General features: G+C 37.0%; 2 protein-coding genes across 2 annotated transcripts; both read left to right on the plus strand.

The window, feature by feature from the left end:
* The first annotated feature begins 41429 nt into the window (after nt 1-41429).
* Nucleotides 41430-44032, plus strand: LOC113749709 (subtilisin-like protease SBT3.17). Its single transcript, XM_027293536.1, has 3 exons — nt 41430-41784; nt 41983-42080; nt 43741-44032. Exons 1-3 carry the CDS (start codon nt 41582-41584, stop codon nt 43815-43817), a joined length of 378 nt encoding a protein of 125 aa, XP_027149337.1. The 5' UTR covers nt 41430-41581; the 3' UTR covers nt 43818-44032.
* A 1345-nt stretch (nt 44033-45377) lies between these two features.
* On the plus strand, nt 45378-50761 carry LOC113749533 (calcium-dependent protein kinase 11-like). The gene is made up of 7 exons (XM_027293301.1): nt 45378-46000; nt 47323-47466; nt 47603-47755; nt 47836-47951; nt 49343-49510; nt 49642-49866; nt 50513-50761. Exons 1-7 carry the CDS (start codon nt 45460-45462, stop codon nt 50645-50647), a joined length of 1482 nt encoding a protein of 493 aa, XP_027149102.1. The 5' UTR covers nt 45378-45459; the 3' UTR covers nt 50648-50761.
* The last annotated feature ends 10187 nt before the right edge of the window (nt 50762-60948 follow it).

Consider the following 60948-nt stretch of genomic DNA (forward strand, 5'->3'; position numbering starts at 1 on the left):
ACACCAAAATTTTATTTTTTATTTTTTGTTTTGTTTTATTTGTTTTTGTTTATTATTATCTATTTTTGCTCTTTATTCTCTTAATTTTTTATTTTAGAGCATTTTAGTATTAAAATTTATCAAAAAAAAGAATTGTTCATAAAATATGATTTATTTCTTTTAAATTCAATCTTTTAGCATTTTATTTATCTTGTTTTATTTTTATTAAAATTACTTCATTATGTGTTAAGAAAAAAAAGGAAAAAAAGGGAAGCGAGTTCACGCTTGCGTGAGCCACACAAGATCCGAGCTCTTTCTTCATACTACATTTCAAGCTGAAGCATGCACGGAGGTACAAAAAAGGCGTCGTTCGGTTTCATCTCGTTGGCTTCCATCATGCTTTCGTTGGATGTTTCTTTGCATGGTCATGCTATATCATTCCACTTGGCTTCATCTATCACCCGTGAGGGAAGAACCTAGAAATTGAGAATAATCTAATGGTTGGGGAGAGATAAGCTGGGAGTTGATTATAAACCATTAAGATGAGGTTTAAGGTTTAAAGGGGATATAAAAGGAAAGCTAAGGTTGGAGCTAAAGGGGATTCGGATGACGGCTGAAGAATAAGAGAGTGATAGAGAGGTGATGGCTAAGAAAAACATAGAGAAGAAAAGGAGGACGGACTGAATGAGAGGAGAGCTACGCGAGGGTCACGGAAGGTCTGGGCACAAGGAAGGAAGAAGGGCTTTGAGTTCATAGGAGCAAGAAGAAGGATCAGGAGAAGCGCGCTGCGCGAGGGAAGTGAGTGCGTTGAGGGGAGAGATAAGGGAGGCATGGAGGATTGAAAAGGGTGGAAAGAAATGGGAACCGAGGGTTTTGAGAAGAAAAGGAGAGTTGGCGGCTGGGCTGGGTAGGAAAAATCAGAGGAAAAAGGAAGGGAAACGGTGAAGGAAAAGAGAGAACTTTGAGAGGGTTTTGGGGCGGAGGAAAATGAAAGACCAGAAAAGAAAGAAAGAAAGCTATAGGAATCACAAGGAAAAAGGGGGGTGACAGGCCAAGCAAAGATTTCCTTTTTCAATCCTATCAAGCCTCGATCTGCTTGGTTCAAAAGGCTAAAGGTAATGTTCTTCTACTTTGGCTATTCGTAGATCGCTGAGTTTATGTTCAAGGTGCAGAAACTTTTGCTTTCATGCCTGTTTTTCTTCCTTCCTGTGAGTCTTGTTTTGTGAATCCGGTTGGAGTGGAGAAACTCGTGGATTTGGCCTGGGTTTGGGGACAAAAGTTTGTGATTTACTTGCTATTTAATTGATATGCCAAATACGCATTTACCGCAGGTTTTCGGTTTCCTATCTTGGTTGCATTTTTCCTATCCAGTAGTAATATTGGATCTGTTGAGAATAGGAAGTTACATTTATGTGTTGTTGACAACGTTAGAATGAAATTTTTGTGGTTTTTGGCCAATAAGTGTGATGAGTTTTTGGTTCTGGTTGGGGATGGGTGAACCTGTTTCATTACCTTGTTGCAATTTATGATTTCCTTCTTGCTTTATCCTTTGTTTTGTTGATTCTTAGGCATGAGCTTTTAGAAGACAAAAGGCATAAGTTGCCTGAGTTTCGTTAGCTTTGAGACTGTTTGTATGATCCGTGAATTCGATAAAGCAAACCCATAAGCTTGTGCATGAACTTGGATCTTGTAAAGCTTTTCCCATCCCAGGTTTTCCTTCCCCTTGTATGATATTTTGGAGGATAAGTTTGTAGTACAGAATGAGAACTTGGAGCTTAGATTTTGTTGCTGGCTGTTTGTACGTGAGATTGTGAAGTCCCTGAAGCATCAGAAATTACAAATGCTATTTAGTCTTTGCATGCTATTTTATTCTGATTTCCTTTTGTGTCTAAACTAGGAGGAATGTTTGATAATCCTGTCACCTGGGTTCAGTTTGCATTGCGTTTAGATTTGCGAATAAAAATCTGCTGCAACAAGCTCAAAGCTCTCGGTCCTGTTGCAGCAGCGTGCGCAGATCCCCTTTCTTTTCCTTAGATTGCCGAAGTTTTGGTTTTGTTTGAAACGCTTGATTGGTTTGCGGTTTGATTGAGACGTCATGTGCGTGATTGGGAGCTTAGTGTCAAAGGGCATCAGTGTTCATTATCTGGTTCTTGGTTTGTTTTTCTTGGAAAGTCTGAGTAAAATTTTTCAGCAAATGATCATAGCATTCTGTTCCGTTGTTTACTTTCCTCTCCCCTTCGTCCCAAGTTCGTGTATTTGAGTTGAGTTATCAAATCCGTTGCGAATTTCTTGGGTTGCTTTGCATGGATGTGTCTCAGCTAAGTGAAACAAAAATGCAGCAGTTTGCTTGTTTTGTTGTTGCAAAAACTCTTGCTGCATTTTTCTTTCTTTCTTTTGTTGTCGTTCAAACCAGATTTTCTACCTTAATCCTGCAACAAAATTTCGTGTTTGATTTAGTCGATAATCCTGGTAGTTGGTGAACTTGTTTGCATGATGATATGGAAAGAAACTTACAGATGGAATGGTGTAGAAAAGAAAGTTCTTTAGGAACTTGCATAATTTCTTTCTACGTTTTCGTTTGTTGGATGTGGAAGTTAGTTGAATCACTGTTAGCTCCATGTTTATATGCTTAGATGGAATGGTTTTGATCAAAACTTGGAAATAAGAAATGCAGCAGGCTTCAATTTTTTTTCGGTAGCAGAAGCTTTCTTCGTAGCCTTTTTGCATGAAGTTTGCATGCAAAGTAGCTTTCAAAAAATGGCACTTTACTCCCCTTAACTTCTAGCAATGCTACAAAGACCCAATTATGTTCTAATTGTTTGCAAATTAGGTCCTAGAGTAATTGTAATTCGAACCATTACTTGACCCTTTCATTACTTATGGACCTTGGAAGTTCCCAAAATATTTTAATTGGACTTGAATGATTGGTTAATGTTTGCTATTAGGTCCTTAGTAGTTTTTATTTTAGAAGTTTGATTGATAATTTACTTTCTTTGTAATTATGCATTATTTGATTACATTTAAGTTGCAATTGGGAAGGATTTGGTGATTTGTTGGTTTAACTTACTTTTGTGTTTTTGTTTATATTTCACTATTTAAGTGATGCCTTGACCCTTTCATTGTTTTTGGAGGGTAAATAAGTAATTTCACTCCATTAGGGTTCCAACTCAAGGGAGGTACACTCTATCCCTTATTTCTTATTTTATTTGACCCTACGTGCCCCCTATGTGACTTTGTGTTTAATTGCATGCATTTTGAATGTTTTTATTTATTTATTTGCTTTATTTGTTTCAATTTTGTATATTTATTAAATTTGTAATTATTTGGGAAGGCAATTAAGTGCCACAATTATAATAGTTAGGTATTTATTTTAAATATTTATTTTATTTCCCCTTTTAGATTGTAGTAGGCCCTCCCCTAATGTAATAGTTAGGGCTTGTTTGCCTTGTGTGATTTGCATGCTTATGTGCTATGTGTTACCGCTTTCTTAGGGTCTTGCATCTAGATATTATGATTATGTGTTATGTGTTTATGTGATATTATGTGTTTACATGCTTCTATTAAGTCTTACATGATTTATTTGATTGTAACAAATGCATGTCGTCACCACACTAGTCCAACGCTAGTTGTGGCCGCCTTTCCCGAATCCACACTAGTCCAATGCTAGTTGTGGCTCTTTGTTCCGATTTTCCGTTAGTCCAATGCTAGTGAGAATTTGTAGATATGGGTTAGTCCAACGCTAGACCCTTAGGAGCCCTTCGAGCGTTAGATCATGATTGTGTGTTAAAATCATTTCATTTCATGCATATTTTTCATTTTCTAGGGTCTTCTATCATTTTTTGCATGTTCCCTTTATACGTATACTCCTTATCCCAAATTTCCCTATATATATCCCTATGCATAACACATAACATTAGACTTGCATTTCATTTAAGAATTAGAATTAAGGTAGTGCATTTGCTTGATTAGATAGGGAAATACCCCTTGGATATGGGATATGGACGACTTTGGTTTTCTAGTCTTAGTACGCTCGTATTCCCTCTATTAAAGGGAAAATTGAGTCACGAACATTAGTCCCCCGTACCCGACATGATGCATTCCTTTAGGACATGTATATTTGTATAATTATGATTATTTTATTCTTTTCCTTTTCTTAGAGTCTGATATTTCTGCATTATTCGTGACTTCTTCGAAGAGTCTTCATTGGGCGTCACAATTAATGTGATTGGTACCAAGTAAGTTTTGAAGATAAATTTCGACCCCCCTGCACCCTACTAGGTTTAGGATTTGCATTCATATAGTACATCCAAATGTGATAAATCTTTAGGTTAAAACAAGAAAATTTTTGACTAAATCACATAACTAACCTTGGTTAGGTCGAAAGGATGCCTTGGATTTTTATCCTTGCCTTCCCTTTTTTCAAATGTGACTCCCGAACACTTTCTCTGATTTTCGTAGATTTAGGAGTCGTTTAAAAAGGGTTTTTCATAATTTTCTCTAAAAATTCATTTTAGGTGACTTGGTACACCTTAACTCTATACCAAGTGGTGACTCCGATTTTTATTTCAAAACCCTTTTTAAACTATAATTTGGGCCCAAATCGTCGCATTACAAGTCCCATTTAGGCCCATTTTCTGTTTAAATCAAAAAAATCATTTTTTTCAATCAAAGATAAAGCCAAAATTCATTTTTCTACAAAACAATTGATTTTCATTTTATTTAAAAATGGGGCGCAACAATGGTAATTTAACAAAGAATAGGTCAAGGCTCAAACAAGGTTAATTAAGGGGAAAACATAATCAAGGTAGGCCTTTAGTATGTCAAAAGGGTTCAACCAAATTGTTCTTGTTATTTCAATGGATCAAATTCAAAAATGTGGTCTGAACATGTACAACAAAGCAAGTTCTAAAATGATCAAATCATGTGTGATACCACTCAACAAGAAAATGAAGCAACTTTAAATGAATAGGAAAAATCCACTTTTCTTCCCTAAACTTTGAGTCAGGGACACATTTCGTCTCCAAACTTTTAGACGTACCATATTTAGTACATGAATTAATTATTTTTTGCCACATTTAATCCAAAAACGGTAAATTACTTAATTTGGATGGAGAAAATCACGTGTTTGGCACGTGGCCGTTAAGTAAAAATAATTTCTCAGTCAAAATCAACGGTCACATTAGCCTTCTCCGTACAAATTCAATATTTTACCTTTTTGAACTAAATGTGGCCCAAAATAATTAATTCATGGACTAAATGTGGTGCATCTAAAAGTTCGGGGACGAAATGTTTTCCTAACTCAAAATTTAAGGACGAAAAGTGGATTTTTCCCTTAAATGAATTGCTTATTAGACTAAAAAACTTACAAATTAGTCAAAATTATATCAAATCTTGCACATCTATTATTCAAGTTAATTGTCAAGAAAATAAAATACTCAAGCTAGTAATTTACACTAATCTTACTTGCTTCTTGACCTCAATGGATGAAAATAAAAGGTAAAAAGGAAAAATAAGAGGACTCCCCTGATTACATAACTAAGCATATTGGGGAGAAATGAGAGGTTGAAATCTAATGTGGATAAAGTATGCATTGAGTTTCAATTTTGGATCGCAGAGATGGTAGAGTGGTGACTCAACAATGACGAGATGTCATTGGTGATGGGGGTGGAGTAACAATGTTAGGTGCTATTAGGGAAAAGAAACAAAGAACAAAAGAGAAAGCAAATTAGGGCAAAAGAAAGAAAAGAAATAATAACATAGTATAAGACATGAGTATGTCCCAAAACTACATTTTTTTTAACTGAAGACTTCTGTTGTAAAGCGTGGTCACGCTATAGAAGCAAGAGTCTTCTGTCTATCCAAACTTTAAAATCACCAATTCACCTTTAGCATAGAGCGTGGACATATCTTATAAGATAAAGTCTTCTGTCCAAGAAATCGTCTTTAATGAAAGAAAAAGTTTCACAGCACACACCCATGCCCTACAACAAAATGTTTTCAGCCAAAAAGAAATGAAATAAACTTAATTTTTTGCATGAAAATAGGAAATAAAAATACAAAATGAGTAAAAATTGAAACTCTTGGTTTGCTTTTGAAGTAGCGCCTTTCTTTAACATCTTTAGTTAGACATTGTCTCGTGCTTAATCAAGAAGCAACTCAAATTTCCTTGTAACTGTTGGCATTTCTTCTGGATCCAAACTACTATTGAGTGCAACCTTCAATGCATCTTCATCATTGAATACAAATTTTGCTACATGAAAGCGTCAATTATATCTATAACAAAAATGGAATGTGCCTCGTTAGGATATTTCAACGTATCATCGATATTGAATTTTATAATTTTACCATTAAATTCCTTGGTCAAAGTTCCTGAATAAACATTAGTTTTTGTTCTAGATGTCATACAAAAGGGTCTACCTAACAAAATTGGGGATGAATCAGAAGAATTATTGTCCGTATCTAATAATAGAAATTTACAGAAAAACCAATTTATCAACTTGAACTAAAATATTCCTCAAATCAAAATCACAATATGCATTAAACCTATTAGCAAGTTGCATAATGACATTCATTTCTTTTAAAAGCCCAAGATTTAGAGAATTATAAATAAAATGTAGCATAATATTTATTGAAGCACCCAAATCTAATATTGCTTTTCCAATCCTAGCATTCCCTATTTTGCAAGGTGTAGAGGGGTCAACTCTCCCAGTGACATGTGTCGGTTCAGCTAGTCTACCCGGCAGCGCAAACCTACCAATTCAGACCTCAGCCACAGGCCTCCAAGAGTTCAAACAAGGGACGGACTCCAGACCCATTGGGTAAGGCCAGAAATAGAATCCAAATAGGACTCCACCTCTCGTGACCTAGTAGGACTCATATTCGGGATAGCTATCAAAGGTAACGGGATGACTTAGGACTCTTGCCAGACCATCCCACACGACTCTATAAATAAGGAATGGAGGGACCAGCAAAGGTACGCACACACACATACAACACCATACAATACAGTTACTTTCTTTTATTTCTCAACTGACTTGAGCATCGGAATCACAACGAGGAGCTAATCCTCCTGTTCGTCCATTGCAGGTCAGTTCGGGAGCATACATAGGAGCTCTATTTGGATCATGGTTTCGGCATACTCATTAATTGACGCAATCTGTGAGAATGCTTGCTTTTCCTTGCAAACCATGTCGAAGACTCGATCTCAGAAGAACATTGAGGAGCCCAGGGGGAACGAGCAATCCGTAAAATCCTCACCATGGTCCGACCCAAGTTGAGGAGGGAACGGAGCTCTCTCGAATCCTATCTGAACAGTTGGTGCAAGCGGTGGTGGAGAATCTGCCCATTTTCGAAGCAATCGTGAACTACCTGAGCGGTAAAAGGGGGGATCGTTGTGACCCGGGTCTTGAGGCCCAGAAGGAGGGCAATGAAGAATCGTCAGAGTCGAGAACAGGAAGTCCGCACCCCCAACGGAAACGAATGCAAAAAGAACAGATGGAAGCTTTCGAACCTTCTCATGAGAACTCCCGAACAGACCACTTTAGGTCTTTTCGGAGGAAAGGGTATTCTCCAAAGCATGAATAATACCCAGTGCGGGATGAATGATAGAGCGGGTATTGGGCATATTTTACACTGTTAGTTTGTCCTAATTATGGCTATTTACCGTGCTAAGTATTGAGATTTGGCTCATATTCGATATTTGTGCGAATTGTAGGTAGTCGGCGTTAAAAATAATCTTTTGAGGCAAAATTCCAGAAGACCCGTCATTTCAGGGCGTGCCCACGCCAGAACTGAGGAGGCTCACCCAAAAATCGGACCCGCGGGCTTGGTAGCAGCGAAAGTGGGCAATTAGGAGGTTGGGTCCATGTGGACCAGACGCATGGGATTAAAACTCCAAAAGGATTAGCTTTGTTGGATGAATTGGGCCAGACGTTTTTCTTGGCTCCTGGCGGCGCTACAAAAGGATAAAAAAAAAGGGCCAGGGACGCCGGATTCAGGAGATTAGTTTTAGTTTTCTTTTTCCTTAGCCGTTAGACGTTGTAGACTCTTCTCTTGCTTTTTGGCTTTCACGTTTTTGACTCTTTTGCTTTGGCTTTGGCTCTGTACAATTTTCGTTGGCTTTTGCGTTGTACTTCGGCTTCAGTACGAACATTAACGCAGAGACAAGGAAGACATTTTCTTTTCTTTCTTTCGTCATTACTCCATCGTTCCAATTTCGCTGATGACTGTGTGGATGAAATCAACCAACCCACGCAAAATTGATACGATAAGGAGCGGCTAGGTTTCTCCTCTACCCAAAGGTTAACGCGAAGGCGCGGTCCATAACATCTGTGAGATCTAATCGAATTTTCATTATTTTTTTCAATTTGTTGCTATTCGTGTGTTTCCTGAATTAATTGTTCATGGGTATTTTATTAATTGAATATCAACGGCCGGGTGTTTAATTTAATTTAATAGCCTACTGTCTCATTAACTAAATTGAATCCGTAATTGTTCGTTTAGTTGGTAACTAGTGACAACCACCATAATTGGCTTTATGTTGGGGGAATGTAAGATCTAATTTAAATAAACCCTTTTAGCGCGTTTATTGGTTAGAGTTAGGTTCCTCTAGTTTTAATGCAACTGGATAATTAAATTCCTATGGTCGTACCTAGGGTTGTTATCTGGTTAGAGAAGCAGTCAACGGTCGTACCTTGGTTGTCGAAAAGGTAAGGAGGAATTGGTTGTCAGAGCTTGTTGATAACTATAACCAACCTAGTGACGAATGGATAAAATATATGTGCATCGATGATCATTTAATTAGACCGTGCCTGAGCAGTTGATTCTTTTGGTAGAATTTTATTAATTGCTATTTCTAGTAGATTGTACTTGATAAGTTAGTTTTTTGGATTTTGGTTATTTTATTTTCATTTTCACCCTACTAAAAATCCCCCAATTTTGTTCTATTGACTCAAAAGAAACGAATTATCCTCAGTCCCTGTGGATTCGACCCTACTCGCCGCTATATGCAGAATTTGTATTTTTCTCGAGTAGTGATTTATTATTGCACAGGTTCGGCACCTGTCAATTTTTGGCGCCATTGTCGGGGACTGGTGCCTGATTAATTTGTTTCTTTTTGAGTTTATCTTATTTTTATTTATTTATTTTAATTATTTTTTTTAATGGCTGCTAACATTTCGTATTTTGGTGATAGACTGAATTTTATTTCTAGAAGAGGCTATGAGACTCATGCTTTTTCTAATGATCAATGGACTGTTACAAATTGTGAAAGTTATTTTGCCTCAGATCATTCAACCGACATATGTCTTGCATTTCAAGATGGTCTAAGTGCTCCAACCGATACTTTTGAAAATTTTTCGTCTCAATATCAAACGTGGTATGACCCTTATTCAAACGGGTATGATCAAGGATGGTGGGATAATTCCAATTTTAATTATGAACAAAGGCCAATAGATTTTCAACAGTTAGAGTTTCAAGAACCGTCATCCATGTCAGGTATGTCTCTTGAAGAAATAGTTGAATCACTAGCTACTAACACATATCTACTTCAACAGGAGACAATGAATCTTCATCAGCAGACAATAGATTTTCATCAGGAGACACAAGCGAGCATGCGTAACCTGGCAGATCGAATGGATCAATTGACATCTAGGATAACGCAATTGACTTCTCGAATGAGTGAAGAATTGCCCTCACAGACTATTATCGAACATGAGGAAGATGAGAGTGTAATTATCCTGACAAATGACATGGTACTGCGAGGATCTCAAGAAGAAGGATCTAAAGATGCAGTTGAAAAGAAAGTTGAAGTGTAAGAAATGAGACCCCAATATCAAATTGTTCAAATGAATGAATGTAGTGAACAATCTCCAAATGCGGTAACATTTCCTCCATTCCTTAATCAATATTTTTCTAACTCTTATTCTTCAATGCCTGTTAGTGAAATTGATTTTATTATACCAGAAGATTTTAAATTTCATGACAGGAATAAGTTAAGAGTTGCGATAGCAAAATATCTCGAAACAATAAGTGCTCGTGATGGAGGAGTGAGTGAAGATTTAAGGTCATCACTTGTTTGTTTGGCGCCATCTACTAATCCATTGAAGACTGTAGCTCGTCGACTCGAGAATTACTCTATTTACGAGGGCTATCAGGATTAAATAGAAGATGAAGCACTGAAACGAGCTACACGATTTTATCCTCCGTGAATAAACATGACGATATCTAGCCAAAGACATTAAAGAAAGGCGCTGCTTGGGAGGCAACCCAAGGCTTCTTTTGTTTTAGTTTTCTTATATTTTTGGAATTTTTGTTTAGTGTTAGTGTCATTTAGTGGATTGTTGTTTTGTGGCAGGAAGCTGGCAGTTAGACATGCCCACTCTAGTTGGTCATGCCTAAGGAATGAAGCTTTGGAATTGATGGTCAGAAGACTATAGCTTCTAAGGCGTGCCCACGCCTTCTAGCCTTTGCGCCAACGAAAGTCAAAGATTGACCAGGACCCTCTCTAATCCCACTTTCTACTTTTCTCTTTTCTTGTCTTGTATGGTCTTGTTAATTTCCATAGTCTCAGCTTCTCCTTTTCAATTTTCTTGGTTTTGTCTTAGTCCAATGTTTCCCCCTGTCCACCGTCGCTAGAAACTCTCTCTCTCCTCCTCGCGCCATTCATCGCAAGTCGCTTTCCGCCCCACCGTCACTATCTCTCTCATCAGACAGCTTTCTTTGCTCACATTGGATTCCAACCACCTCACCCTCATCTGCCTTAGTGTCTTACTGCACCCTCTCGGTGGTCAGGGAAGTTTCTCTCCTTTTCTCGTTATACTTCATTCATCTTTTCTACATTGAGGACAATATAGGTATTAGGTGTGGGGGGGATGGCTTCCATTATTTCTTTTTGCTTGAAAAAAAATGAAAAAAAGGAAGAGAAGAATGAAAAAAAAGGGGTTTAGTTAGTTGACTTTCTTTCTATTTCTCCGTTTGTTAACTGCTAGAGCATGTTGCTATAATGGATTGCACAATCAAGGTGCACGGGTATGTGGTTATATATGCTAGTTATGCATTTTGATTTTCCTTGACAATAGAGTTGAATGTTGAATATGCTGGACTTGACCCATTCTTGAAACCGTTGGGAGCTTTTGAGCCATGCATGAGCACATTATTCTTGTTTGCTCTATTTTTGTTTGATTGAGTGGGTATCATGCATGGTATCGGCATTCTAGAACTTGCAATTTTATACATGTCGAGACCACATTTTGTTGAACTAGATGTATCTGAAATGATAAGGGCATTTAGGATTTAACTTTCTTTAATTTTCTACAAACTATGCCTTCATCTTGTCTCCCAATAGTGAACCAATTTGAGCTTTTATCCTTCTCTTTTGTTTGATTAGCCGTGTTTGATAACCCATGACCTTTTTAGACTTTCTTGTTTAACCTTGTGTCGTCAAGAGATGTCTGAATTTCGTTGTTTGTGCAAGGTAAATGAATCTAAGGTGGCAAGTGTTGTCGGAATAAAAGTTGTATGGTGCTCTGTGCATCTGAAAAAAAAAGGGGAAGGGGGAGAAGTCGGCAATGAGCTGGTGGGCAGAAGACTCCAGCCTGCAAGGCGTGCCCACGCCTTGCAAGACATTTGCTCCATTAAAAAAAAAAAACTCATGAGCAGAAGACTCCGGCCTATAAGGCGTGCCCACGCCTTGCGAGCCGTTTGTTCAAAAAAAAACAAAAGAAAAAAGAAAGAAAAGGGGAAGAGTTTCGGCACTTGCACAGTGGAAATGGCAAATGAAAATGCCTTGCCCGTGAAATTTCTCTGACGAAGTGTTGTGGTTATGTAGTGGATATTGGACATTCTCTTGACACATTACACCCTATTTTTACCTTCTTATCCCGCCTTTTACCTAAACCCCATTACAACTCTATTAAAGTCCCTTTGATTTGTATATTTAGCTCACTTTCGAGTGGTGGAGATTTGATAAATGTGCAACCTATGGTAATGTCATTCCGTGATGTTGATTTGAGCATTCCTAGTATTCATATATTTTATTTGAATTACACCTGTCCGGTGTGTTCTATTTTGGCAACATTGTCAGGGATCTGAGATGCTTGTGTTAGTATAGATTACTACATGACCTTTGCTCTCTTGATTGTGCTTCTGAGTTTTGAAATGCTTAAGGACAAGCATTGTCTAGGTGTGGGGGGATTTGATAGAGCGGGTATTGGGCATATTTTTCACTGTTAGTTTGTCCTAATTATGGCTACTTACCGTGCTAAGTATTGAGATTTGGCTCATATTTGATATTTGTGCGAATTGTAGGTAGTCGGCGTTAAAAATAATCTTTTGAGGCAAAATTCCAGAAGACCCGTCATTTCAGGGCGTGCCCACGCCAGAACTGAGGAGGCTCAACCAAAAACCGGACCCGCGGGCTTGGTAGCAGCGAAAGTGGGCAATTAGGAGGTTGGGTCCACGTGGACCAGACGCATGGGATTAAAACTCCAAAAGGATTAGCTTTGTTGGATGAATTGGGCCAGACGTTTTTCTTGGCTCCTGGCGGCGCTACAAAAGGATAAAAAAAAAAGGGCCAGGGACTCCGGATTCAGGAGATTAGTTTTAGTTTTCTTTTTCCCTAGCCGTTAGACGTTGTAGACTCTTCTCTTCCTTTTTGGCTTTCACGTTTTTGACTCTTTTGCTTTGGCTTTGGCTCTGTACAATTTTCGTTGGCTTTTGCGTTGTACTTCGGCTTCAGTACGAACATTAACTCAGAGACAAGGAAGACGTTTTCTTTTCTTTCTTTCGTCATTACTCCATCGTTCCAATTTCGCTGATGACTGTGCGGATGAAATCAATCAACACACAAAATTGATACGATGAGGAGCGGCTAGGTTTCTCCTCTACCCAAAGGTTAACGCGAAGGCGCGGTCCATAACATCTGTGAGATCTAATCGAATTTTCATTATTTTTTTCAATTTGTTGCTATTCGTGCGTTTCCTGAATTAATTGTTCATGGGTATTTTATTAATTGAATATCAACGGCCGGGTATTTAATTAATTTAATAGCCTACTGTCTCATTAACTAAATTGAATCCGTAATTGTTCGTTTAGTTGGTAACTAGTGACAACCACCATAATTGGCTTTATATTGGGGGAATGCAAGATCTAATTTAAATAAACCCTTTTAGCGCGTTTATTGGTTAGGGTTAGGTTCTTCTAGTTTTAATGCAACTGGATAATTAAATTCCTATGGTCGTACCTAGGGTTGTTATCCAGCAATAAGAACAAAAGAAACCAAAACTTGTATTGTGCATATCACCAGGAGGTGGGACATGATACGGAAGACTGTCGAGACCTCAAGAAAAATATCGAAGACCTGATTAAAAGGGGGCACCTTAGATAGTTCATTCACAATGGCCGAACTGAACAGAGGAGAAGTAGTACAAGAGGGAAAATAAGACCTATTCGCAAGACCGGTTCCAGGGAAACAAAGATCGAACTCCGAAACTGATGATACAGAATCTGGTTGGAGTGATCAACACCATAGTTGGGGGACCCGTTGGTGGGGATAGTCATACAGCTCGACGAAGCAATCGCCCCCTCCCAGTAGGGACAACCCGGGTAAACGGTTAAAAATATATGAGAAAATAGTGTACGGACCCGAAGACACAGTTCCCCTAACCTCTAATAACAATAAGGCTATTGTTATAGAGGTGGTAACGTGTAATTACAAAGTAAAGAAGGTGTACATAGACAATGGGAGTGCCATTGATGTATTGTACTATAAGACGTTCAAAGAGTTGCAGTTAGAGGATAAGCAACTCATTCCGGTCCGAGCTCCTCTTATTGGATTTGCGGGGCCACCGATCAAACTTGAGGGGATGATAATGCCCACGGTTATGGTAGACATATCGTCAAAGTACCAAACTGTCTCGATCAAGTTTGCGGTGGTAAAAGAGCCGTCGTCATACAATATGATCCTAAGACAGCCTACCCTGAATGCTCTCTGAGCTGTCTGTTCCACCTTACACCTGAGTTTGAAATTCCCTATGGAGGGAGTGGCTGAGGTACAGAGGATCCAGAAGTGGCTCGGGCATGTTACATTGCAACTCTGAAGGGAAAGGAAAAGTTGGTGGCCCAAACCGCTTGTTTAGAACCCTTAGAGCCAGCGGAGAGGAGCGAAAAGCTTGAGATAGACGAAAAGCTACTTGAAATTCCAATTAGGCAAGAGCGCCCAGATCGAGTGATAAGGGTCGACTCGCTCTTGAGCGAGTTGAACAGAGAGGCGCTGGAATCCCTATTAATAGAGTATGCAAAAATTTTTGCATGAAGTACGGATGACATGCCTAGAATCCTAGCCGAACTTCTTGTTCATAAATTGCATGTGGATCCTAACATCCGGCCAGTAAAGCAAAAGAAAATGATTTTTGCTCCTGAACGAAATGAGGTCATTAAGTAAGAGGTAGCCAAGCTTTTGGAAGCTAAGATCGTGAAGGAGGTCTACTACCTAACCTGGTTAGCTAATCCTGTGTTGGTAAAGAAGGATGATAAGGCAGGATGTGTATAGATTTGATTGACCTGAACAGAGCTTGCCCAAAGGATTGGTACCCTTTGTCCCGAATAGATTTGCTCATAGATTCAACTATGGGATTTGAGATTTTCTACTTCTTGGACGCTTTCAAGGAGTACCATCAGATAGCCATGGCTGAGGAAGATCAGGAAATATTTTCATTTATTACTGAATATGAAACGTACTGTTATGTCACTATGTCTTTTGGGTTGAAGAATACAGGAGTAACGTACCAAAGGTTGGTCAACAAGCTATTCAAAAATCAAATAGGCCGCAACATAGAGATCACGTAGATGATATGCTAATCAAAAGTAGGACTCAAGGTTAGTTCATTTCGGACCTTAGAGAAATTTTTAATATACTTCGAAAATCGCAGGTGAGGTTGAACCCCAAAAAGTGCACATTTGGGGTCAGGTCGGGAAGATCTTAAGGTACATGATATCCAAAGATGGAGTTAAAGCTAATCCTGACAAGGTAAAAGCCATTATGGATATGGCATCTCCAAAAAACATCAAAGAAGTGCAACGTCTGACCGGTAGGATGGCCGCCCTGAGCAGATTCCTGTCGCAGTCAACTGCTCGGGGGTCTCCTTTCTTCAAGACTAGGGCTGCAAACGAATCGAGCTGCTCGCGAGCCGCTCGCGAGCCGCTCGATTCGAGCTCGAGTCGAGCTCGATTAATATCGAGTTCGAGTCGAGCTCGAGCCGGCTCGAGTCAAATTCGAGCTCGAGCTCGAGCTCAGAATATTAAGCTCGTTAGCTCGCGAGCCGGCTCGCGAGCTTGAGTATATATATATATTTTTTATTTTTATTTTTATTTAATAATAAAATTACGTATATTATATATATATATATATATTTTTATTTTCATAGTAAAATTACGTATATATCCTTAATATTTTATTATTTATTAAGAAAAAAATATTATTTTATTTATTTTTAAAAAAAAATAATTATTTTTTATTTTTTTCGAGCTCGAGCTCGAGTTCGAGCTCGACTCGAGCTCGGCTCGACTTGATTCGAGTCGAGCTCGAGCTCGAAAATTGCCGGCTCGTCGAGCTCGAGCTCGAGCTCGAGCTTGGTAAAATTTAGTCGAGGCTCGGCTCGATTAGCTCAAAACTCGACTCGGCTCGGCTCGTTTGCAGCCCTATTCAAGACCCTGAAGAAGGGGTCAAATTTCGAATGGACAATAGAGTGTCAGAAGGCATTCGAGAAACTGAAAACGCATATTGCCGAACTGCCCATACTGACTTCTCCCAAATAGGGTGAAACTCTATTCATGTATTTGGCTGTAGGAGAAGAGGCAGTTAGTGCGATATTAATTAGAGAAAAAGACAAAATCCAAAAGCTAATGTACTACGTGAGCAGGGCCTTACAAGGGGCCGAAACCCGATACTCGTCTATAGAGAGTTACGTCTTGACTCTCGCCCACATAGCTCGGAAATACAGGTCATACTTTTAGTCTCATCCTATAGTGGTCGTGACTGACCAACCACTGAAACAGATTTTGTCGAAACCCGACGTATCGGGTCGGATGGTCAAATGGGCTGTTAAATTGTCTGAGCATGACCTCAAGATCCAACCCCGAACTGCCATTAAAGCTCAAGCACTAGTCGATTTCATTGTAGAGGGAGCCTCCTTCAGAGTACGCGAATGCAAGACAGGGGGCAGAATCTCGAACAGCCCAAGGCAAAGACAGAACAAATCGCCCTGGCGTGGATATTATATGTCGATGGAACGTCTGGCAGAAAGGGTTGCGGAGCTAGGTTGTTCCTCATCAGCCCCACAAGAGAAAAACTGGCCTATGCCTTGAGATTTGACTTTAAGGCATCTAATAACGAATTCGAGTACGAAACCCTGATCATAGGGATGGAGATAGCCAGTAAGATGGGGGCTGAGTCGTCAAAAGCTTATAGCAATTCGCAATTGGTAGTGAACCAAGTCTTGGAAAAATATGAGGTCAAGAAGGAGCCCTTGAGGAGACATGCAAACGGAGCACGCGAGTTGAAAAGCCTGTTCGACCAGTTTAGTATCGAACAAATCTCGAGACGTCAGAACAAAAGGGCGGACACCTTGTCCAAATTGCCCTCTATCTCGTTTGGGTCATTGAGCAAGGAAGTCTTAGTAGAGCTCGTAAAGAAGAGAGCGTACGAACAGATGGAGTCAGCTGTAATCGAAGTGATGAACTCGTGGATAGATAAGTACTTGTCCCAGAGAGAGCTCTTTCTGGACGGGAGGGAGGTCCGAAAACTCCTGCTTAAATCACAAAGGTATGTGCTAGTGAATGGAATGCTGTACAGAAAGTCATACTTAAGTCTATGGTTGAAGTGTATAACGTCCGAAGAAGAAAAGTATATCCTGCGCGAACTACATGAGGGCATTTGTGGAAACCACGTGGGTCCAAGGGTCCTGGCGAAGAAAGGAATGATGATGAATTATTATTAGCCGACCATCTTCTGGGACTCGGCCAAGCTGGCGAAAAAATGTCGAGTTTGCCAACTCCATGCACCAATTCATCACGCCCCAACACAGGAGATAATTCCTCTACAAAGTCCATGGCCGTTTGTCCAATTGGGAGTTGACCTGCTCGGACCATTTTTTCGAGTTCTGGGAGGATATGAACCCTTGATAGTAGCCATAGACTATTTCACCAAGTGGGTAGAAGCTGAATCGCTTAATACTATCAGTGGGAGGTCAGTGCAAAAGCTCTTCTGAAAAACATAGTGTGTAGGTTCAGTATACCCTGAATTCTAGTTTCGGACAATGATCGACAATTCACCCAAAATCCTTTCCTTGATTGGTATAGGGAGCTCGAAATTCAGTAGCATTACACTTCGGTAGGACACCCTCAAGCCAACGGACAGGTGAAAAACATCAATAGGACCATTCTACGGACAGGTGAAAAACATCAATAGGACCGAGATCCAGATGAAGGACTTAAAGTCCCAACTGTCGGCATATGGCTATGATACCACCTGTGACGGCCCCACCTCCAGGAACAAAACCCACGGCCCAATGGGGTGGTTAACTGTGGGACAATATTGGTCAGGGGCGTTACAGAGAGAACAAAGTGTGTGGTCAACTTGGTCTGTGGATCGTATGGAACAGTGCTCAAATGTTGCCACATATGACGAGGAGGCAATGTCCGAGCTTACTCTTCAGTAGTATTGACCCCGTAATGCCTGAACTGTGCGGTATCGGCGGTGGGAATACTTTCGCGAACAGGTGACGGAGTGGCCTCTGTTCGGGCCTTCTTGGCCGTGGACTTCTTTCGTTTCTTCTTCCCCTTCTCCGCCTCGAGAACGAATTGGGTGGAAACGAGAGGAGGAAGAGGGGTCGAACTGGTTGAATCTGTAGCAGGCAGAGGCATAGGAGTAGAGCTGGAGGCTCCTCCCAAAGAAAGCATTTGAGAAAACCTCTTCATTACAAAATAGCACAAGTCAGTAAACAAATAGCTAACAAATCCCGAACTGAGTAATCTGAGCAGGATGGAAAAATAAGTACAAGTTTCCAGCTCGGCAGGCGAGAGAGGTTGGGTCTTATTGGAAGGATCAGAAGGGTCTGCTCGGATCAGCCCAGTAGCCAAGAGCTGGGCAGAGGAGAACTCCTTCACATTTAGCATGATGTTCGATTTGTTTAAGCGGCTCAACTCGGACTCGGGAAAGGTTGAGGGAAAAGCATCAGAGACCTGAGTCTCCCTCCTCCAGGACAGCGGAGGAAAGCCTATATTCTTCACATAAAAGAACTAAATCTTCCAACCCCTGATAGAGGAAGGAACAGCAGAGAACAATTCGCGAGTCTAATATTTCACCCAACTCCTACGAGCGAAGTAGAACTAGCTTGGAACGTGCTCGCTTATCTTCATATGAAAGTAGGATTGAAATAGGTCGAGGGAGTAAGGGATTTCAAGAATGTGGCAAAGGATGAAAAAGCCAAGGATTGACTGAACTACAGTTGGAATGAGTTGGATTATTTGAATACCCCAGAAAGTAAAGATCTGAAAATGAAAGTTGGGGATAGGGAGACTAAGACTAGTCACTAACTGATCGTTGTGCACTGCTACATACTCAAGGGGAGGTCGGCAGGCAACCTTCCCGAGCTGAGCAGCCCTAACTTCGAACTGGGTAGGAATGACATACTTTCCTGCCAGTTCGTTTACCTCTCCCTGATCTAAAATCGGGGGAATCAGGTCAATCTTGCCAAAGTCGTACCCGACTCCCTTGAAGGTCCCAGCAACGGCCTCGGCCGTAACAACCTGGGCAGAGGCCTTATGGATGGGCGAAATAGGTTGTTCGGGCGAGCTTATCGCTCGAACAGGAGAATGTACGGGGGTCGGGATATACTCAGACCCGGATGAATTGGGAGAGGAAGAGCTAAAAGGGGAAGTGGAGGAAGAGATTACTTCTATTGATATTGGCCGAGCTGTCCTACGCGTAGGAGCCGAACTGGTAATATCCAAGTGTTCGGAGGAAGACATAAAAAGAAAAGGAAGAAGGGACTTACTAGTGATAGAGAGGGAAATAGCTCGAACTTGGAATATTGATAAAAAAGCACAAACTAGCCAAGCAAACTGGGGAGGAAAGAAGCACGAGCTGGCTAAGAAGCAAGGAGATATGAAGAAATGGAAGTGGAGTGTGAAAATGACTGGTGGTGGACCCTATTTATAGGAGAACCCTATCGTAGGAAAATGAAAAGACTCACATTTAAAGCTAGTAACGGTCACTGTTGAGGGACACGACGATTGAAGTGATGATTACTGGAAACTGAAGTGGCGGTTACACAAAATAGGAGCGACGGTTACTCAGAACGTGGGAAGCAATGATGGCAGGGGACGTGTCGCTTCGCCGAACTGACACATCCGTAAAACTCTGTCCAGATTCATTCGAATGACTCTGGTCTTCAGAGGGGAGCTAGTGTGGAAGGGTCAACTCTCCCGACACGTGTCAGTTCGGCCAGTCTACTTGGCAGTGCAGACCTGCCTGTTCGGACCTTAGCCACGGGTCTCCAAGAGTCCGAACTAGGGGCAGACTCCAGACCCATTGGGTAAGGCCAAAGGTAGAATCCAAATGGGACTCCACCTTTCGTGACCTAGTAGGAGTCATATTCGGGATAACCACCAAAGGTAGTGGGATGACTTAGGACTCTTGCCGAATTATCCCACAGGACTCTATAAATAAGGAATGGATGGACCAGGAAAGGTACGCACACACACATATAGCACCATACAATACAGTTACTTTCTCTTATTTCTCAATTGACTTGAGCATCAGAGTCACAACGAGGTGCTAGTCCCCTTGTTCGTCCATTGCAGGTCAGTTTGGGAGCATACACGGGTGCTCTGTTCGGATCGTGATCTCGACATACTCATCACAAGGAATATTAAACGTACCTAGATCCTTATATCTAGGAAGTAAGTTTTTTTGTAGCATCGCTAAAACATTCTCCCTGGTATAAACTTTCTCACTTCCTTTCAACTTTTTCTTAGTGGTACACAATTCTTTACAAAATTTAGCATATTTAAAAATTTGCTTAATTGCATCAAGAAGCGGAATATTTTGCTCCAATTCCTCTTTCTTAGATGTTGTAGATGAACTAGGAAATGAAGGAGGAGGTGTCACCACTAGTGGGGGTTCATCTATGGACTTTCATTGGAGGGGCATGAGTTGGAGGTCTCATTATTTCTTTCTCAAATTCCTCTTCAATCTTGTGCTAAGATACTCCCTTTTGAGGCTCTTGCAATCCTTTGCCACTTCTCAAGGTAATAGTACTCATAGTTTGCTTAGAATTGATAATAGTTTGTAAGAGCAATTTTTCCGAATCATGAGATTCTAACTAACTCATTGGAGATGCCAACTGGCTAATTTGATTGTCTAGGTTTTGAATCCTTATTCTTGTCTTCTCTTGAACCTAAAGAAGGTCAAAACGTAGTGTTAAAACTTTAATAGAAGATATCCTAATGTAGTAAAAAAAAGTGCAACTAAAGCTCTAAAAAATTTCATCTCCAAAAAATTTCATCTCATCAACTCATCTACTTGTTAGCTTATTGCCGTGGTTTGTAATCACATAAAGCTACAAAAATTTCCAGTCAAAATAATATAAACATGACAAAAAATGAAATTAACAATGTGTCAATTACAAATTTGATCATGCTACATCAGTTGAAAATGATAAGGAAAAGAAAATTGAAACTTGAAACAAGCAAATTGGTGAAAAGTATGCATTTCTATTTAATGCTGTTACTCAATGACATCTAATGAAGTACCAATGATCCTCCATTAGATATCCAAAACTGAAATAGTATAGGATTGCACATGTATTAAATTTAAACTTTGGTGATGATTATAATGATAGCACGAACACAACAGAACAACAAATCTTCATATTTAAGAACTCTGTACACCATTCTACTTACATGATCAAGCGTTATACGATGCGGATGAAGATTAAGGACAACATAAGGCTTTTCTAGACTCTGTAAGAATCCCAAGCAGGTGGACAAACTTAAAGTGGAATCTTGATCTTCTGACCCAAAGTGGAATTATCTTACCACAGAATTTTCCCCACACCTAAACAATGCTTGTCCCCAAGCATTATTATCCTAAAGATCACAATCAAAATAGCAAGCACTTTATAGTATATTCTATTAGCACAAGTACCACATCTTTCACAATTTCTTCACAATCCAGATGCACAAGAGTTAGTAAACCTCCCAAGGATTTTATTGTATATACACACAACACTCAATACTCAACAAGTGTTTAGGGATTAATTAACTCTTAGATCAACACAATGGACTGACATTACCATAGGCTTGCAAATATATCACATCTCTACCACTATATAGTGAATTTAAACACAAAAGTCAAAGGGTCTTTACAAGGGTTCGTAATGGTGCTCAGGTAAAGGTTAGATAAGAAAAAGAAAATTTAGGTGTAAATATGTATGTCAAGAGAATATCAAATTTCATTGCATGAATTCAATCACCATCTTTGTACACATTCATTGCCTAAGGCACTCCAACATTTTCATTATACCAGCAAGCGCAGACATGGCAATTCATAACTACCACAACACCACACATATCGACATAGTCATTGCACAACATATTTTTGTATTTTTCTCTTTTCTCATTTTTTTCATCATTTTCTTCTTATTTTTTCAATTTTTTCACATGAATAACATCGAAACAAAGATAGTTGTAAGCACTTGCCATTTTCAAACATCACCTTGCAACAATACTCATTAAGTTTCATTCAATGAAATTCTAACATCTTTTTGGAAAGGTTCAAACAAGAGGTTAAAAGCAAAACGGTTCAGGTAGTATTTATGGCTAATGAATGAAGAAAAAGTTAAGGCTCAAAAGGGTTCACTAAAGGTAATTTAAAATAAAGTTAAGCTTTTTACGAAAGTCAAAAAAAAAGTTAATCCTATGTGCCCTTGTCATTTTAATGCATCAAATCTAAAAATGTGGTCTCCACATACATCAAAAAGCAAGTTCTAGAATATCATGTCATGTGTGATAACCATTCCACAAGAGAAAGTGAGAATAAATGATTAATAAAATGCTCAATAGGCTCAAAAACTCACTTATCTGATTAAGCTTGTATTAACTCTTGCACATCTATCAATTGAATTAATAGCTAAGAAAATAAATTGCTCATGCCAGTAAAAATATACTAATGATACTTGTGTAAAAAAAATCTAAGAAAATCTAACACTAAAATTAACTTTTGTTTTGGTTTTCCTTTGAAAACAAGAGAAAAATCTAAGAAATTGCAAAAATTAGACAACTAAAATTAAAAACTAACACTAAACATCAGCACAGAAATATCCCCTCCCCTACACCTAAATCAGACATTGCCCTCAATGGCAGAAATTTAAGAATAAAAAAGGAGAAGTAGAGGATTCCCCTGATTAAAGAATGTCAAGCATCAGGAGAATTTAGGGGATGAAAACCAAATTGGGTAAGGAATGCTACAAGGTTCTTGGTCAAGATTGAATTCTGGTGCTTTGTTTTTTCCATCCTCCTGTCTAATCACTGAATCTAGTCATCCAACCGTTGTAATTGAGCATTTAGAGTAGATGGTGATGGCGTATTACATTTAGAGGGTCGGCTTTATCAATAGACCTATAATTCATTAGAATGACCTATTGGAAAATAATAACACCTCGAGGCTGTATGGCATCCAAGTGTGTAAACTGGTAAGTATCATTAACCCTCTCAATGGCTCCCATTCTCTCTAAACAACTGATGTAGAGCAAGTTGATCAAAAGACATTTTTTGTTATAGCATGCCCATGATTCATGTTGAAATGTCTGTCTAGTTGATCAAAAAACCTCTTTCAATACAGCATGTCCATGCCTTCTATTGAGAAGTCTTCTGCCTATTACAAAATTCAACATTTTTTTAATTTTTATGTTATTTTTTCTTCTTTTGTTTGGAAATTAATTTAGCCTATAAATAGACGTATCTTAGGGTTTCTAACCATAATATTTAACTTTTTCCATCACATTTGAGTATTATGAAAAAGGAAAATAATCACAACAAGAAAATAGAAAATATATCTAAGTTGAATAGATATGAAAAGAAATTTGATAAAAGCTAATTATTGCTTATACATCTTCAAATAGTTATAACTTCAATAAATATTAGTATATTTTCTACAAAAAAAAAGTTGAAAAATAGGAGTAGGAAAGTTTAATATTCTGAACAATGGTATGAATTTTTGGATGTTTGTGAATTGCATATGCTTATTGTTCAAAGAATAATACATGTATTACTATAACTAAATGACTATCTAGCAAATACTAGTGTGCACATTCATGAATGAAAATGTGCACATTGGAAAGAATAATAAAACTGTAGTGAATCACTCTTAAAAATGTCGCCATTATAGTAACAAAAGAATGGGTTAGAACAACAGCGAAAGATAACCATCCTTCGTGGCCAAAACTGTCATGAGATAATAGCAACAAAAGGTTGTTCTTTTTTTTCCACACTTCTTCAATTATTTTTTTCTTTATTAAAATCCAACTATGGACAAGTAAAAATAGTTTCGTAATTGATTTATTAATCTTCTATAAATTTAGTTACCTTAAAAATCTTCTATAAATTTAGAACACATATTAAACATAAGAATAATTTGTTTAATCACCATAATTAAGTTTTGGTGTTTAGATTTTGGGCTAGGAGTGTATTTGATTAATTACCATAATTAAATGCTATAATTAGTGTTAATTTAGGATAAGATATACGTATTCATTTAACAAGAATAGGAAATCTTTGAAGAAAGTAATTTGATAGCCAATTTTGTGTCGAGATTCGTTGGTCTCATGAAAAAGAAAATGTAATGTACTTACTTTTATGATAATTTTTTTATACACGAATTGTACTCGATGTATGCCATGTAACTTAATTTCAAATTTGAAATTGAATTTTTACACATGTGGCGTTCATCTACAACTTTTAATGTAAAAAAAATTTACATTGATAGTGTATAAAAACTTAATCCTTACTTTTATACCTAGGTTTAGTCAGGAAAACAAACTACGTCTAACTTCATTGAGTAATAGAAGATACAATAAATATAATGATTATATGCTGTCACATGCATTTATAATTACCTTATAACTAACTAAATTATTGGAGAATTTACTTCAGAAAATGGTAATAAAATATTCAAATATCATTCTTTGCCTAATTGGTTAAATTTCCATGAGGAAATAATCGGTAGAAGATTACATGTTATTGTGTAAATTATTAATGCAATATGAACATTAATTAGGGATTCACTGTACTCTACGAAGTAGGAATTATATCTAATAGAAACAAGGAATGTATTAACGGTGATAATTGGTGACCAATGGACACTTGTTAAAATGGATACAATTATCATAATTGGTGAATTTTAACATTTAAAAGGTGATGTCTATAGTTTTGGAAAACTTCTAGTAAGGAAAGAATTTTACAAGTGGCAAAAAATGACCATTTCAAATAAACCAACAAAGGTAGGGTGAAAAGTTTGAGTGTTCGTGCTTCAATTTCATCTCTCTCTATTCTTTTCCTTTTTGCTTAGTTATCTTTTTTTCTTGCAACATAAATTTAAAAATCTAATAATTCATTTTCATAAAATTAAGAACAAAAGTGAGCCCAACTTTGAGCATTTTTTTTAAGAGCTAAATCGTGCATAATACTGTAAAGGTTGCCAAAATAACTTATTTTTATAATTTATTTCTTTTAAACTACAAAGAGATAGTAAGTTCCCAAATTCTAAACCAAATCAAATGAAGACTTTTATGGCTAAAAAGAAAAGGAAAAAATTATGAACTTGGAACTTTTTATCCTCCATAAAATGACAAATTCAAAGGAAAAATATAATTTATTTTGGAAGAAGACATAGAATAATAAAATTTTCAAGACTTGTAAAAAAAAGAAAATACAAATAAATAAATTAAAAAATTGACAAAACAGGCAAGTACCCTTTTGTTGAATTTTAACAAATTCTCTTAATTAAACAATTGTATGTGGTTGGTTTACTAGGTTTTATTTTTCTTTTATTTGATAAATAAACTTAACACACTTCTTGTGGTTTTTGACAATGGCAATCAAAACTAAATTAATGATTTTAATGTGAAACTACAATGAAAACTAAAATTGTTTGAACTTCCAATACAAGGATATTTTCAATTGAAAGAATAATTTATTTTTTGAATTTTACATTTGTTTGGTCTGTAGTATATTTCGTCTAGCCATTGAAGATTTTAAATATGTTTAATTTTTCATAGTTCTAAATTGCATTCCTTAGTGCCAACGAAAGATTTGTCATGTTTATTTTTAGGGAAAAGGTTAGGTATGTCATTTAACATGTGAATTCATTCAAAATAACTTTCTAAAATATGAAATAATTAATGCATTAATTAAACAGATTATTTCTTATTCATATTAACAAGTGCCCACTAGGCACCCATTACAAAATCTGATGTATTACTTAGCTTAGCTTTATGAGAAAATGCTACGTAATTAACTTATATTTTATCATTAATTTGTGGCTACGTCCACGTTCATCGTGCAAAAGAAGATACAGTAAATATAATGATTATATGCTATTTCAATTTATAATTAACTTATAGCTAACTAGATTATGAAGAATTTCCTTCAGAAAATGGTAGTAATATATTTAAATATCATTCACTGCCTAATAGGTTAAATTTCCATAAGGAAATAATAGGTAGAAGATTACACGTTATTCTATAAATTATTAATGCAGTATGAACATTAATTAGGGATTCACTGTATTCTACCAAGTAGGAATTATATCTATTTCAAACTAGGAATTAAATGTATTAATTAGCTTAGCTTTATGAGAAAATGTTGTAATAATTATCTTATATTTTATCATTAGTTTGTGACTTATTTTAATCTAGACAAATTTGTAAGCCTTATGGTAAACTTATAAGTGTATAAATGTAGGCTTTTTTGCCTCATAAGTTCAGCAAACCAATTTCTGTAAAGTTTGCAAAAGTCAATGGTCGAATGGAGATGTCAAAACCTAATAGCATCTCTTTAATTCTATCGGTTTGGCTTTTGTTCCTCAATTTCTCCTTTCTGATTGTAAAACCATCACCAGCCGATCCAAGTGATTATGCAGTGCTATTGAAAAAGACACCTCCTACAGAAGAAGGTTTGAGGGAATTAGCTATTAAAATTCTAACCAATGTCCTTGGCAGGTACTTTCATTTCCTATTGTCTTATTTCTGTTAGCCACTTTAATTAAAAAAAATGAGAAAGATAGACAGTGCAGTAGTGTTGCTTTCACTAAAACATATCAAAACTTAAGGTTATTGGATAATTTGAATATAATGGTCGCATTCATTACTTATAAATTTTATGAATAGAAAACATAATTATTATTTACTATGCGGTACTTCTTTTCAATTTTTTTATTAGTGTAAGTGGAAAGTTTTGAATTCGGGACCTTTTATTTACAGTATCTTTCTCCGTATCATCCAACCCATCCCTCCTCACTTTACTGTGTGGTACTTATTATGAAGAACAGTGTAGAAAATTGTGCCATAGTGATTTCTATTATTATATTTGGTAGACAAATTCTTTTGGAATAATTTAAAGAAATAACAAATGTGTGGCAGGAAAATGATAGAATTTTCCGAACATCTAGTATCAAAATATAAATACGTTTAAAATGAAGAATAATTGATTGATGCACTTTTCATGATGATTTTATAGCCAGACAGCTGTAGCGAGAGCTCTAATTCATCTTCATGCGGCTGATCCTGGTGGCTTCGTGGCTAGGCTAACTCTAGAGCAGGCTTCCCAAATCAAAAGTAGGTGTCCTTTTTTTCACTTTTTCTTCCAAATGTCATTTTAATTTTCGTTATTTCTTCCTATTTTCTCTTTTATCTTTGAACTTCTTATTCAAATAGTTCCTAAAAATGTAATTATCACCTAGTTTAGTCAAGCATTAGGTATTAGATTATATTGTATGTCATTAGAATTATTCTTTTGGCACAAAATTTGCTTTTCGTGGGTTAAGATCAATCCTTATCCTATACTCTTAAGGCCGGCCACAGCATAGATGAACATATTTTGCAAAATAATTTGCACATATGTCTATTTCACAAAATAGTTTGCCCATATGCCATAGAATATTATAAAGTTTTAATATGTGGCAAATTCAATGTACTCGTAACTAGATTGATTTTTGTAAAACTACTTGTGAAATTTTGCAGATCAACCTAATGTGAAAGAGGTCATACCAATTAATGCCTATCCACCTTTCCAGAAGACCGACGGGGCTTCCAAATGAAGTTTCACGACTGGAAGAATGAACTAAAGGGTCACATGATATATCTTTATTTGCTTTCATGGATCCTTGGATATGCTTTAAGCTAAGATATCTGTTAATAAACTAAGTTGTGAATAATTGCTTATTTCTGAAGTAGAAAAGGGAGGAAACTTGTTGATGCTCAAGGCAGTGGATGTAGGGAGTGCAGTGGAGGGAGGGAGTGGCAAGGATAAGATGTGGATTGATGGTGAGAACAACCACTATTTACACAGGGGTAGAAGTATGATGGAAGGGGAAAAGGGAGGGAGGGAAGATCAGCAGGAAGGCTAGGGTAATAAAACCAGCACGGGGAAGTATAGGGTCAGTAAGACATGGAAGAGACTGGTGCAGGAGGTGGGTAAGAGGAAGCCTCTGCCTGAGATTGAAACTATATAGAATGGCACGGAAATAGGGAAGAGAAGAAAGGGAGTAGGTGGGGGTGAGCTAGAAAGGAACCTGAGGGAGGCTGAGTGTAAGAAGAAAGCCAAGCTGATTGAAGGGGTTGAGGGTGTGTTGATGCTGTCTGAGGTGGTGGAGCCCTCCCTTAATAGGGCTCCCATCCCTCAATGAGAGCTCTGGTGTGGAACTGTCGAGGTGTAGGGAGCCCCTTGATAGTTCCCCAACTTAAGGAACTTGTACAAGTCCACTCTCCATCTCTAATATTCTTATCAGAGACAAAAAAGAAAAAGACCTTCATAAATAGTGTTAAGCAATGGGTAAAGTTTGATGATCTGTTTGTAGTAGACCCTGTGGGGATTGCAGGAGGTTTAGCTATGCTCTGGAAGAAGGATATACAGGTGAAAAGCATCTTATTTACTAGTTTTACTATAGAGTTACTTATAGGGGATCAGGGAGGTAGTAGAGATTGGTGGTGTGTGTGTGCCTATGCCGGTTCAGATGATAAGATTAGGGAGCAGCAATGAAGGGTGTTAGAGAGGAGAACACGGATTTGGGGTGATTGTTGGGCTTTAATGGGAGATTTGAATGAATATCACTTCTAATGGGGAGAAGTGGGGGGTAGAATCAGGCCTGCTAGCAGTTTTGAAAGTTTCACTGGCTTCATTAATAGGACTGGCCTGATAGTTATTGGCTTTGAGGGAGTGCCTTGGACCTGGTGTAATAACTGGGACAATGAAGGAGTGATTAAGGAAAGGATTGATAGAGTGATGGGTACTAAGCAGTGGTGTGGAAATTTTGGAAAGGCTAAAGTTACTCATGCTGAAACAGAAGCTTCTGATCACTATGCCTTGGCACTAGATCTGACCCCTGTAGAAATACCAAGGAAGAGGAGATTTTCTTTTGATAAGAGATGGATTATGCAGGAGGGGGTTTGGGGAGATGATCAAGGAGGCATGGGGGAAGGAGCAACAGGGGTCAAGGTTGTATAGAGTGCAGAGTAAAGTTAAACAAGTTTGTATGAATCTGCTGCATTGGAGCAAAAAATTGAATCTGAACTCAAAAAAGCAGATAGAACAGATTAAAAAGGAAATTAAAGAGGTGAGGGAGAGTCAGGGCAGAGAGGATAGAACAAAAATTATAGGACTGAAGAGGAAGTTGGCGGAGGCTTACAAGAGAGAAGAGGTATACTGGAGTCAGAAGGCAAGAATTAAATGGCTCCAGGAGGGAGACAACAACACTAGCTTCTTCCATGCTAGTGTAATGAGTAGGAGGAAGCAGAATAGGATTAATGGTCTGAAAATGAGAAGTGGGGAGTGGTGTAGGAATGAGGAGGAGGTCAGGGAGGAAATTGTGGACTATTTCCAGCAATTGTTCACGTCTGGTGATCCAACTAATTTCAGTGCTATTTTGGAGGAGATCCCACAGACTATAACTGCTGACATGAACAAAAAGTTGACAAGGCCAGTCTCTGATCAAGAAATCAGTTATGCAGTAAATTCCATGCATCCAAACAAGTCTCCTGGACCAGATGGTATGTCCCTTATCTTTTTTCAAAAATTTTGGCATGTTGTCAAATGTGATGTTATTAGTGCAGTTCAAAGCTTTTTTCACTCTGGTTATATCCTAAAATCCATAAATGAGATCTTGATCAGCCTTATCCCTAAAACTGATTCACCAAATCTGATTACCGAGTTTAGACCTATCAGCTTGTGTAATGTCACTTACGAGATCATCTCAAAAGTTCTAGTCAATCGATTTAAAACTATGCTAGACTGTTGCATTAGTTCCTCTCAGTCTACTTTTGTGCCTGGTAGGCAGATTCTGGACAATGTCCTAGTGGCACATGAGAGTATTCATTTTCTTAATAATAAGAGAACTGGAAAGGATGGTTATATGGCTATTAAGTTTGATATGTCTAAGGCTTATGATAGGGTAGAATGGGTGTTTTTGGCAAAGATGATGCAAAAAATGGGGTTCTGTCCAACTCGGATTCAGTGGATTTTAGAGTGTATAACTAGTGTCACCTACTCTGTGAATGTTAGTGGGAAAAAAGGGGGGTTTATCAAGCCTTCTAGAGGCTTAAGGCAGGGGGATCCCCTATCCCCATACTTATTTCTGGTTTGTGCAGAAGGTTTCTCTGCCCTGCTCAGAAGAGCTAATAGACAAGGTAGTATGTCTGGAATGAAGATTGCTAATGAAGCTCCTTGTTTGTCTCATCTCTTCTTTGCAGAGGATTCACTAATTTTCTGCAGAGCCAAGGTTGGGGAGGCTGTGCAGCTTATGAAGGTGTTGGAAGAATATGGAAGAGCATCTGGCCAGTTGATCAACAAAGAAAAGTCCTCTATCTTTATCAGCAAAAATGTCAGAGGAAGGAGAAAGGAAGAGGTGCTTAAAGAGTTGGAAGGCATGAGAGAGGTTCATCAGAGCAAATATCTCGGGCTTCCTATGGTTATAGGAAGGTCAAAGAGACAGGTATTTGAGTTCATTAGACAGAAAGCAGTTAAAAGACTTGGGGGTTGGAAGGAAAAACTTCTGAGCCAAGCAGGAAAGGAGACTTTATTGAAGTCTGTCATTCTAGCTCTCCCTGCATACGTGATGTCTTGCTGTAGGCTGCCAAAGGCATTGTGTCAGAATGTATGTTCAAAAATGGCTAAATTCTAGTGGAGACAGAGGAAGGATGAAAAGAAAATTCACTGGATAAAATGGAGTAGAATGACAGATATCAAAGCTGAAGGGGGCCTGGGATTTAGGGATTTACAGGACTTTAACTTGGCATTATTGGGGAAACAATTATGGAGAATTTTGATGCAGCCTAATTTGCTGATGAGTAGAGTAATGAAAGCGAGGTACTTTGGTGGGAAATTCATATGGGATGTACAACCAAAAGGATCAGACTCATGGTGCTGGAAGAGTCTACTGAGTGCCAGAGAAGTGCTGGAGGAAGGACTAAGAAGGAGGGTGGGAGATGGTGAATCTATTAAAATCTGGGAAGACAGGTGGCTGCCAGGGATAGAGGATGGGAAGGTAAGATCTCAGAGGAAGGTTGATAGCAAGATTCAGAGGGTTAGTGAGCTGATCAAGGATGGTAAGTGGGATAGAGAATTGTTGATGCAGGAATTTGAGGAGAAGGACAGGCTGCAGATACTAAAGATACCACTGAGCTTGGAGAAGGTAATGGATAGGATCTATTGGGAAAAATCAAGTTCTGGTGTATATTCTGTCAAGACTGGCTATAAACTAATCAAGGAAATGAAGAGAAGACAGTGTCAACATGGAGGAACTTCAGAACCAAGTAATAGTAGGACGATCAAGGCTCAAAACTGGAGTTTTCTGTGGGGCTTGAGCATGCCAAATAAACTCAAACACCTCATCTGGAAATGTTTGCAAGGAATACTGCCAACTAACACAGTGGTGAAGGGAAAGTGTGGTAAGGGGAACCATGCGTGCAAGTGCTGTGGAGACAGCTCTGAGACATTAGAGCATATGTTTTTTCTGTGCTGTAATGCTAGAGCAATTTGGAAGGTGGCATCATTGAGGTGGGATGGATTGGAGGAGTTTAGGAATAATTTTTGGCATTGGTGGGAAGAACTTAGGGGGGCTATGGCTCGAGAGAGAGGAAGGGAACACATAACTCTCACGGTAAACATTTTTTGACAGATTTGGAAATCCAGGAATAATAAGCAGTTCAACAACAGGAGCAGTGAGCCTATGGTGGTGATTAACAAGGCACTAATGGAATGGAATGAGTTTCAACTAGCACAAGGGGGGAGCAAAACATGACAACCTGGCAGTTGGAGAGCAGGAGAAGGGCAGGAGATGGGATACACCGCAAGCTGGCTGGATCAAGCTCAACACTGATGCAGCTTTGGACCAAAAACTTAACAAGGCAGGATGGGGTATAGTGGCCAGGAACAGCTCAGGGGAACTGGTAGGTTCATGGGCGAGGCCAACTAAAGGATGTGTTGAGGCACAGGTGGAGGAAGCTCTGGCAATAAGAGAAGCTATGGTACTAGCTAAACGAATGGGATGAAGAAAAATGAAGCTGGAATCGGACTGTAAGCTAGTAGTGGACAAAATCAATGCAAGGGAGGAGGAAGTCAACATAGCCATAATTCAGTTGGATATTTGGAGGCTGATGAAAGAATTTGATAAATGTTGTTTTTCCTATACTAGAAGGAGCAACAACTATGTAAGTCACTATTTAGCAAAGTTTGCTATAACATTGATTGATGTAGCTGAATGGAAGCTCAGTTTCCCAGCGTGGCTGCTTGGTTTAGCTCAGGCAGATTTACAGGAGCAGTTGCTCTGACTTTGTACCCGTTTGTGCTTAATACAATGTTATCGATTGGAAAAAAAAAGAATAATTGCTTATTTCTCAAATTATCTTGTCATTTAATATCATTTCTAATATTATAATTAGTTTCTTCTTATTTCAACCAAGGAAATGAAAGATTTTCATCTGGAAAGGTGTAATTCATCCAGCAAATGTGACTAATAAGGTTAAGGGATTGATTTTTATTTGGTCAATATTTCTCTCTCCATTTAAAAAATCCTACCACATAATTGGACTCCATACTTTAATCAAGTCCAGGGTTGGTCATTAAAACGAACTACTTAATTTTCTTGAGTTGAACATAATGAAAATGCCAGATTAGTGGGGAGAGAAATAAGTAAACAATCCAATTCTGCTAAGAAAGAGAAAGACTCATATATGCTTGTTAACTAAGCAAAAAGAAAATATTACACTATAAAAGTATTGGTAAGTAAGGTTCAATTATCTAAACCCCGAAATTTGGGATACGCAGTGACATTTTACTAGTCATGAACATTATCACTATGCACTTTGCCTTCTTATGCACAATCAAACATTAGAAACAATAAAACCATCAATCAAAATTAAAAAAGAGTTAATCTTATACACACTCACAGTGTATACAATATTATAATTAGATGTATGATGTATATGCAATATTTGAATTTCAAATTCAAATTTAGATTATGTGGTATACATTTTACACTGTCAGTGTATAAAAGATTAATTCATTAGAAAAAGTAAAAAAAAAAAAAAAAAAGCCTACTATGATGATATTAATGACCTCAATTATTGGTTCATGGACAATTTTATTCTTTGGCTATAAAATTGGGATGGACTCTAATGAAAATAACCTTTTACGCGAGGGAAATGCTTACACATTTACATGTGACATGAGATTTAAAGAGGAGCTAAATGTAAAGTGCACCTCAAATTACCTTTGGTTTGTAAATCATGCTTTAAACTATTAATTGCAATATTAGTATTTCCTTAGTCTATTAATTTTTACACATAAGTTATGAATTTAATGGTAATAATATATACGCGGTCTACTTTTCGTGTTCTTTTCCCTCTTTCTCAGTCTGCGTCCACTCTTTTTCCCTCTTTCTCAGTGCTATCTTGTTTGGAACCCAAATTTTTTGCCAAGTTTGTCTGCTACAAATTTTTTAAAAACTTTAGCTACAGTAATCTCAAAAAATTTCTTAAAGTTTTTAAATTATACACTTCAAAATATTCAAAAATTTACACATTTCAAAAATTTTTTTAAAAACTTCTACAGTAAGTTACAGTAAAGTTTTAGACAAACTCCCAAAAAACTCACCTTTCAAACAGGGGTATCCCACTGTCCACCAAACGCCTCTTTCACTAGTGCTTCTTCCATGTCTCCTACTCTAAGAGCAAATGAAAACCGTTTCGCCACAAAATGGCACAATGCGTTCTTTGTCATTAAGAATTTAAGCATTGCAAAATGGAAAATGCCAAACTAATTTCACTTGATCTGCCATTCAGTTCACTTGTTTTCATGATTATTCATTCAAAAAAAATGATTAGCCATTCAAATTATAAAGAATTTCCTAGTAAAATATATTGTATGGAAAAACTAAATGCAAACTCTAGTCAAATGGAGTTTTTTCTTCAAAACTTTGAACTTGAATTTGGTCTCCAGATAACTATTTCTTTTTTGAATATTTATGATCAGAATTTAGCTTTAGTTTGCAAACAGCAAAAGATGTAATCACAAATAAAGAAACAAAAACAAAAGTAACTCCAAATTTAATAGGCATGAAAAAATACTTGATAAAAATTTAACTAATGCATACACAAAATACCGAAGAGTTTGACTTTCATTAAGTACGAGAGTGTTTTCTAGACAAAAATGTACACTTGTATCTTTGTATCTTGGTCTTTGACAGTAAAAATCCAGTTATGGGGTGCAAACTACATTCTTCAAAGTTTAAGGCCGTAAAATGTAACTATTATCAAAATTCAGGGAGGTCAATGTGGAATTAACTCAATGGAGTCCATTTTTTCTTGGGTAAATTTCACTAACCTCCCCTCTAATTTTCTCAAAAACTAGAGACTTCCTCTCTTGATTTGGAATTAACATGACCCTTTTTTGTATAATCGATTTATTTTTTTTTCGTAACATGAACTTCCCTTATCAATTTACTTTTTTTTCATGTTCTTTGTTTTAAATAAAAAAAGAGTTGTTAAAATGAAAAGGTTGAATTTTCTGCTATGTTATTTATTCATGGTCAAATGGAAAAGAGAGATTTGTTCATGAAAATTGAAGACCTAATTTATTTATTTCTCTAAATTTTTTATTTTCACCAATCAAAATAAAGATATACACACATGTATCGATTCCTAAAATAAAACATATTAAAATGAAGATGAGGTATTTCCAATCCATGTACTCATCAAATCCTTTTAATTTGGTGAGATTTTAACTTACATACACATGAATATATGAGATAATAGAACGAAGACATCAACTCAATGCCAATTTCATACATAAAAAGAAAAAAAACCGAATGTAGATATTTTAAAAGCACAAGGACTAAGTCAGCAAATCTAACTATATAAAAGGAGGAGTTGCTTGAATGAACAGTAAAAGTGTATCCGTCGGTTATGTTGGTATTTATTGATATGTTTGGGCTATTGTGGTCCATTTGCATCAGTTCATTGGTGATTCCTCATGTGATTAGCATTAGCCTTAGTTAGTTCTTCATTTTTCGATTTTCGATAATGCCATTTGCTGTTTCTCCCCCACTCAGGACACCGGAAGATGCATGCTATAGTTGTGTGGTTCCTTTGTAATTTATTTGTTCTTTGTTCCTCTTTTGTTTGAGTCATTATCGCCCCTTGTGATCTGTAGAGATGGGCCACCTTAGCTATTTATGAGTATTAGTTTAGCCTTAGGTGTTGTCTTATTTTCCAATCATGCCATTTATTTTTCCCTTCATTTAACATGTATTTTATATTTGCTTGGTTGCTTTGTAATTTTGTTGTTTTTTTACCCTAATTTTTGTTGACTTATTGTTCTCTTTTGTGGACAACATAGATGGATCACTTTTTGTTTCTATGCTTCTTTCAAAGCAACCTTTTCTTCATTGGAAAATTCTCATTTTGAGTTTGTGTTTTTTTGTTTCCCATTGATACTGTTGCTTTTTTCTCTAGCATTAAATGTTGATTATCCTTTCAAACAACACCAGTTTTGTTTGGATTTTGACATACAAAAAGAAAAAAAATCACTCAAGTTTACTTTAATCATCTATTTTGTTCTGCCGAAACTCTAACCCGATGATGCTGCTATATTGCCAAACAAAAACAACATAATCACCTTTATTGCTAACATAGATGTTGGATAGGGCTGCAAACGAATCGATCTCGAGCTGGCTCGAGTTGAAATCGAGCTCGAATTCGATCTAAAGATATTAAGCTTGTGACAGCCCCACCTCACCCTAAGGCGAACCAAAAGGGTTCGGCGGACCACCTGCCCAACTCTCGCCAGGACTACGGAGTCAATTCACACAAACCCAACATAGTACGCGCGATAGGACCCAAAGAAAATGAACAATCAGAAACTACTAAGGTGAGAACATGCCTACCAAACTATAAAATCATAGTCTCAACGAAATACATTTAATAGACAAGGTTATATACATATACTTGAATGAACGATAACATACACTACCAAAACACAATTAGGGCTTCATTTTCAAAAGAGTTTAACAACATGACATATATACTAGCTTGACCCTTTTCTTCCAAAACCGTGATTTTCAAGTTTGTCCCCTGTAAGGAAAACAAAGGCAACAGAAAGGGGTGAGTTTACGCTCAATGAGGTACCAAACATATAGGGGTAAAATCATGGCCTTTCACATTTAATCAATCATATACATATACCAGATATAAAGGAAAGCATTTAAACACAGTGATTCAAAGGGAAAGGATACAAGTGGCTCTCAGGAGCCAGATTTTCATTTGCAGTACTTGATCCGAACCCGTTGACTCTCCGTCAACGTAAATAGAACCAACATATCCGTAGACCCCACTTTACACCAATTTTCGTCCACCAAACATACCCCTACCGGGACTCGAACTCCATTCAGGAACAATAATGGTAATACTCGAGTATACCGGAATCAAGAGTCTCAATATCCAAAGATTCCCAAAACAGACTACCGTGGTTCGTTATCTAATCGACCAGACCCTTGCCGGCCCGACTTGAGTAAAGCCACAGGTGTTGAGCTCAGAGGTCACAGAAAGGTCGTTGGATATCAGCCTCCAAACGACATCCGAACAGACTCAGATACAGTTAACAGAATATACACAGTAAATAGGCATATGGACAGACAAGAGAACGAGTGTGATAAAGTACACCCTCGTCTCAAACAGAATAAACAGATAGTGTAGTCATTTAAATCGCAGATTGCAGGGGCAAAAACCAAGTTAAACAGCAAATGAGGGGAGTGGTACACTTACCGGTTCAAGTACAGATACGTCAAAAGTTTTCACTTCAAACTAGCTTTAATTACCAAGAAACCCTAAAATCATCAAAGTAAACAATTGAAGGTTTCATATCCAAAATCGAGTAAACGGAATGCACAAGTGAGACTCGACTACATGTCGTACGTCTTTCCAGGTTAAGTACTAGTACAAAAGAATAAAATATGACTTTTGAGTAAAAAGATAATAGTTGGTCCTGGGGTTACAAACAATCCCCAAAACCCTTCATTTGTACTAAGATCAACTCAATTGAAGGAATCGCGTAACCCTAAAATTTTGGGCAGCATGTCCTCTGTATTTACCTATTTACCCAACCACTTATGGCTTCATTATTTTCCTCAATCAATTCCAAAGTCATACGCAATATAAATTCATCACAACAGCCGTTCAATAGGCTCAAAGTCATTCAAGTACAAGATTTAGCTAGGAAAATGGCCGGAAATGAGCTTTAAGCTAGGAAACCAAAAAGCAGATTCACCGCTACTTAGCGTATCGGACCTAACTGAAACTACGCTTATTGGATTGAAGTGTAAGTTATACCGTTTCGAAGCTAAAACAGAGGGCTATAACTTTGATGAAGACTACTTAGTCCAGTTCTCATCCTAACTAGGTCAAAGTTACCAAAACAACCCCAGATTTTCAGTTCGAAGCTCACTGTGAAATTCAACTAGCAGTCCTGATTCATTCAATCATATCTCAGCACACACAACTCCGATTCAGGTAATTCCAAAGCCATTTGAAAGCTAAGATACAACTCTATAATTATTAAGAAGACATTAACAACCAAATCATAGTATTCCTGGTCAAACTAACCAATTACAGAAGCTGATTATCAGTTTCGGACAGAAACAGGGCAGCAGGGGTATTTCGGTCTTTTCACAGGCTACGTTACTCCGATTGGGTTGAAATTTCACAAGAAACTATAAAACATAATTCTATACAACTTTTATGTTTTGTGCTAAGCCTAATTCGGCCTTTATTCTCTACAACTTTCATGTTTTGTACTAAACCTAATTCGGCCTCTAACATTATGAACTGGAACCGAGCAGAACTGAAGTTGGAATTTCCAGAAATCTGGAATTTGGGCTATTAGTGCATACCACTACTTTTCTTGCTTCATCCTTTCATTGTTTTCCTCTTAACCAACATGCCAAGTGTTAACTCTAACTAAAACCATGAATCAAAGCTGTAACAATTAATCATACACATGGTAGGCCACTTAACCAACCCAACTACCACTTCACTAATTCAAGAGATTTAGCCATAGGAAGCATCCATACAACTTCTAGTTTACCCTCAAACCTTTAAATACTTAATATAACACCATAAAAGCAAGGATTAATGATCACATACCTCTCTTACAAGTTGATTAAGTCACCCAAAACAACCACCAACCAAAAGCTTCAAGGCTTGAAGATCACACACTAGAGTTGGATGGATTTCACTCACTAACTCACTCCTTCACTTTTGATTTTTTTTTCCTAAGATTAAACTAAGAGTAAAAAGCAAGAAAATGGAGTTTCTTCTTCTCCTTTGCTGCTCCAAGATGGCCGGCCAGCTTATGAAGGAAATGGAGCAAAAAAAATGGTTTTAATTCATCAAATTCTTTGGTCAAATAAGTTGCATGGTTGGTGTCTTGCCACTTGGCAGCATCTTGGCCATTCTCTCACTAATCTTTGCCAAATCATGTTCCTATCCTCCAATTCTTTCCCTTATCTTACTAACACCCCTTAAATCTCATGTAAAGTCCTAACCACATGAAAAAGAATATTTGGAGATAAAGTATATGGTGAAATAAAATAATACTAAGCCAATGAAATATTTTAATCGCGTATACTAGAGTTTTAACTTATAATCACTAACTTATTATTATCACTTCAAATCATATAATATTTCCTCATTCAAAAGTCACTTTTACTCACCAATTGAACATCATTAAGATCAAAGAAAAGGTGTCTTAGTCACTTACCTTGCAAACTCAAGAAAAGAACCAACTTAACACCTCTTGCTTCCAAATCATTTCACAACTAACCTCACTACTACTCAACTAAGGGTTTTTTATGGAGAATTTGGAAATTTAAACGGTTGATTTGCTAGATTGAGCAAGATTGGAGCAAGAAATTTGAGAGCTTTTTCCTTTCTTTTCTCTTGAAGATGGCCGGCCAAGAAGCTTGAAATGGAGGGTAATTTTGGGTCAATTTTTGTTTAATTGATAAAGTGGTGAATAGTGGTCAAAACCCAAGAACCAACCACTTCGCGACACCTAGCACCTTTTTAATTCAAAGCTATCCTTTTGTCTCTCTATCCTTAATCCAACTAAGCAACCTCTACTTATCTTCCAACACCTAGTAAATTAATTCCTGTATACAAAACTTAACCTAATTGGTCGAATTTTATCGAACTTACCGCACTAGTGGGTCCCACATCCGGTATACACTCTTAAAATCTTATAAACTAACTTATACTAGAAAAAATGATTTCAAAACCATCTTTACTCATAAAAATTATTTTCACAATTTTTTGAATAAATAAAATATGAAAAAGCGTGCAATTAAAAGAAAATAAAACCTAGCAATTAAGAAAATTACGAGTTCTCACAAAGCTCGTTAGCGAGTTCGAGTATATATATATATATATATATATATTATTTTAAGTATACATATATTTTTTTATATTTTTATTTTAAGTATATATATATTTTTTATTTTTTATTTTAATAGTAAAATGACATATATATCCTTAATATTTTATTATTTATTAAGAGAAAAATATTATTTTATTTATTTTTTAAAAAATAAAAATAATTATTTTTTATTTTTTTCGATCTCGAGCTTGAAATTGTTGGCTCGTCGAGTTCGAGTTCGAGTTCACTAAAATTATATCAAAACTCGGCTCGATTAGGCCAAAACTCGACTCGACTCGTCTCGTTTGCAGCCCTAATGTTGGGACATCAAAGTTGAGGATAATCTTCTAACCTATGGTTGGAAAAAAAATGCTATGATAGCATGTTATTAGTCCAGACTATATTCTCACAATTATGAACGAATATCGAATACACATATTCGATGTCAAAATTGTAAAAGTTTCTGCAATATAAAATAATAACTATAAAAATTACACTTTCACAATTCAATATTATTCTCATATTCTGCTACTTCAACACATATATGCTATATTCTTATTAGAGGTGTCAAAATGGGTGACTTAAACGGGTTTGGATTAGTTAAAATGGGTAATAGATATAAGTGAGTCAAACTATTTATACTCATTTAATTATATGGGTATAAATGGGTAAGTCAATAAATGAATTGGGTAACCAAATTATCCATTTATAACCCATTTATTTTAACTTTTTGTAAACTCATTTCAATTTATTTTTACAAATTAAGTTATCAATTTATACCACCCTTTGCATCCATCATTAGTTTTAAATATTTACTTATAATACTCAATAAGTCTAATTATCAATTTTTTTCATCCATACTCTATGTTGCAAAATTATATACTATTTAATAATTGAACAATAAAAATATAAAAATTTAGACAAAGTACTATAAAAGTTAACATAAAAACTTAATTCAAAAATTTTGAACCCCTAACATTTTTTGTGTGTAAATTTAAAATTTCTTTTTTAAAAGGTAAGAAAAGAGGTTAAAACTTGTCATAAATTAGTAATGTTGAAAAATGAGCAAGTTAACAAACTAATAGAAAATAAAATGATAAGATAAAATCGACAAATAATAATAATAATAAAATAAAAGTAATTAATATCATGACAAAATGAAAAATTTGAAAAAATAGGTATGGGGAAAGAGAGGAAGTTTGGAGGAAGACAATTCTAAAGGGGTTGATTGGATTTGATGGGTTATCCAATAATACCCATATGCAAAAATTTAAGATATTCATACCCATCTATTCATGGGCAAGTATGAGTAAACTTTTAGATAAGTGGGTTTATTTGCGCACCTATAATTTTTATTCAACATTAAACTACATTTTATACAATAACCTACCGACAATTCTTTCCAATTATCCTCATTTAATAAAAAATAATAGCTCACAATTATTTACATATTATAAAATTATTTCCTACATCAATACTTACAAAACAAACTTTACAAAATATAACTAGACAAACACATTATTAACACGGGTTACGTACACGCACCCTGTGCATAGCGCAGGCCCCATACTAGTAAAAGATAAAATTGACGGAGGGAAAACTTTTATAGCTATACACATTTTAAGTGCCATCAATTCTTTCAAAATCAAAAATTTATGAAAAGAAATTGTAAGCCATCTTATCCTTTTCAATTTTTTGGAAATACTTAAATGTCTAGAAAATAATGTTAGTAACTAAAGTGATTGTATCAGTATAATCTAAACGAATAACGTGATAATAATAATGTAGTAATGCTATAAAATAAAAGGGTATTTTTGTTTAAAATTTCTTAATATATTGAGTTGAATTAGTTATGGGGGTAAAGTGATTAAAAAATAACGTTAAAGGATAAACTGATAATAGTGATATAGTTTAAGGGAGTAAAGTGATAATAACCCTTGAAATAAATTAACTATAAAACTAGTTAATTTCTCTCCCTCTCCTTAACCAGAGCGGGGAAGCTTTTGACGTTTTATAACAAACAAGAGGGGAGGTCCCTACATTTTTAAAATTAAGAGGAGAGGCCCTTCACTTTTCCTAAAACTACAGGGGTGGTTAGCGTAATTTAGCCTTCTTCTTTTACTTGGTCAAAACGGCGTATCCTTCCTGGACCATCTTTCATACCTCAAAAAATAAAAATAAAAAAAAGAAAAATGTACGGCAAAATCAAAACCTTCATTCTTAAGCAAAAACCACAGAAAGAGATACCCTGTCCTGCGGTATTCCTAAATAATCAATAGCATTAATAAATCTTGACATTATCGCCATAATCTCTTTTTCCAGCTATAAAAGAAGATATTTTCTCATATAAAAACACCCAAAAGTGATGAAGAAAAGCCATATCTTCTTATTCTCAACAGTTTCATTAACCTTTCTTCTGGTATTCCTGAGCTTTCCCTCAATTTCAATGGCTGATTCAGAAATCCCATCATCATCTGAGGCCAAGGTCCACATAGTTTATACCGAGAGACCCCAAGATCAAGAACCTGAGGATTACCATATCAAGACTCTTTCCTCTGTTCTTGGCAGGTCCAGTTTTTTTTTTCCCCCTCTTCAAAAGTTATCTCTTTGTTTTATGTTTTGTTTTTAATGGAATTCTAGCATGGAAATTATGCTTGTGTTTTTCTTTTTGTTTATTTTTGCATTGTGGTACATGGGTTTGATTATCTTATGCTGATTCATGTGAAAATTTTGGAAAACCTGAAAATAAATTAAAAATAAAATCAGTGAGGAGGCTGCAAAGAAGGCTTTGGTGTACAGTTATAAACATGCTGCCAGTGGGTTCTCTGCTAAGCTGACTCCTGGACAGGTTGCTGAGCTCTCAAGTAAGTTTTTGGTGTTTTTCTTGATTTGATTAGTAATATACGTATATTTTGTGCTGCTTTTCTTACATGGTTGTTATCATGATGATCGCGGTTATATTTAATATTGTTGTTAAATCTTACAATTTTTTTGGGAGGGGATTGGGGTTGGGGGAGAGTTTGTATTGTAAAAACCATTTTAAATGGACATATATGCATCAGGATTAAAGGAATTTTAACAAATTATTATGGATGATGTTTGTTGAATTATGTTGAATTATGGGTTGATTGCCTTTTTGAAATGGTCAATCTAAGTTATGATTTATGGAAGCATTTCATTTAGTGGATGTTATGGATTCTAAATATTGATCTGAGACTTGGCAAGGAAGAATGCTTTGACAAATAGTGCTTGATTACGCTCTTTAACTAGACAGGTTTTGAATTGTTGATCACACAAGGAAGTTATGAATCTATGGTGTTTATTTTCAGTATAAATTAAAACTCTTTGTGTTATGAGATTTGTGTCCCACACAGTAGGATGTATCTGGTTTTTTGGAATCCATGCTATTCAGCAAGATTTTGATTACCTCTAGCTTCCTCCACTGCTCAATCTTAGTTATATGAACCAAATGTGAAAAAGTTCTCTCAGATACTTTCACTCTTCTTGGAAAATTTGTTCAAATTCAGATTTCTGCTTAGGATTGTGGCGTTGTCTCTGTCCTTCATAAGTATTTTTGTTGATGAGAAATATGGGCGTTCAATTGGCCTCTGTTTAATATGAGCAGAAACCTAAGGTAATGAAATAGTGTCACAGTTCTGTATTGTAGATACCATAAGAACTACTAATAGCTGAATTTTTTTGATCAGGCAAATACTCAAATTGACTTTTCTAAAGCAAAATATCTGCATGATGAGAAGTTACAATAATTAATATTAAGTTTGAGTTTTGGAATTTGGTACATGTTTTCCATGTCATGATATGCTTGTACCATTTTTCTTTATCAAATAGCATCAGGGACACTAAATGAAGAGATCTTTACAACAATGCTTTATTGGTGCTTTTACTCCTGACTTGAAAGTTTGTTAGCTGACTTTGTCCTTCCATTCACCCTTATCTGCTCTTCGAGTGACAAGTGATCAGAATCTGCTTCATGAGTTCAAATGGGATATTCTTGATATTTATTTCCCTAAATTACTTTCAGAAGGGCTTAGGTGTCTTCTGACTGAATAGAAGCTTAATTGTGTGAAATAACTAAATCAGTAATATGCTATATGGTTTATCTTTGTTATCTGCATCTGCTCTGGAGAACTATGTCCTGTATTAGAATATTTATTGATGTGGTAAGTCTGGAAACACGAGTCTATTATTAGTTTGAGATTTCTGGTTGACTAATTCAAATTTTTTGAGGTGGTTTCCTACATGCCATCTGCTAAACTGTAAGCAAAAATCACATGATGAAGGTCTCATATTACATAGGAGTCCTGAAACGTGAGGCAAATTTGATTTTGCAAATAGATCAGGATTTCTTTCTTCTTATTGCTGGCATAGAGTACAACCAAAATGCTCTGGTCAATCTCAAAGCAACCTCTTGCTGCTTGTTTTCTTAGTGTGCACGAGTTAAACTCTAAGGTGCACATATTCTTGTTCAAATGCGACAGACTGATGAATACAATATTTTGGCAGAACAACCAGGAGTGCTGCAAGTTGTCGAAAGCCAGAAACTTCACCTTCATTCTGGACCTACGAAGCTGCACGTGTGAATTCATTATTGAGCTTGTTGGGTTTTCTTATGTATAAACTACTGATATAGACTTTTAGCTGCGTGTTTGAAGTGATAAGTGGATAAGTAAAACACTTCTATATGTACTACTAAGTCTTACAGTGTGGACCTTATGCAGTATGAATGTTTGATTGTACCAAATAAAAAGTAAGAGTTATTGAGAATCTTTTAAAGTATTGATGAATTAGTTCCTCATATTATGCATCTTTTCATACTTGGAATACATGTTGGTGCTTCATAGAATAAAATTGAATGGTTAAGTTTGGATTTATTTGGAAGTTGAGAAACTTGAGTTTGATATGAAGTGTATTATTTTGGGAGTTCATACGTAGTGGAGAAATGCGGAGAAATGAACCTTTTGGCAAAACGTTTTTCCTTGGAAATAGGAGTACGTGAAGAGATGGCCAAAACTGGGATGAACTTTTACTCTAAAACCAACTAAAATGCTGGTTGCAAATAGACATTATTACCTGAATTCCCAATATTGGCCACAAACTTGAGGCTAAATCTTGTTAGTAACTGGATGCTGCCTTTGTCTTTATCTGCAAATTTTGTCAAAGAGCAATGAGTGAGAGTTTTTAAGCTCATAGCTGTTTGTATTGGCAGGCAGTCATATATATAGTCTATAGAGATCTTGGTAAAGATTTCCTTGGCTTTGATGTATGGGAGTCGATCTTTTATTCTCAATACTAGCAGTACATCGGTTGATGACCTTTAGATCACGAGAGACTTTAACTTTAGTCACTAAACCAAAACTTGCTCGGCAATTAATAACAGGCTTGTCTCCAACTTAAGACAATATAAACAGTTCAAGGCAATTACTGCTTGATGATCTATTTGTGTTGCTAGTCAAAGCCACAGATGATTTTAATTATCTAATAAAGGGTGTCATGGAGTTTGTAAATATATCTATATCTAAAAAGATAACAGTTTCCTTTTTTCTGAAAAACAATAGAAAAAGAAAAAACATCTGATTTTCCATCTCTAGCTAGACTTGAGATCTTGCAACATCGTAGCAAAATTAAGTTCTCACCTTGAAGGTGAAAGGGAACAACGAGCGATGACCAGCTTGTCCCAAAGGCATGCATTGCAATCAATTATGGCTTTAAATACTTGCGATAGTGAAGCAACAAATAGTGTAGAAAATTAGAGGTCATTTCATTATCTTACCACTATAATCACAGATAACATGACCGTAGTTTATACAATTATTGTAAACCATACACCAAAATGGGAAAAAAAATGTCTCTCTTTTATTTGCTGTCAATCTGACTCTTTTTCTTCTGCACCACCTCACACCCCAGGATAAAAGAAGTACCAATACTAGAAAAGATAATTGCTATATTTAGGCCAATTAAAACAATCCCCGCCAAGTCACTCCAGGATCGTGCAAAAGTCAAAGCCCCCCACAATCCCCGCCAAGTGCTATGACCAAAACACCCAAAAGTAGTTATTTACCAGCCAATCCAAAGCTCCCGACGATATAGAATATAACAACAGGGAGGCAGAGGAAGGAGAGGAGGCAGATTGAGAGAGAGAATTCTTCTAAAATTCAAGATCAAGAAAATAAAAGTTCTACAGGCAGAGAAAACAAAAGAAGAAGGAGGATCTAATCATCATCCATGAAGAAGCCGTCCTCATCCTCAAAAGCTCCTAACAGTGTCCTTCCTTATCAAACTCCAAGACTTAGAGAACACTATAATCTTGGAAAGAAATTAGGCCAAGGTCAATTTGGCACTACCTACCAATGCACAGAAAAAGCCACAGGCATTGAATATGCTTGCAAATCAATTCCAAAGAGAAAGCTTTTATGCAAAGAGGACTATGATGATGTATGGAGGGAAATCCAGATCATGCACCACCTGTCTGAGCATCCATATGTTGTGAGGATTAAAGGGACCTATGAAGACAATCTGTTTGTTCACATTATCATGGAGCTGTGTCATGGTGGTGAGCTTTTTGACAGGATTGTACAAAAGGGTCATTACAGTGAGCGAAAAGCTGCACAGTTGATGAAGACTATCATTAGCGTGGTAGAGGCATGCCATTCTCTTGGGGTTATGCATAGAGATCTGAAACCTGAGAATTTCTTGTTTGATACTGCTGATGAGGATGCCAAGCTGAAGGCCACTGATTTTGGATTATCTGTCTTTTATAAACCAGGTATGAATATCATCTTACATTCTTCTATTCAATCTTGTCAGTCTGTTCTCTCTATCTTGCCTTGACAGAATATTTTTTGGTCAAGTACTCAAAATTTTGAGGATTTGCATCCAATCTGTTTGGAGCTTATTGACAAAACACAAAAGAAGAAAAAGCTATGTTTTCATTGCCACTATGATCACAAAGAAATGGGGCATTTTATGGTTTTTTAGTTTTGTCTGTTTGATTTTCTCTGCTTGCATCAGCCTCTCATTTACAATATCTTGAATTTCCTGACCATTATCAAGAACTGAATGCCTCTATTCAATATTTGCATTAACAAACGTTGATCTTGTTATTCCATCTGTTGTTCCGTGGAAATGGATTCAATAATAAATCATTTTCATATTTCATATCCACGTGCCTTTTTAATGTATTTTAGGAAAGCAGAATTACTTGCTTTATCCTATTAGAGATTTTCTTTCTGTTACAAGAAAAGATAGGGAAGGAGTGAACAAATTTGAGGTGAATTCTATATTGCAAAGGGATTCAAGTGATGAGTCAGATAATGTGTAAATTTTTGTTAGATGTACTGGAAGAATGGAGTAGAAATGAAGCAATACATGTGGAGAAATAGAAATATGGTCCCAAAAATTCAATAAGCAGGGCGTTCAGTGCAGTATTGGAAACTTTCGTTCAGTGGGCTTCAACGATGATTTGACAGCATCTTCAGAAAATTCTTATTTTGCGTACAGAGAATGGACATGACTATTATTTTTCTTTTCATATTGTCATCATGAACATAGCCACATAAAGAAGAAAAAAGTTTACTAGGAAGAGGTACTATTTTCTGTGGAAATTGCCTTTTGGGATTATTAACGTAAACAACATTCAGGTTACTTACACTTAAAAAAAAAATTCAGGTTACCCTCTGATTGTCATAACCAATAAGTTACCTGGCTACCAGTTTTGGAACCACAGATCGTTATATAAATGGATAGTTCTGTTGAATTTCTTCTATCTAGTTCATCAAAAATACTAAGAATGCAAAGTTGTTGCTCATTATCATGATGGTATGTTAATTATATACATAAAAGCTTTCTGACACACAATAAAAATCATGTTTTTCTTTTGCCAGAGGATATCTTCTTGATTGAATGACTGCCATATCAAAAGTTTGGGTAGTTTAAATCATCCACGTGATCTTAAATACTCTCAGTTGAAAACAGAATTTCACTTTGGAGCCTGATTTTCATGTTTATAGAATTATCCTGACTAAGAATCACTTAGACACAAAATATTCAGAAAAGTTTATCATTATCTATTAACGGTTTCACTTGCAGGGCAATATCTTTCTGATGTTGTTGGAAGTCCCTACTATGTTGCACCTGAAGTGCTGCATAAGTACTATGGGCCTGAAGCGGATGTGTGGAGTGCTGGTGTTATTCTATACATCCTGCTATCTGGGGTTCCTCCTTTTTGGGCAGGTAGCTTTCTCAATGACTTTCAATTTGCAACTCAAAGAGTAAGCTAATAATTACACTGAGAGGGTGGAGATTTTACGTTTCCTGGTACTTAAGACAGTTGGTTCTCCTTAACATTTAGCAATTTCTCAATTTACAGAAACGGATAATGGCATTTTCAAGCAAATATTGAAAGGGAAAATAGATTTTGTATCTGATCCTTGGCCTCAGATTTCAGATAGTGCAAAGGACTTGATACAGAGAATGCTCTGCAGGGACCCTAGAAAACGAATAACTGCCCATGAAGTACTATGTAAGCAAATATTTGGTGTGTTAGGACTAGTTCTTTTGACACTGTTTCTATGCTTAAGAGGAATTTTCTTTCTGAGATAGGTCACCCTTGGATAGTTGATGACAAGGTAGCACCAGATAAACCTTTGGGTTCTGCAGTTTTATCCCGTCTTAAGCAGTTTTGTGCAATGAACAAACTTAAGAAGATGGCTCTGCGCGTAAGTTTTCTTTATGTTAATGTCTTACTTCTCCAGTCAAATTCCAATGTTTCCAATAGAGAAAATGCATGTTATATTTCAATTTGGTTGCCTTCCCAGCAAACTTTTTATCTTAAGACACTTTCTTAAAGTTACACAGTTGCAACTTGCAAGTTGAGATATCTAGTTCTGGGGAGCGTTGAGCACATTCATGCGATGACCACGTCCCTGGTACTATGAGTCCTTGGCATGATTTTGAACAAATTCTGAACAGATGAATTGGCTAAGCTAATGTGCCGGATACAGCAACAAAATGTTGATAAAATAGTTTCAGCTGTGCAAGTTTTCCTGACAAGTTGAACACAATTAGAGCATGTAGACTGTCTTAAAAATGAAGAATGTGGCAATCTTCATCTTTGATGAGCTTACCTGTTTGAGAAAAGACTTAATATATGGGTTGTTGTATTGTGATATACATAAATGAGTACAAGTAAATGGTTCCTTCTTCTGTAGAGACAGAAGTAACAGGAACGATGTCTGAAATTGAAATTGGGATCAAGCAGAATTTATACTAAGTTTTCTTTGTAGATAACCCAAACCAACTCATTAATCATAGCATGGTTTTTAGTAACAGTGATAATGACGGTCTATTGGCTCTAGTTTCCAACCAAATTACTTCTCAATCTACATGATATTTTATTGAACAAGTGAAGTCCCAAGTGTTCAAAACAAAGATAAGGGAAAGCACAGGCTTGTGTTTGGACTCTAAAGAAATAGTTGCATTTATTATTCAGAATGTTGGAACTTGGTTCAGCCAAAGTATGTTGTTTTTGGTGTGAATCCCAGGTTATCTTCTCAATTTACCTCTGTGTTCATAGTCAGTGTTAACGATTTTGAAGGTATTACTCATTCTGCTGAAGCTGAATACTTCTGTAGAGTGGACACCAAAGTTTCTATGAAATGGCTTTTTAAAACATGTGTCAAGAGGCAGCTATCAGGTTTTACAGGGTGACGTGCCATGCTCAGCTGAACAATTTTGGCAATTCTGTCTTGTTTCTGCAAATGAAAGCATGCATTTTACCAACGTTTTGTTGTCAAGCTAAATTTGGAACTTCTTTCTGGACAACTTCATGTTTTAAGTTGATGGAAAGAATTTGAATCTAACTTTAATGATGATTGAAGAAGTGAAAAAGAGTGCACTCTCTTGAATTCTTTTCTGTTGATAACAACCATTTGCATACTCAAAATATGCAGCTTAGAAGGCGGGACTAGTGTCATTAATCAAGGAAATCTGATATTCTTTGTACCTTAACCTTTTATATATATCAACTTGCAGGAAATGAATGTCGAAATGTTGCTGCATTTTAATGGAGACTGCACTAATTTAATCTTTTGGAAACATTTATTTGCAGGTCATAGCAGAGAGGCTATCAGAAGAAGAAATTGGTGGCTTGGGACAGTTGTTTAAGATGATTGATACAGACAACAGTGGAACAATAACTTTTGAGGAATTGAAACAGGGATTAAAAAGAGTAGGCTCTGAACTAATGGAGTCAGACATCAAAGCACTTATGAATGCGGTACATAAAACACCTGAGTGTTATCTTGAAATCCTAGCACTTCTCTTTTGGTTACATAAAATTCCAAAACGTCAGCAATTCTCATTCTGAATGAAGAGCACTTAAAACTGATACTTAAAGGGTTGTGTCAGGCTGACATCGACAACAGTGGCACAATAGAGTATGGTGAATTTCTCGCTGCTACACTGCACATGAACAAGATGGAGAGAGAGGAAAACTTGCTTGCTGCTTTCACATTCTTTGACAAGGATGGTAGTGGCTACATCACAATTGATGAGCTCCAAGAAGCTTGCAAAGATTTTGGATTGGCTGATGGTCAACTGGATGAGATGATCAGAGAAATTGATCAAGACAATGTAAGACTCTTAAGCTATGATCATACAGTTGTTGAAACATTAATTAACTTACACAACTACTAGGTGTGGCTCTCTCAGTTTGATTTTATAAGGTTCTTTTCTCTCATGGATGTCTAATTTGAGCATTACCTATCTATTCTGTGCTGCTTAACATCACAAGACAGAAAAAGTAGAGTTCTTGGTTGAGTTTTGGCTCTTCATCATTCATTGTTGTACAGGATTTTCTGCAGTATTAATGTACCACACGCTTGAAAATCATTCCATATTTTAAATATAGGCTCTTGAAATGAGCAGTATATGCATCATATCATCATCAAAATTGATAGAGTAATTTATAAGTGGATGTTACCGAAGGCTGGAAAATCAGCCCCCTACACACACCCCCCCCCCCCCAAAAAAAATTTCTTTCACTTGGTAAATTTAGCGGCATCAAATGAATATTCAGCACCTATATGATGGCCTTATTCTCATTTCATCAGTAACTTCATGGATTTGTATGTCTTCCTATGTTTGTAGGAAAGTATTTTCAGTTACTATTCAGTCTGCAGCTATGCTGCTGCTTTTATTGGTTTCTAATCAGCGTGCAGCATTTTTCTTTAATTACTTTACTCTTTATCTTACGGTCATTTCTTTTCAACATAAATAGGACGGACGCATAGATTATGGGGAATTCGCTACAATGATGAGAAAGGGAAATGCAGGACTTGGTAGCAGAACCATGAGAGGAAATATCAACATCAGTTTGGCTGATGCCCTCGGAGCAAAAGAAAATTTGGACTGATTGAAAAGATTTCTTGTATTATATATTCCAATTGCTGAATGAATGTAAATGAAAACCTCTCTGATTCGGTCTAGTTTCACCTTCTTTTGTTACAATAATTTCTTTTTAGCTTCATCACTGAACTTTCCTTGGCTCAGATAACAGATTTTTATCCAAGACTGAACTAAACTCGTCACAATTCCGTATGCAACATGTCGTACATCCATGAACAGTTTTGCAGAAACCTATTGATCAAAAGAACTCGAAATGGAGAAGAAAAATTTCGAGCACTCAAGATGGATATAATTTTTCCTGTTTGCCGAAAGAAATTGCGGTAGTTGAATTTCCCTGATTTTGGTAATTTTTAGTTCCATTTAGAGGCTCAGCACCTACTTTTGACATTGAGCTCGCTACTGGCCTCTCTCAGTCGCTAAAATCTCTTTCTCATAGAGTCAGCATGGCTGAATTACCCGATATATAAAACAGCCAATTGCTAGGGATTCCCTACCATAACAAGCAAAATTACGAGAATCCGCCTGTAAGGGGATGTACCACGGAAGTTCAAAGTGCATTCAACATATAATTTAAAAATGTGTTTAATGAGGAAAAATTATTCTATATATAATTCAACAAGATGTATGGAATGAGTTTAAATTGAATATGAGACTGTAAATATGGACTCGTGCAACTTATCTGGCCTTAATCCATATTCATTTTGGCACTCATTTGGTCGGGACGACTGTGAAATTGACTTTAGATTAGTCCCACCCAAGATCCGAATTAGTCATTATAAAATTTTATTGATATTGACTTGATACATTAATTACAAGCCTAATTCTATTAATTTTTTTAAAAAAATTTTTAATTTATTTTTATTCTTTTGTTTAGTTACAATTATTTTATTTTATTTTTCTTAATTATTCTTAGTTTACTAAAACTTATTTTACAAGAGATTTTTGCACACCTTTTTTTTCAATTTTAACTTAAAATTCCGTATCTTTCCTTTTTCTCTTTTTTATTTTCCTTTCATTTTTCATTTTTATTTTATTTTTTTTACGTTTGCCACCTTTGTGCGAAGCAGCCATTTAAGGCTTCACCCAACAATTTTGCTTTTAATTGAAGATTTAAATTATAAATGAAAAATGGAGAAGAAATATGTTTGCAATACGAAAAAATGTTTTAAATGGAGTTGTGGTAGGTGCTAACCTGATTGCTGTGGTTAAAGAGACGATATATAGGATAAAAGTGGAGTGGCGAGGCTTTTAAGAAAAATGAACAGAGGAAAAGAGACAAGAAAAAAGAAATGTTGAAATAAAAATAAGTAAATCTTATATATACTGACAGTATATACAATATCACTGTTGAATCTATGATATATGTACAAAATTTAAATTTCAAAATTCAAATTTTATATAGCCGTCATTTATCCAACGCTGACATACACTATTAATGTATGAAAAATTAATCTAATAAAAATAGGAAAATTTAGAATATATGGGGTACATGAGATACCCAAATGAACTCAGACAGACCCATCAAATAAATAGGTAACACAATCTCAATCCCATCAAACCCACATCCCAATTTTCAAAACCCATCACACCCAAATTATGGTGGGCATGAGTATTTAATTGAGACTTGGGCCTTATTGCCAGCTCTAGGAGTTGGTTACATGTTCTGGCAAGTTAAAATCAAAGGAGCCATGATACGGACCTAGCTGGTTTTCAAGTTCATCAAGCCCGTTTGCACTTCAATGGCTAGTTCGTGGTGGCCAAAGTCAAGATGTTGTTCCCAAAGCCATTGAAAGGCTTGAGCAAGATGTTGCTTGCAATTGAAGACACGCATAGTCAAGCCTAAATGCCACATTGGACCTAGATTAATGAGCTCATGTTGAGCCTAGGGGCTGGCCGTGTAGGCTTTAGGTCCATTAGTGCCTTAATTAGTTATTTAGTTAGTTAATTAAGTTGCCTACTTAGGGATAATTTCGGCCAAGAGCAAAGCCCAAGGGCTGGCCGAACCCTCTTCATGTTTTCCAAGCTTTGTTAGGTTTTAGTTAGGGCTACAAATAGCCTCAAGTGATTGTTTACATTCAGTTTTGCGATATTATTAATAAAATTCTAGAATTTTGTCTTCCATTAAGGCAAATTCCTTTAGCTTGTGAAAGCTAAGCTGAACATCTTAGCGTGATTCCTAGGTTGTTTATCGACTTATCAATCAAGCGCACACACTTGATTGTGACGTCCTCTACCGTTGAATCCGTTCTTGAGTGGTCCAAGTTTGGGTTCAATTCCATCCATTACTCAACGTGTCCTCTACGATCTAATCTTTGCTTCCGCACTCACATCATTTGGTAATCAGAGCAAGGTTAGAGGTATCACGTATATCCTTTTTTTTTTCTTGTTTTGAGTCTGTTTTATTCCCTAAATATTTGTCGCTAAGTGGTAGGGTTGTTGTCGTGGTCATTGTTGTTTCGTAGCAAATCTGTCTTTGTTGTTGAGTTCACTATCCACAATTTCCAGATTTGTTGCACCGTGTTTTGCGTTAAATTTTCTAGATTCATTCATTGTTTGCGTGTGTCCAGTTGCGTTGGTTGTCCGTGTCTTGCCCAAAAAAAAAAAAAAATTGTTGGCGGCAGCTAGAGTTTCTTCCCTTCTTGTCGCGCCTTGAGTTTCATTAGTCTTGAGTTGCAATCTGTCCAGAAAATTTGTTTGCCATTTGTTATTTGTCTGGGGTCAGATTATAGTGTAATTCTTGATTGGGTTTGAGTCGTTTGGGTGTGCCAAACAACCCAGCCGAAGGTAAAAAAAAAAAAAAAGGAAGGGTGTTACTTACCTTGTTGTCGAGTACCATTGCTGGGATTGTCTCTTTGGTTGCTGCCGAACCTGTCTTGCGTTTGTTCCTTGAATATTTGTGTTGTATCTTGCAAATCTTGAGTGCCAAAAGCAGATTTGGGGAGTTCTTGAACTTCTTGATCAGCCTTCTCGGAATTCTTGGAAAAAAAAATAGATTTGGAAACTCTTGAGAAAAGCCTTGGGTTCTTGAAACAAACTTTCATCTTTCTTGGCAATCGTGAACCTTTGATCCGAAACTTCAAATTAGTTGGGACTGAATCTGATTTCTGGAAAAAAAAATCCCTTAGTGATCCGTAAAGAAAAAAAAAAAAGAAGAAAGAACCGAAAAAAAAGAAAGGAAGTTGCGGCTCTAGTTCCCAATTGAGAGCCAAGTCCCAACCGTGAGCTATAACAAATTCTAGTCCACTTGGGATTAGAGGCGGCCAAGAAAACCCACTGGCCAAAGTCCTAATTACCCCAAGAGCGTCCCAACCGACCTCACCAGCCCCACAAGCACTCAAAACAGTTTCCTAAACTAAACCTGACCCACCACACAAAACCAAGCCAAACCGCCTTTGGATCCTCAAAGTTCTAACAATCGGTTGCATTTGTTTGGCAAACTGATTTGACTGCATTTTGAGGACCGAATTGTACCTGATTGGAACACCCAAAATCTCCAAAACACTGACAAAAAAAAAGCCACAAACCAGCAGCTCAACCAAATTCTAGAAATTTGGGTTTTGGGTAGAGTTTTCTAGGATTTTCAAAACTTCAGTCTTAAGGTCATTGTTTTGCTTTCTTTTTTTTTTGAGTCATTAGTTATTGTTAGTCATAATCCGAGTTTTAGGTCATGTCTAGGTTGTCACTCACCTCCATTCATTGCTACTATCTTGTGTCACTTGTTGACTAGTCAAGAACGAACCTTGTGGTAGCGCCTAGTTTGTTCAACCCGAGCAACTAGCGAACCTAAAGAATTGTTTGGTGAGATTATTAGAGAGTGAAACACTTGAGCGCAAACACGAGTGTGAGGGTAAACACTCAGGGAGCGAAGTGAGGAACTTTATTACTAACCTTTCTCCTTGCAGGTTGAATTAAATATGTCTCAAAGTGTTGGAAATATTAACACTCCTTATGACATGGGACATATCATTGAGGCGTTGAATCAATTGAACAAAAGGTTTGACGCATTGGAAAGCAAGGTGGAGTAGTCCGGTCCGTCAAAAAGTACCACCAAAAGGAAACCTCTTTTGGATGAATCAAGTGATTCAAACAATGAGGCTGACTATGAGGGCCAAGAGGACCGAACTAGAGGAGCAAAGCGACATTCCAGGGGCAGAGACGATGATGAAGTCCGAGGGATTAAACTCAAAATTCCTCCTTTCCAAGGCAAGTCCGATCCAGAGGCTTACCTAGAGTGGGAGAGGAAGATGGAACTTATCTTTGAATGCCAATCCTATTCAGAGGGTCAAAAGATTAAGCTCGCAGCTATTGAATTCACCGATTACGCAGCAATTTGGTGGGATCAACTTCGTGCAAGTCGGAGGAGAAATGATGAGCATCCCGTAAGGATATGGATGAGCTCAAAAGATTGATGCGGAAACGCTTCATTCCAGCTTACTACCATAGAGATTTGCACAATAGATTACAAACTCTTACCCAAGGTAGTATGACGGTTGAAGATTATTTTAAGGAAATGGAAATGGCCATGATGACGGCTGATGTTCATGAGGATTTGGAGGCTACTATGGCCAGATTTTTGCGTGGATTAAGGGACGACATTGCTGAGATTGTGGAGCTGCATCATTACCTTGATTTAAATGAGTTGTTGGATAAGGCGGTGAAGGTGGAAAGGCGCCTCAAGAGGAGGGGTAACACTTGCTCAAATTCCAACTATCAAGCTGGAAATTGCTGAAGTTCGTCCTCAAGAGGCGAGGACACGACTGTAGGGACTTCTCAACCACCAAAACCGAGGGTCATTGATGCTAAACCAGCACCTAAGGCCGAGGTGGATATTAGCCAAAGAACCCCAAAATCGCGAAATTGGGATGCTAAATGCTTCAAGTGTCAAGGCTTTGGGCACATAGCATCTCAATGTCCCAACCAAAGGACCATGCTTATCTTGCCTAATGGAGAAGTGGTATTGGATAATGAGAATGATTGTGAAGGTATGCCACCTATAGTCGAAGAAAGCAACCACTCGGAGGAAGAATTGCCATGTGAAGGAAATGTTGGAGTCTTGGTTGCAAGAAAAGTACTTGCTGCCTGAGCTTTAAAGGATGAAGGTGAGCAAAGGGATAACTTGTTCTACACTCGTTGTCACATCAAAGACAAGTTGTGTAGTCTAATAATTGATGGAGGGAGTTGTGCAAACGTAGCAAGCTTGTTCATGATTGAGAAATTATCTCTTCCAACCACCAAGCACCCTCAACCATATCGACTTCAATGGTTAAATAACAATGGTGGTGAACGAGTTTTTAGACAAGTGAAGGTCCCATTCTGCATTGGTAGGTACGAAGATATGGTGGTATGTGGTGTGGTCCCCATGCAAGCCTGTCACTTGATCTTAGAACGACCTTGGCAATACGACAAAGCTGTCAACTTCGATAGTCGAGCTAACAAGTATTCCTTCATGCATGGTGATAACAAGATTACTCTTGTCCCTCTTGCCCCTAGACAAGTCCAAGAGGATCAAGCGAGGTTACATGAGGAATATGAGTTGGAGTGTGAGTCGAGAAAAAAAAGAAAAAAGTGAGATTGAGAGTAGTGAAGAGAGAAAAGCACTAGTGAGTTCAGTCAAGGGGGTGTATAAAGCTATGAAGCATAGCTTGTTAGTCAGGGTTGGGTGTGACAAATTTCCTTCTTCCAACTTTACTAACACAATCGCTCCTAGTTTTTCTTCCTTTGTGCAGGTTAATCACACGGATATGGAATTGCATGATTGCACTCCCATTTCACCCAACCTTGCTGTCATTCCTTTTTGTGAAGATGTTGACAGCACCACTCCAGAAAATTTTCCCTTATTACCTTTGTTCCTCTCTTCTTCTCATGTCTATGTTTCCTTCCCACATTCATCTCATTCTGGGGAGATGTCTACTAATCCTTGTTGTTTCATTTTTGTAGACATTGGGGCTGATTGCATATCGCAAGTTCGTTCAACGCAAGAGTTCCTCAATGCGCATTACAACTACTTTTGTCTACGTCTAGATCATCCGTATGAAGCTTCCTTATTTCCCCACCTACTTTTGTGCTATGCACCGGCAATTGCACTTGAAGGCGTTGGATTGTGGGAAGATGTTCCGCCCCAATTTGAGGATCCATACCTCTTCCATACACAAGCATTGAAGCTGGTCCGTGAGCTCCTAAGTACTACAACTGGTCCTTTTCAGCATTGCTCATGGTGGTCCGTGTATTGGATGCCATCCTTGACCATGATCATCATTAGGTTGTCTCGACGACATGTAACCCATCTTGTGGCCCTTCGTGCTACAATTTGTAGGCCAATCGCCTTTAAGATGAGGGGAATGATATGGACCTAGCTGATTTTTAAGTTCATCAAGCCCGTTTGCACTTCAATGACTAGTTCGTGGTGCCCAAAGTCAAGATGTTGTTCCCAAAGCCATTGAAAGGCTTGAGCAAGATGTTGCTTGCAATTGAAGACACACATAGTCAAGCCTAAACGCCACATTGGACCTAGATTAATGAGCTCATGTTGAGCCTAGGGGCTGGCCGTGTAAGCCTTAGGTCCATTAGTACCTTAATTAGTTATTTAGTTAGTTAATTAAGTTGCCTACTTAGGGATAATTTCGGCCAAAAGCAAAGCCCAAGGGCTGGCCGAACCCTCTTCATGTTTTCCAAGCTTTGTTAGGTTTTAGTTAGGGCTACAAATAGCCTCAAGTGATTGTTTACATTCAGTTTTGCGATATTATTAATAAAATTCTAGAATTTTGTCTTCCATTAAGGCAAATTCCTTTAGCTTGTGAAAGCTAAGCTGAACATCTTAGCGTGATTCCTAGGTTGTTTATCGACTTATCAATCAAGCGCACACACTTGATTGTGACGTCCTCTACCGTTGAATCCGTTCTTGAGTGGTCCAAGTTTGGGTTCAATTCTATCCATTACTCAACATGTTCTCTACGGTCTAATCTTTGCTTCCGCGCTCACATCAAGCCAACTCTAGGAGCCAGTTACTGTTATTGTTATTTTTTGAAGATCAAGGGGTTTATTTGTAGTTTGGCCAATGTACAAGGGAGAGAAATGTAATTAATTGTAAAATATAATAACTTAGATCATATGAAATTTTAAGTAAATTTTTTTTTCATTGAAAGTCTTTTACTTACATCCCATATTCATGAGTTACCCAAATGAATTCAGACAAACCCATCAACTAAATAGGTATCACAATCTCAATCCCATCAAACCCACATCCAAGATTTTCGAAACCCATCCCACCCAAATTATGGATGGACATGAGTTTCTAAATGAGACTTGGGCCTTATTGCCAGCTCTAGGAGTTGGTTACATGTTCTGTAAAATCAAAGGGAGGTGACTATTACTTTTTAAAGATCAAAGGGTCTATTTGTAGTTTGGTCATTGTACACGGGAGATAAATGTAATTAATTCTAAAATATAGTAACTTAGACTATATGGAATTTAAGTAATTCTTTTTTCATCAAAGGTCTTTTATTTACATCCATATCCATGACATACCCAAATGAACTCAAACAAACCCATCAAATAAATAGGGGTAAAATACACGGAACCCCCTGTGATTGAAGATACCTTACACCCATACCGTTTAGAAACCTCTACATAAACATCCTGAACTTCAGGAATAAAGTGGAATTGACCTTCTAAACCAGCTGAGTTACCGACAGCATGTTGAATACCCAAAATACCCTCATTTATAATATCAGAGTAATAGAGAGAGAGAGAGAGAGAGAGAGAGAGAGAGAGAGAGAGAGAGAAATAGAGAGTCAAGAATTGAATCTTTCTCGTTCATCCTTTCTAGGCAGTGAAAAACCCTAGAAAATTGAAATGTGAAATTGCTTTTGACATCATTGCTAAAATATCGTAGATCTGAGTGTGAAGACGGCTTGGCTGCATTTGGTCGCGAAGAAGGGAAGGTCGAATTGGTGATTGCATCTGATTGTGAAGCTTGTTTGGCAATTTTAAGTAAGAATCAGAACCTAATTTTCGATATTCAGTCCATTTGATGTTTAGGATTTGTATGTTAAATTACCCATTCCTGGATCCACTATATATTGGGCCTAAATATGTGGTTTTTGTGATTTTTATAGTAGGTGGTCCATCGGTGAAAATGGGGTTTAAAAATGTAAACTTCTTAACTTTTTGTTAGCATTTTTAGAGAATGTGGTTGATGCCAAAAGAAAGTAATATGTGCCGGGTCTGGGTTTGGCTACTATATTAGATTTCACTGTATAATCTGACTAGTTGTTGTTAAATCCAGTGGTGTGATGTTGCTTAGTATAGTTTATTAATCTATATTTGAATTCTGAAAGTGTTGATTAAATAATTTATGTTAGAGACCATGTCATTAGCTTTTATGATAGTGGATATCCACATGTACTATGGTGGGCGGTTTATACACCATCCCAAGATTAGGTATACAAGTGATTTAGTGAAAGTGTTTCACAAATTCGACCCTGATGAATTATCACCATATTCACTGTTGAACTTGTACTCCAAAATTGAAAAACACGTGGCATGCGCAAAGTTTTGGTATTCCATTCCCAACCATGATCTGGATGCAGGTGTTATCCTAATAAATGATGATGTGGACATAGAATTGTTGACTACTTGCTATGAAAGACTTCCCTATATGCATATTTATGTTGAGGCAGATGAAATCCCTATCAAAATTCTCTCACCAAATAGCAAGCTCTTGTTCGAAAGAGTGACGAATAATGGTCCACTTGCCTTACCATATAATGAAGGTTGTTTGGAAATCAATTCAAATCTGACTGGAAACCTGTTGTAGCTTCACAAATTCCTATAGATCTAACCGTAAATGAACCATATGTTGGTGATACAAGAGGGCAAGAAATTGAGTTAGATGGCATAGCTGATGAACAAGCTAATAATGGCACACAAATTCCCTTCAAAGCAACTAAGAAGAATAGAAGAAAGGTTGGTAAAACTCTCGTGAGAAAGAGACAAACCGTGGTGCCACATACGCAGAGAACAGCTAGGAAACCTATAAGGAAGTTATTCTAGCAAAAATACTAGAATAGATTCAGTTGATAGCCAACAAGAGGCTTCTTCAGTGAACCAAAGTACAGTAGAAAGTGGAGTCCAAAAAACTTAGAAGAAGAGGTCCTAATGAACTATGAGATCCATAGAAAGCTTCCAGAAAGGGTTTGATAATATACTTTAAGAGGTGCTTAAAAACTAGCCATAATAGGAGAACTTGCAAGGAACATCCTCATCCCAAGTCCAAGTTATACAAGGTATATTTAAGTACATGAATATAAACTGTGTACTCCTGATTGTAAAGTAAATCTTGTAAAATTACTTTGGCAGTAAATTTCCTCTTTTGCTGCAAGCTCGAGCAAGCAATAATCAGCAAGAGGCAACATCAACATCTACTTCAGCTCCAACCACAGAAGCACCATTACATCAAGTCTCTCAGCAAAGCAACACTGCTGTAGTTAGTGACAACAACCCCAATCCTCGATCCAAAAGATCTAAGAAGAATTAGCATCTCTTCTTTATGGATGTTTTTAGGATTTGTGTCGATGTAAACAGGTTGTAATGGCATAGATGCTATCTTTTGGTCATCCTATATTTCCAGGATTAACATGTTTTGTAAGTGATCCTATTTTCATACTTTAACATTATTGGAATTGTTGCTAGTTATTTGTAGTGACATTATTGGCATTGTTGCTCTTTTTTGTAATGTCATATATTTGATTGCGGCTACCATATTATGACTATCCAAATTATGATTGTGGCTATACTAATTATGAATAAATAGGTTGTATAGATATTATCCTTCTTTCATTAAGGAACATAAACCATGACAAAAACTAGATTTTTTTTATAAACCAAAACCATTAGATTATTTTGTACATTATGTGCTGCCACTAACCAAATTACTATTTTCTATAACCAGCAATAACTATAGATAAACAACAAATGATAAAGGACAAAATCATTATCACTTTCAACATCGCTACTATGTCTTCAACCATGCTCAACTTTGTGTGCAGCCCCAACAAAACCTCACTATTGTTCACAGCCGACATACCTTTATTACCATTCACTGTTGAAGGAAACTCACAACTTTCTTCTACTCTTGTTTCTAGACTTTGACTAGTAGATTCATTGCCCAATTTGTCCCTACCTATAGGATTGCACCATACCCAAAAGGAGCAGGGCTCATTTTCATAAATGTAGTACAGCCTATTTTTTGTGGGTTTGTTCGATTCCACGATCTTGTTTTTTGCTATTTTCTTGTAGAAGCACCGACAT

Source organism: Coffea eugenioides, chromosome 10, assembly GCF_003713205.1.
Source record: "Coffea eugenioides isolate CCC68of chromosome 10, Ceug_1.0, whole genome shotgun sequence".
Classification (NCBI taxonomy): Eukaryota; Viridiplantae; Streptophyta; class Magnoliopsida; order Gentianales; family Rubiaceae; genus Coffea; species Coffea eugenioides.

Bases quoted from the DNA above. Each gene is read 5' to 3' on its own strand.
- LOC113749709 (XM_027293536.1), top strand. From the start codon at position 41,582: ATGAAGAAAAGCCATATCTTCTTATTCTCAACAGTTTCATTAACCTTT. The intron at 41,785-41,982 runs GTCCAGTTTTTT...AAATAAAATCAG, and splicing joins CTTTCCTCTGTTCTTGGCAG to TGAGGAGGCTGCAAAGAAGG. The intron at 42,081-43,740 runs GTAAGTTTTTGG...ATATTTTGGCAG, and splicing joins ACAGGTTGCTGAGCTCTCAA to AACAACCAGGAGTGCTGCAA.
- LOC113749533 (XM_027293301.1), top strand. From the start codon at position 45,460: ATGAAGAAGCCGTCCTCATCCTCAAAAGCTCCTAACAGTGTCCTTCCT. The intron at 47,756-47,835 runs GTAAGCAAATAT...TTTCTGAGATAG, and splicing joins AACTGCCCATGAAGTACTAT to GTCACCCTTGGATAGTTGAT. The intron at 49,511-49,641 runs GTACATAAAACA...GGGTTGTGTCAG, and splicing joins TCAAAGCACTTATGAATGCG to GCTGACATCGACAACAGTGG.